This window comes from Spea bombifrons, chromosome 7 (assembly GCF_027358695.1).
Source record: "Spea bombifrons isolate aSpeBom1 chromosome 7, aSpeBom1.2.pri, whole genome shotgun sequence".
In the NCBI taxonomy this organism is placed as follows: domain Eukaryota; kingdom Metazoa; phylum Chordata; class Amphibia; order Anura; family Pelobatidae; genus Spea; species Spea bombifrons.
In genome coordinates, this window is record NC_071093.1 from 37488946 (window position 1) to 37561034 (window position 72089).

Below are 72089 nucleotides of genomic sequence, written 5' to 3' on the forward strand. Positions count from 1 at the left end.
TGGGCAGCTGCTTTGATAGCACGCCTTACTGTGTGCCCCTGGCTCAAGTTTTAGCTCGTTTGTTCCATTATACTGGAAAAATGTCCATCAACATATCAGTAAACCAACTTCATTGGTTAATGCCAGACCAGCCCCCTGCCGGCAACCAATAAAGTCGCTCTTATAGACCTTAATATAAACAAACATATGGGAAATACCAGATTTTGTGTGTATGGTGCCACATTTGAATATATTGTTTGTTGTGTTGGTAAAAAATGTGGCAATCGCTCTAACAGTGAAATCCACATAATCATCATTAAGAGTAAAAGTAATTTAATAGATATGAGCCAAACATTTCTTACTGTGCAAGCTGATTAACGTGTAAATGCAGCCTCTGCAACATGTTCCAGTGAGTTATGTCACAGAACCAACGGGTCTTTTATCAACTTGAAAAAAGGTTTAAAACTTCATACAATGCAGAGTTGAATCCTATTTTCAAAATATAAGAATAATTTCCTGCCTTTCCTTTGAATTAATTTGCATTCAGAGAATAAGGTGAGTATACATTTGGTTTAAAAGTATATTTCACCTCGGGGGAATCTGAGAATACTCACTCTAAACACCATACACTAACAAGCGCACACACGTTTACATACATTAACACACACACATATGCTAACACCATACTCTTACACACATGTGCCAACTCCATTCACTAACACATGCTACAACACGATATGTTGACACACACACAAACATAAAATATCTTGATGACTTCTATTTATTGCATGGAAGCGAGATTCCATATTATGATATTAAGTGATCTTTAACATGGTACTGGATCCAAGAACTCCAGATTCACTAAAATGAAAACATTGTGCCTTCAAGACAAAATAATAGAAAGCATGAACTTACATGAAACTGTCTGCATTTACCTGCTGGTAAAAGTACAGCAAGAGTTAAGCTCATTTAAAAAAAAAATGTCTGCTCACTGCTGTCTTGCTGTTCTCTAATGACATCTCAATTCTTGAGATACTATACCTTGACGTGTAAACTGGATGAATATGAAAATCAGCTCATAATGAAGTAAAGAATAACGCTAATACCATCAGATTCCAAATGAAGCTGCACTTAATTGCTTTCCCTGCTGTCGAGTCAATGCCATAATTACCATGACAACATCAATGATCGCTATTCCACCGAGTATCCCAACTACATTTTGACAGAGCTGTGCATTGTGGGTACGAAGTTGTGGTTATGCCAGTAAGGAGCAGCAGCGCGTGTGATAGGATTTTTTTTTTTTTTACATGCATTCTCATAGCTTCTGTAGACTGCTGGGGTGATTTTTGTCATACAAGAAATAGAAATTGGCTTTCCAAAAAAAACAAAACTGTAATTGTTGTTTATTCAGTCCAGGGATCAGCGTGGTACCACTGATGTGTGGCATTGAAAAAAAAAACTATAATCTGAACAATTTGGGAAAATGTTTGGCATTGGTTATCTCAAAAGGAGGATGTTTGATTTGATTTCCTGGGGGTTTTGTGGGAAATCACCCAAGAACCTGCTGCACGTTGCTAAAGATTAATTCTGTAAATCTCAAGATTTGCCACTGGGTATATTTTGGATAATGAATAAATGTATTTCCTGCTGAAAATATTCATTTTTGTTATTTTCATGCTTTTATTGTTTCCTTTTGTTATTATTTTATTTGATGTTCCTGAAGTTGCAAATGAATAGCAGACAAAAAGTGCTTATCTCATTGCCTGCATTTCATACTCCAAATAAAACCACTTACATTTCAGCTTTTAAAAGTCTGGTGAGTTATGGTGAGTTATGGTCAGCAAATCATACAATATATAATCCAGATCTCAAATGCTGACCACATACCCCTTAACATAGAATGGAATGGATGGATGACAAAAGTAGTAAACGAGGCAGTTACTCACAAGATTCGGGGTATGAAGGAGTGTCACTCGAAGGTAGAGAAGGAGATATGATGGAAAACCATGTATGATGATCTGCTTCTTCGCTATTGATATTGATAATGATATTCATCAAAAAATCATACATACATACATACATACATACATACATAGTAACAGCAAAAAGAACCACCTGGCCCACCTAGTCTGACCACCTTTTACATATGAATTCTTTAGGATAGCTCTATGCGCACCTCAAGCCTTCTTGAATTACTTTGTGTCTGCACTACTGCTTCTAATCTATTCCTGGTATGTATGACCCTTTCTGTAAAGAACAGTTTTCTTTCTAGCTTTGTCATACCCTCTAGTGCTGGTACTCCTTTTTATATTAAAAATGCTTTCCCATTGGACCCGGTGAGCTTTAAAATACCAAATACTCAAAGGTGTTGTTAAAAAGCTGAACGACAGGTGCCGTCATCTGAAGATTCCTTGAACATATGGTATCCTACACAAAGGATTTTATGAAGTTGTTTTCAATCCTGATTTACTTAAAGTAATTGAAGTCTGCGTATAGAACTATGAGATATGGCAGGAAGGTTTCTTATATAACCAGCACACGTGCCTAAATATAACCTATTACACTTTTCCAAGTAATGCAAATAAATCAACCCATGGAACCTTCTCCAGACATCCTCCTCCTAGAAAATAAGGACCCAGGATGCCATACTAGAGGTGAACTGACCACAGCTTTAATAAATAAATAAAAAAAAACCCTGCTAGTATACAGCAAGTATATAGCAAGATGAAACTCGAAAGGCGCATTTTATTGGGGGGCTGCTTTTGGTGTGAACTCCCCTCTTCGAGTTTCTTAGTAAATTACCCACATGGCAAGATTTCATTTAAATGTGCCGTCCACCCAATCAACCGAATGTGTCATTAGTAACATCAACCCTAGTACTGTTGAATGTGAATTTTGGCTTATTCTTATTTTTTGCCAAGGACACCTAATTTCATGTGACACCGACAGGTTGTTACCATAGAACCCAGACAAAGCTTCTTAAATGGCTTTGTTTTTATGCAATTAACCCTTCAGATAATAAAATGACAGATCTCCTAAAATGTAGAATCCTATATTTTACTGACCTACAACTTTAATACAGTATCTCCCACAATGTCAACATGTTTTAATTTGAGTTTACAACCATGGAGAAGAAAATAAATATGCGTTCGTTCTACACGTTGAATTTGCAAACTGAAATAAAATAAATCTTAAAGCCATTAGCACAGCTTGTTTTTGTTAGTTTATTACACTATGCCAGGAGATAAAACCACATAAGTATATCTCCCAAAGTACATTTCATTCAAGGATGTGTATACATAGCAAGACACAGAAATAAGGCATACAATAATATCCTTAAATAGCAGCTTTCAAATTAATCAAAGACAAATAGGGCCTAACAGGACCCAGAAAAAGTCTCATCAGTACAATGATGTAAAAAAATAAATTGCAAATGTGGAGAACTTTATTCCTTGTAATTAAACAATTAATAAAACCTGAAATTTGCCCAGTTCAGATCACCTTTTTAGTACAGTGCAGTACACAGTAACAGTCAACAGTTAACAGGAGAGTGAGGGTTTTTATACTACAGTTAGTGATAATTGCTTATTGTTTGGAAACATAAAAACTAACTGAAAGAATATCTGAAATAAAAATACATAATCATATGTATTCATAAATTATTCATCTATAAAAACAGACTTTTGTCAGGCCCCATTTGGGCTGAGGAGCTGCTTCTCTCTAGTTCCCCTATCTCGCTACAGTTCCCCCTTTGCTGTAGGCAGGGTTTAGCACTAGGACCCACCGAATATTGGAGTACTTTGGTGTAGTGGTGGGCTAAGCATACTATGGCCATAAGATGTGACTAAATCTCCAATTTTTATCATATAGTCCTAGGCTAGTCCTGTATTTATGTGTGTCAGTCTTTTATGTGCCTTTGCCCTCTTTTCCCTGAATCGTCTGAGGATCTCAGTTCCTCTCTCCTCTCCCCATGTCTCAGTTTGATACCCTATCCTTGCTTAAAGGAGAAGCGTCTGAGGATCTCGGCTCCTCGCTCCATCCCTTGTGTTCCTTGCCTTGTGTCCTGTACCATGTATGTCTTGTCTGGCTATGCTTCTTGCTTGGTCTCCCTGTTCATTGCTCTGTTCTCCTTGATCGCTCTGTCCCCCTTGCTTGCTATGTTTCTGCTGTTACTCTGCTTCGCTTCCCTATTCCCAGCCTGCAGCATCCTGCTCATTTCTCTGGAGAGCTATGTCTCATGCTTGCACTAAGGTGCCTGCAGGATATTACTTTTTGTTCTCGGCTGCTATGTCAGGGCCCTGGTATGTGGCCGCGCAACCCTAGGTGTTCAACACTTGGGTGAGTGTGGTTTCCCTGCACCAGGCCCTGTTCAACTCCACTACTGCGCAATAACTCCTGAATTCCATCAATGGGCGCTCTGGGTCATTACCGTCATCTGTATGGACCCAGTACCCAACAACTTTTTAATAAAAACAGTACTTTATATATTAATAAATAACCCAATCTTTTAAAATCACATTTGACAAATTGCAAAGGCGGTAGAAGTGGTGAAAGAGTACAGGGGCTGATATAAGCTTCCCTAACATCTGATTGGATAAGACCGATTATATAACAAGTGTTTCAGTGCTTTATTAATTCTATTTTTCAAACACAATTTAAGTATTAACCATAAGACCATGTTTTTGTTTTGTGTCCCAGTGTCCTTAATTAAGATAGCAAATTAGAAATAAAAAGGTATGATATATATGTATATACACACAGTGACGTATTTACCTTTGGAGCGGCCCTAGGCCTAATCCAGAGCAGCACAGCCTGACATCCCTTCCATGCCATTGTCCTTACTACTGGGTGTCGGGATATGATGTCATACACCAGTGCTCCACTTTTAAAGGAAACGCAGAAGGAAACTATGGGGTATTATGCCGACTCTGCATATCCCTCCAATACTGTTAATGGGCGGTTGGCTCTCCTTTTTAACAGGCCCATTGAGTAATGACGTTGCAAAGAACCTGAGGCTCCATATTACGCGGAAGAGGCCACAGGTCAAGGCCAAAATATGTCACAGTATACACAGAAGTATATATCAAATGTAATTAGCATGTGAAATGAATCTACATTTACAAGGTTCTTCTACTACATTACAAGCAGGAACTCGGACAAAACCAGCTCTTTAATGTGAAATATATTTAAAATAATATTGTACCTTCAGATTTAGAATAGGATTGATGATTTCAAAAGAAATATACATTCCAGACATGTCAAGTCAAAGACTGGTGTATCGAAATTCTATGTACAATGCTGTATACAGTGTCAATACAATACATAATAGGTAAAATAATGTATATTAATATACACAAATATATTAACTTCTACTATAGTAATAGTTAATGGCTCATTTCCCCAATGATCGTTAACCCTTTCTGCCCAAGGATAATGCCGCAAATGTTGTTCACTATCCCAGCAGGACAAGGTACTACATTCCCTTTTGAATCAATTAAAGTCAATTAAATAACAGCCTAAAAAGTTTGGCGCTAGCGCCCAGGCAGCTGTGGTTAGTAAGTTCTGCCCATGTTTATTTTTTTGCTTAGTCCAGACAAAAAAGGCAACATATGCTTCTAATAATACTAGTTATCTCTACATGTGCCAGGACCTGTTTAACAGTATATAGAACTATATGCTTTATTATTATTGTTAATGTTTTAACTAAGGAGTCTTGGGGATTTTGGTGGAAGATTTTGCACCACTACACCTCTTGGATCTCTTGGTTTCAAAGAAAGATATCTCTAGAAGAGAATCTGCCGTGATATTTACGTGAATGTTCCAAGCACATTACATGTAACCATATTTCCCAAAGTCCATCCTACTGTATGATATTCCTAGTATCCCATCTGTAAATTCTGACAACAAAAACGATTTAATGACAAATTTCCAATAAACCTTTGATTTAATAGGGTTATTCATAAAGACCGGATTGAATACCTATACAAAGTAAATGTCATTCATTTTATTGCTACATCAGGTCATTTTGTCACTTCACGCTTTGGTTTTATACAATTTAAGAGTCTAATTAAGAAGCATTTGAAGTTGGAAGGTTTATGTTTGTAACCCCAAGTACCTAAATACACATAACATGTTGGTTTCTTTTGTAGAAAGAAGGTCATTTTTAAGGATCCCTTACAATTTATAAAACACTATGTACTAAGTTTTTTCTTAATTTTTTTATTTTTGTTTGCTCTAATCAGGGATGGTATCTTTCATCTTGTGTGCATCTTTCATCTTATGGTTGGTGCCCATTACTAACAAGTGCTGAAAGGTAAGAAGAGGGGGAAAAACTACAAAAGAGCAAATTTCCCCAAACAAATCCATATAAGTTTAGAATTTTGCTGTTATTCCCACCATCGAAACCAACACATTGAGTGAAAAATGTACTTGTGGCCAAAGGCACCTCCGGAAATTTGATAACACCCCTTTCTATTAAATTATGTGAATCCGAATATGTACCAGATATGTGTACATCAACAAAAATGTCCTATAATTTCTTTTCAATCAAAAATGTTTGTTTAGTTCCATATCAGTCCTACCTGGCACCTAAGAGATTAAAGCCCTACATTTCACTAAAAAATAAATACAATTAACAAAATAAATTTTTTCCTCCCCCTCAAGAACCCCCCAAAAGTTTTTCAAACTACGTAAGCTTGAAGAACTACAAAACTCAAAACATTTTAACATTACCTAAAAAGTACAATTTCTATGCATAAAATGTATTTTGTTTTTCCAAAGATGAAAATTGCACATCATACTAATTTGTAACATTCCAAAGCTAAGTTACAGAGCTATAATAAAAAGTACAAATACAGTTCAACACTAAATTAATTCTCTATAAAAGCCCAAAAGTGCATTCCTATATTGCACTTAGTAAGAATAAAGTATTTACAGCAATATATTAACATTATCAATCCAAATCTACAAATGCATTTGATATCCCTTTTGTAAAAAAAAAGGGTTGAAATAGCCACAAACACACAAATTTAATAGAACATTTTTAACAGCCAAGATCTGACCCAGCAGATGGAGTATCCTGACAGAGGTCCACAAACATGACCATGGCCACACACTGCCGAACCCAATGTGCCTTTTTAAAAGCAGCTTCAGTAAGTATGCAGCCCTACTGGCCGCTGGTGTGGCAAATGGCCAGTCTTGGCCTCATAGGGTCTAGGGGCCATTCAGCTCACGTCTACACTGGCCGACATTGTCTCATGGTAAACGAGAAATTTTGGCGTAACCCACTAATGTTAATGGTGGCATTCACTCAATTTTTTTTTATAGATTTTTGCAAAATGTATTATTGCCTCTTTGGTATTTTCATACCATTGTATGTAATTTACCTTGAAAATGCATTTCAGTATTTGTGGATTGGTAAAGGTCCTAGACAAAAGACATACAGTTGTTCATTTGGAACATAAACGTGTTTTTCAAAGTGCATCTCGCAGATTTGGTTCGCAGCACATACCCTAAAAAAACTATGAAAAAAAGTGTTTAGAATTATACTATTATAGAGAGCTATTCAAGAAAAAACTAAGAAAAAATCTTTTATATGAAAAATTAACATTTATAAATATATACAAGCAGATGTTCCTACCCTTGCCAGAAGTAAAATATTTGACATTATTTGTGTGTCGGGCCTACATTTTTTTTTACATTTTAACAATACATTTTGATTTTTATTATACATCTCTCCTTTTTAATCTATTTAGTGATACAATAATACGGATATTGGCAAGCGACATATTTGGGTCCACTCAACTGCACGGCAGGACTGGGGATGACTAAGTGGACTTGGCATTTTAGGGCCAGCAGCCAAATTAAATGTGTGGCTGCCAGCTAGATTCCTACGGGCACACACCATGTGTTTATATTCATAAACTGCGGTTGTGCATATCCAGCAGGACCCAATCTGCCACTAGAGCGGTGGTATGGATAAGAATGCCGCCCTGTCCACCATTTGCCCGTCTGGGCCTGTTCCTGTCCTCTGTTGGATTATTGGACCCTATGAAAGGGAACGCATAGGCGCAGGGGTGGGAAAAGGCTTCCAGATAGCAGGACTAGGCAGCAAGTGGTAGGAGCTAAAGCTTTATATGTCTGTGAATCGAGACACTACCACGTTAGCTCTTCAGTCAATGAAAAGTATAGTGTAAGAAAAAAAACAAACTCAATGTGCTGTGAGACATCAGGGTATGTTTGGGTTAGCACCAAATAAGATTTAAATCATTTCTGTAAATATTAGTTGGAAGATTTTCACTCATTTTTCTTTTTTTGTCCTGTAGCGGAAACAATATTTTTCAAATATTTTAGCTTCTGTTAAGGTGGAAATTACATACATACTAGTTTTAAGAAAGTTCCACGAAGGAGTTATGACACGCTATTTTTTTTTTTTTTACGAAATAAAAGAATCAAACACAGTGCTGAAATCAGTTACTGCTAGCCTGCAGTCATCAAAATCCATAAACCCTTTGTGTGCCAGTGCAGAAAGCAATAAATGATATTGCTTACCCCACTCGCACTCAACAAGCTTTCCGGGTAGCACTATGAGTGATCTGGTCGGAAGCAGAACAGAAGGTATGGTTTCTAAGAATTTCGTCTTGTGCTTGCTTGTTTTCTTCTGCCCTTGTTGTTAAGGCATATGGTCAGAGTTTAACACCGATGAGCGTGGCCGTGTGTGCGGCACTTATTGTGTTAACAACCAAGTAAAAGCTTAAGGCAAATGCCCTAATCTGCAAGCCCTATGGTACAATTAATAGATTGTGTTTACTTCCCTTTGAGTTAAGCAATATTCATACATATAATTCAAACCACTCCATTGAAAACTGAGTTGGTATTGCAGACGTACTCAATAGACTCCAGCACACCTAGCTAATTTGTTTTAGCACTGGTGGAAAAGAATCACACAACTACATTAAAAAACACTGTTACACTTCAAATATTGTATCAGAGACTACACAAACCATTTAGAAAAGAACACGTGAAATAGACAAAATGCACAATAATTCTTTAAGCTGTAATATCCTACAGTACTATTTAAGTATCAAATGTCATCAGTCAGGTTCTTACTGAAGGTAAGTCAGGTTTGCTAAATTGTTGAAATCCAAAGTATTCACTTAAGTTAGGAATTAGACCTATAATACCTGTTATCTCTATAGACGTTATTGGCTTAACTAAGCACCATATGTAAATAAGATGTTTTAAGAGCGTTGTTTCGCACTACCGCGCAACTAAATATCATGTTTCAAAGTCATTTCGCAGTAAAACTCTGTAGATCTTGCAGGATTTTTGTGCCGATAAAAGCAAGGTTTTAAGGGACATCCTGTGACACCAAACGTTTCATCCTCTTCCACCGAACACGTGGGCTTTCAGTCTCCAACACCTATAAATCAGGTGACCTGTATAAAAAACCTGTGCACCTGCATGCAAAGATTATCAACACCTTTTCAATAAGATATATCTCCAAAACTTTTCTCAATTTCTATCCTTCAAGGTGAAACTTTTAGTGGCTTTCCATTTTTATCGTATTGATAAACAAACATTTTAATACAATGAGAATTGGCAGGGGAGATCCAGGGGCTACTAGTTATAGAAAAGTTGTAGTTTGTGTAAAACTGGACTGGTTGTTTCTGGCACTTAAAAAAAGCCTTCAGTGTTCCAGCTGCCATTGTACGGAATCTCTTACTTATAAAACAATACAGGAAGAAATTAATTGCTGTGTTTAGCAAAGCTAACATGTTAGCGACATCTGTAACAATATGCACTAACCAGCTGTTATCTATGGGAGATACATACAGATGGTAGAGTATCATAATTATTCTTGGTGCCCAAAGAATGGCAAAAATAGATGTGATTGTAAACAAAATGGCTGTCGTTTTTCCGGTGGAGTATCCTCTTAATCGAAAACTACTTTTCCTTTGGAGCTTGTATACAATGATTGAGTTTAGAATGAAGAAAATGGAGCATGGTACCAAGTAGACAGTGAAGCAATGGATCCAGATGAGTATATGATGGACCGATGTACTTGTGTAATCCTCAATCCAAATATTTGGCCACCAATAGTATGGGATACTAGTCACAAAACAGGTAATATAAACACTAACAATGACTTTCCTTGTGCGGGCTGGAAATGATACAGTATGATATGTAAGAGGGTGGCAAACTGCTATGTATCTATCGATTGTCAAAGGGACAGTAATCCAAATGGATGTATGAATGGAAGAAAACTCCAGGACTTCGATCACTTTGTTTAGGACTTGAGGCATCTGCTTGTTTAGGATAAAGTCCTCCAAGAGAAAATCAACAAACACGATGAAGAAAAGGACCATGATGTCTGCCGCAGCCAAAGCCAGTAGGTAGTTATAAGAAGATTTCTGCCTGCGGGCCACAAGCTGCGATAAGATGATTACTGTCAGGATGTTAGCTGTGAAGACACAAATATCAAATATTAGAATTGCGAGACTGACATATCAACAAAATTCACATATTCCATTCACACACAAGGGATCTTGTGAAGTAATTGAGTTAAGATAATGATTACCCAACATGTAACCTGAGAGATTTTACATACTTATATTTTGTGGAGAGATCCTGATCTGTATGTTGCTCAATTTTGACACTGTATGATATTCCTGTTTCTCTAAATTAGACATTGAATGGCAATTAAAACAAACTGAGAGGTTCATAACACAATCACCTTAATGTTTATTTTGTCGGAAGATACCTTGTTCCTTAAAAAAAAAAAAAAAAAAAAAAGTGAAAAATTGAATAAACCATGGTAAGTGTCCTAATAATAATGGTTACCAGGGCATGACCAGTGGCTGCCAATTAAATTATCTTTCTACATGTGAATGTGTTAGGTAGTTCTTTTTATAGGGCTGTATTTCGAAGAGTTTCAGGCTCTACTTATAAATGCCAACAATTAAATTATGTGCTGCTGCATGAAATGCTGGCACAATCTGAAACAGTTTTGTTGAGTTCAATTGAATTGCTCTCAATGATATAATTGGTTAACAAAATAAGCGCTCACTTGGTTCTAATATTGTTTAAGAAGTTATGGACATAAATGGGAAATCTCCGAGTATGGCCCACAGAATTCCAGGAGAAGCTCCGGTTCTCCGGTCAACACTCGAATCATACGGCTTCCGGTAGCGGGCTATTGACATGCCCCGCTCCCTGCCGATTTCCCATTTAAATGGAGGTAGTATGGTAAGGTGTGTGGGACTCAAATGACATGCCACAGCTCTGCCCCCTATTGTTCACTGACTGCAGGGGTAACAAGCAGGGTAAGCAAAATGGTTGCAGGGGGCAATATCTCATACGAGCATTGGCTTTAGTTAAATTGTATTTACATTCAATGTAAGCAGCCTACCGTAACAATATTATCTTAATACATGTGTGTTTTTAGCATCCACTGTAAAGAGGAACACAAACATTCATCATGGTAATAGTCAAGAACCAACATGGCAATAACAAGCTAAGCGCTTTAGCAATTCTGAAATCAAACATAAATGGCTTAGTAGTGAAATCTAAGGGAAATCATGAAGCCCTAGATAGCCGACCTGTCTCACAGCTAATACATGTGCACGGATACAATGAGTTGAACTAATTGTCCAATTCCTCTAATCAAGTTTTTCTTTTCCCCTTTTATATGAATTCCTCAAATAGTCTGTCTGCTTTGTTCCAAATCTAATATATATATATATATATATATATATAACAGGGTAAAGACAACATAAGTAATGATTGGTATCTCTATTCCCTTTGGTAAAACACAAAGCTGTGAGCGGAGATAGTAAATGATTGTCGTGAAGACTTGTTTTAAATAGCGCTACACCTGTTAATGCCAGATCTTCCGATAACACACTTACTTCGTTTCATTCAGTTAGTTCCTCTGATTTTTCGACAAAAGTAAGAATACTTCTGCTGTTGACTACAGCTATTGTCAAAATTACATTTTTTAAAGATGGTTTAAAAACGTTGGTTTTCACTTATGTTTACACATTAAAATATCATTTTTAATTTAACACCAAAATAATAATGTATTAGTCACACCTTTACACATAGAAAAGGTAATTTTTGTGATTTGTTAATATTGAGGGGCTGAAGGTTGCCACTACATCTGTGGTTGGCACATGGTGTCCAAACACTCAACATGCATTTCTTTAGAAGACTCTATATGTAAGGAAATGTTTATATCCTCACGATTTCTCTGTAAAGTTTTTATGAGTGACGAAGCAGAATAGCGAAGTAAAATAAGATGTAATAGCACGATGATACATCCCACTTAACAGAGCGCATTAAAACTGTGAGGGGGGAAATAAAAATATTCCATACAATTATAGCATTAGATCTGCCAATTATTTTAGTTATGTTTCGGTAATACAAAAAATATATATTATAATCGTAAAGGTAGATTGCTACCCCATCCAATTTTCAAGCAATTTGACAAACCTGATAAATGGTTCACATTTGCCTTTTTACAATAAATCCAGAACAAAACAAATTAAATCATGCAAATTTATGACTTAACTTTTCATGAATTAATCTGTCTAAGACATTATGTGAAAGTCACTAAAATTAAATATTAAGCCAACAACATTATCCAAACTCAGCTGTGGTAATTATTTTTTTTCTATAATATGACAGGTTCATAATTTAAAAAAAAAAAAAAAAACTATAAAAAAATAAAAGAAACAAAAACTATATTTTAGCTCATAAAGCAGTATTGATTGTGTAGCCTTTCCCTAAAGTTGTTGACTTTGATCTTGACAATGAATGCAAATTTACTAGATTAGAATGTCAGTTGAGCAGAGCAGAAAAATGAAATGTATTGCTCCTTTTATTTGCACCGGCTCCTGTTTTATTTATTTATTTATTTAATGCCTACTTTGAATAAATATTCCCGTTTTCTCTTCCAAGACTGTATTTGCATTAATGCTTACACTAGTTTATGGCTCATCTGTGGCTGTTATTGCTCCCAGAAAGATTAATACAGCTCCTGATTTTCCCGGACAAGCATAAAGGCATTGTTCATATATGGGAAAGATTATACTACAAGTAGACGTGATATTAACCCCTTAAGGACAATGGGCGGTTCCTAAACCCATTGTAAACAATGCATTTTGAGCCCGTACATGTACGGGCTTTGTCATTAAGGGGTTAATACAAAAGATATGTGAAGGGCAAAAACAGAATTTATCATACATTGCTCATTAAAGGGCGACTGTCGCCGTCACAGCTTTTAGCATCATTGTATGCACCTGTTAAAACTGCCTGTAGCTTGTGATTTTTGTAGGCGAATGAATGTAGTTACTTTGGAAACTCAGATTCCTTTCTCACCATGACAGAGGTGCCCATAAAACGGTTCATTCTTCATAATCTGACATTGTTGGTGAATTTGTTAAAATTTTATAATTTTTCCATAAAAAGCTTAGATGTTGTCTATCTTAAATATTTACACATCTTTTTGCCTTGTTTTCCAAAATTATTTTGTTCTAGTCTGTTATTATCGTAAATGTATCAAATTTCTTCATACACCAATATATTTCTGTGCTTCTCTCCCAGAATTGAAATAATGTTTTTAGAAATTGGATTATTTCGAAATATGTGTAGCCATTTGACCAGTGGACTCATGAAAGAACTGTAGGGAATGTAACAAATCGAATAAAACAAATTATCCTAGAAAAAGCATTAGACTTAAACTGAGAAAGATATTAAGAAAAAAAACTTTCGGATGTATGCTAAATGATGAAAACCTTTTTTATATGTAAATTGGGTAAATATTTGATGCGATAAAGAAAACAGCTTATGTTCTAAATAATTTATTTTGTTTACTACATCGAGGTTACTAGAGCATCTGGAACAAATGAAACATAAGATGCATAACAATTATTTTTAGAATTAAATAGTGAGTAGCAAGTTAGTAGGCAGGATAAACAAAACGGGGAAGAAATACATTTCTGTTCTATGGTGCATAGGATGTAATATATTCTAGGACAAGGAACATCTAGGCACAGGGACTACTGGTCACTCTCCAGTGGCTGTGGTTTCCTAAAGAGTGGGTGATGTCAGGATGCCCGCATTGGGGCAGATACGATGAGGAGTGTATGGGTTTGAGGACTTGGCCACCATCCCCCCTTACAAGCAGGACCATCTTGCCCACCTTAGCGTCCATACATTCTAACATGGCCACGTGGCGGCTGCAATGAATGCATTGATTTTACAGCCCCTGGGAGATAGCAGGCCAGTGGGGCTGTGCTTGAAAATAGGGACTCTTCCGTGAAAACCAGGCTGTTAGGAGGTATGTGTATGTAGGAGCAAGCAGGAAATCATAAATCCTCCTATGGTGCTCCTAAAAATTCGCACTCCGGACACATGGTTTTACCTCTGTCAGTGCATATTAAATTGGTACAGTAGTTAGAACAGGGCAGATGATGATTAGAGAGCCCTGTAGCCAACATTCATAGAAAGAAGAGATCATAATGTTTCAAAAAGCTTAACTGCTATGGAAAGAAGGGGGAGGTGAGAGCAAGCAGATGGGAGGGAGGGAGTGAGAATGAAGGTGGGGGAGAAAGGGAGGGGAAAGAAGGATGGTAAGAGAGAGAGAGAGAGAGAGCAGGAGGGGGAAGAGAGAAGGGCATGTCAATTAAATACATAATATAAAAGGGGCATTACGTTTTAAGGAACGATATACAATATGCCCCTGTGTATAAATCATTTATCAGACATCCCAGTTTTGTAGGTAATGCTACAGCAAAAATGTACAACTGTATAAAGAAATGGGAATGCAACAACAAAGATGTATTAGTCAAACTGGGAAATACTTTACAAAAGATATGTGTCATTTACTCAAGATCAATATACAAATAGGCTATATATCACAATTACAGGAAAACAGGTCCCATCATCAACAAAGGAGCTTCTTTTTTACAGTAAAGTCATTCACAGTATGTATTCAAAATGAATAGTGGATGTGTGCTGCATACCTTCAAGAAGGCCATGTAAATCGTCCAAGATCTGCCAGATAAAATAACATCAAAGACCTTACATGCATTACTTAGAATAATGTAGCCACTGTGTTGGTAAGCAGACCATACTCACGAACAGAAAAACATGAAATGGTGAGAGAGAGAAGAAAAATGTGTTTTTATAATGAAACATGATTTTATTCTGTGCCTGCTTTTTTGTGATTTCACAAGCATTGAAAGTTACTTTTCCTGCTTTTCTATAAGGAAATGTGCTTCAATATGATATTTAAAAAAATGGAAGTAGCCATATGGGAGCTGAAAGCCTCTACTGATGTTAGAGCTCCATGGACAGTCGTGGTAGATCAGAGGATCTCCCCAACTGGCCCATGATCTCCACTTTGGACAATTTGGACTTTAGAAAATCGGGACTGTTGGGGGAGGTATGCCTAGGGGACCAATGCAGCTTTTCTCCTGTGTTGGTAAGCACGTTCATATGGGTTAGGGGTAACTGAAAATATTACATTCCGAGTAGAACCAGCCTGGGCATAGGCTTCCAACAGTACGAGGTCCTGCAGGAATATTTTTTAAAAAATGCGGTGACACAGGACACATACACAGTCAGAAACAAGCCGTGTTTAATGAAAGGAACATTTCAAGAAAAATGGTACAATAAATTAAGTCAGAATAGTTGGGTACTAGGTTTAGGAGACACAAGACTCACAGATGACCATACCCGGGAACTCTCCAGGAAAAGCGCCGGTTCTCCAGGGTAACACCCGAATCATCAGGGTTGCAGGAGAAGCGTCTTCACACACACTTTCCCCTTTTAAATGGTGGTGATTCCCGGTATGTCAGTGGGACCGCTCACCGGCATCACTGGGCAGTCCCGACCATGTCCCGCAAGGGTAGGCTCCGGGTAGCTGCCGCTGGAGCCCAAAAGTTCCCAGGTAGTCAGATGACACTAACTCAACTTAGTTATCCAGGGTCTTGTATAGCAGAAATAGGGTAAACTAGGAAAGCATCTTGAAAAATTGGGGTAAAGGACACATTCATATTCATCATAATAATTATATAGGCTTTTCTAATTTCTATACAGCTGATGACTTACTGTTGTGCATCTTTATCTCCCAGCCAAGAAATATTTTCCTAAGGACTGTCCTTAGTGCCATTTGGTTAGCTGTCAACATTAGTGAGTTGCCAGAATAGTCTCTTTGTAATGGACTCTTAAAGGGTTAAGATTTGAACAGTCTGAGGGTCAGCCCTTTTAGAAAATTTTCAGGTACGGCAATCACTATAGCAACCAATGTAATGTTATTACTGATTTCTCCTTGGCAACCACTTTGCACCAGAATCGCACTTTGGATATAACCCCCTTCGTTCTAAAGCAGAGCGTTTGATTCCGTTATTAATTGTCTCATTTAGGACTGGATATAAATTGTCTTCTAGTTACCCAGATTAATTAATTGCAAAAAAATTCTTTAGAAAATGCCATGCGCTCCAACAATACCATACAATACCTGTATCTCATTACAGCACTTGATAAATAGCCCCCAGGGCCTGTTGAATTAGGAGGCCTTAAAGAAATGTCAAACACACTAATTAAGTTCCTTTTTGTCAAAAAGATGAGCATGTTACAGGTTTTCACGGGGTCGTGTATTATCCTGTTATCTATTTTCTGAAAGCCGAGTTGACACAAGTCTGTTTTTGTATTCTTCTAGTTATTATTGGCCTTGCATTATTTAATTGAGGGATCTATTTTATTAATACACTCTGTTGTGTATAAAATGTGTAGACATGCGCACGTTTTCCCCAACAGCACACGGAAACTCATGAAACAACCTTTAATCATCTTTAAACTAGTTTAGAATTTGAAATACATATTAGTTGCATAGGCAGCACGTTCCAAATCAGGACAACTGTGTTGAGGGGTTTGGCGTGAGTTGGGAGGGACAACAGAGAAGTGAACCGGAGCATGTTCCCCCAACGCTTTCCAAAATCAGGACTGTACTGCAATAACTGGGACTGTTGGGAGGTATGCACTTGTATATTAAATGCACTTTTTTATGTTTGGCTTTGAGTCCTGCACTAGTCGCAAAACATGTTCTTTATCAATATATTAAAAGGCAAGCAACAGGGAAAGTTCAAGACCCCTGCATTAATAAATCAATAATTTCTCATCTTATTTTTTAAATTCATTTTCAGTTATTGTGTCCATTTTGGATTAGTGTACCCTGACTGCTCACTACCTCTTCTCCAAAAAGTGGACTGGAGACCAGCCCCATGATACAGCAGACCTTCTCCCTCCATAGTCTTTTTCATCTCATGTACTGGAAGGGATTTTACATCCCAGTGCGCCAGAGAGACTGGGAGAAACATATGCAGCATGGAGTGTGGGAATACCAGGGAACTCGCCAACCGCTTCTCCGGGTCACTAAGGCGAAACTCGGGTCGCGGGAGCAGGGTTGGCACAGAGATAGCTGTCTTACTGTCTTCAAGCTGAATGAAGGAGCTTAGAATACTGCCTTCTTTCCTGAGATTTAAAACAGTTTCCCTGGAAGTGACATTTTACTATGTTAAGCTGGTGCATTATCTGCTTATTTAACCTTGCTGAGTTTTGGGGGGGATCTTGTCTCTAAGTACAAAAGCTGGTAATATTTCTCATAATGACTTTAATGTGCCATTCTAAGTACATCACGGACTTATGCAGACCTCATACTGTAAAAAGTACTTACGGAGGACAACAGAAGATGATTACGTTACTTGGTGAACAAAGGGGAACATTTACTAAACCTCGCATTTGGGAAAAAATCAAACAAAATCATAACATAAAACAGCAGTTTACTTTTTAAAGCAAATAAATCGTAATAATGTATACTTATTTTTGTAGGAGGCAAATTATTTCTCTAACACTAGTAACTAGATCAACCAATTTGTCTATCTGCAACTTAACTATTTGGGCACCAGAGGGGTAAGTATGGCTGTGGTTTTATCTGGCTACTCTGTGAAAACTAATTTTAAGAATTCCTTCATAAGAAATTGATTTACTTGTGTGTAAACAAAGAAATCCAATACACGTTAAATAGTTTTTACCATTATGAGAAAATAACGTTTCCTTCACTAGGGACGTTCCAGGGACGTTTTTCCTTAGCGCTCCTCTTTTGCTCCTTATGGGAAGGTGCAAGGAGATGCAGGGCTGGCCATCATTAGATTTGAGTGGGGGCAGAGAGTAGGCAGGGCCAAATAGGTAAAAGAATACATCTTCATACTTGGAAACTCTATGGGTTTGACCTGGAGTCTCCGGGTGAAGTCCTGCTTCCCAGATGTCCCAGTCAATTTATTCTTTCTCCTGGCATGGGAACGATTTGTGGTCACACCCACACTCTGCCCGTGTTCTGTCTACTTCCCACATGCTGTCCTTGCTCCCTGCCCAGTTCCCTCCCACTAAATGGATGCTATGTGTAACTAGCTCCGCCCACACACAACACCACTCTCTAAAAGGGGGAGCACTCTGGTTTGCCTACCAGGAAAGTTGCATTTTGTGTTTACATTAACATTAGTTGGGTGATCTGGAACATTTAAATGTGACAAAGAAGAGACCAGGGGCAAAAAAACCTTTTCATAGCGCTATATATATATATAATGTAATGAGTTTTCTCTTCCATTCTGTATTAGTGACACTTGATGGATTACAGTCAATGCACAGATGCGAGGAGGTGCTTTATAACTGAAACACATTGTTGTTGACTTGCGAAACCTCCAGAGGGTAATTAAACTGCAAGATGGGCCGAATCATGCCCCCCCCCGAAGCGTTTGTTTAGAATAAGATGACCTTCTTACAGCTAGTTAGAATTGCCTTTCCTTGGCTTGTAAAAACTCAGTTAGTCAACGTAAGCAGAAAATAGAATACAGATAGAATATAGTCATATAGAAAGATTAAAAATTAGAAAGCAAATCGATTGTAAACAAATAGAAACTAACCAATAAGAAATGTATTGCTCAAAACTTATCAAGTAATACTGAAGCATCATTCTTAGAGGTGACAACGAGTTACACATCCCAAATGTCCCATTTTCTGGTCACTGTCCCATTGTTCTGCTGTGTAGATCAGACCTAACTCACAGCTTCACCGTGGCCTGCTTGTGATGTAGTAAAGCTGTGCCGCCACATATGACATCATATCCCAGTGTCTGGCTTCACTACCTCTTGAGGTGAAAGGTACATGCCCCTACCTGCCTGCCTGTAGCCCCAACAAAAAAAAATCCATAAACAACTGATCCCATCCTAAAACTAAAAGTACACCAGTTTTATTGTATAGGTACAGTGTGCCATGTTAATTCTCCGAGTAAATATGAGACATACAAAGCTGATAGTAGCAGAGAATTTGGGAAATATGTCTTGACAACTGCTAAAGCTGTCTTGCTGTACCATGAAAATCCACTACATGATGGATATTAATATCCAAACTGAAATCCTCAATATTCACACTGTGACTTCAAAAATAAGTTAAAAGATAAAGAACTAAAAAGAAAACAACCCACGCTATTGTTACAAAAATAATTATGCAATAGGAAACTATTTTATTTTATCGGTACAAATATAGAAACACCTTTGCTCTATAGTAAGTCAATGCCACCCCAAAGGGATATCTTACCGTCATGTGGGTACAAGGTAGGTCTCCCAGAACCATCACACAACATTCTTCTGTTTTGTAAACATGTATTATTTATTATTTACACAACAAAACGTTTTTTGAAATGGCTATTTCTCTATTAATTTAGTAGGCTATTTATTTATTTTCCATATATATTTAACCCCTTAAGGACAATGGGCGGTCCCTAAACCCATAGAAAACAATGCATTTTGAGCCCATACATTTAGGGGCTTTGTCATTAAGGGGTTAAAACTGTATACTAATGGTAGGGTTATGTAAAGCATGTATAAGAGTAATTAACTAGATGGAAAAGGTGTGTTCTTGTAAATGGTTATGTAATGGACATGATTTCACTCTCCAGGTTTTATGATTCAAAATTTTTTTTTTTTGGTGTATGTAATAAATTCCCCCAGTTTGATTTCATTTTATTTGCTGGTCCATAATGGTGGAGGAGAGACAGGTATTTACCAACAGGAGTACAATGCCTTTTACAGGAATGATGGTTTCTACAATGTGCTATAAAATCTTATTCCAACGGTAAGTTAAAGTGCGATGATAAATATCTCTTTTCAAAACAGCTTTTTTTATGGCTAGAATCATGAGTGGGTTGTAATCCATTTAGCTTGTCAGTATCTAATTCAGACAGTAAGTATTCAGTACTGCAGATAATCAATTGAAAAGCTTATTGATCCATTCCATAACACACTTAATCAGTTTAGTTCCACTTGAGTGAACATAATGTATATCTGCGTTCACAATTTCAATTTGACATCCTCTATTATACACTATGAGGACTATTTACTAAAATGAGACTGGTTGCCCGAAATGCATGTTTGAATGCATGTACTCACATTTTTGTACTAAAGTCAAACTCGCACATTTTGTAATGTCTACTCGGACTTGAACATCTAGTCACTCTCAACTCACATACAGGAGTATAATGAAGCAGATTCCATCCAACTGATCTCCTGTATATAAGTATACAGGAGATCAGTTGGATGGAATCTGCTTCATTAACCTGCAAGTTGCAAATGTTTAAAAGCTTAATCTGTATTTTGCTTTCAAATGATATAACTAACAAAAACTAACACACTTTCATATTCTTTATTAGGTTGCATCAACAAGTTGCTTGCTGATCACTGTGTGATCAGTGCAGAGGAGATCAGAAGGAGAGAGTGAGAAACAATGTTTCTCTCTCCTCACAAAAGTAGAAAAAAAGTTATTTTTCTAATGAGATGTAAATAAAAATGAGAAATCAAATAATTAAAAAATAAACAACACAATGTACTCACCTAAAGGGATCTCTACCTATCTATATTGCACCAACAGTCCAAAAAAATAAATATTTAAATTCCATTCCATCACCCTAGCATTACATGCAAAAGGTATAACTGTTCAGTACCCCATAAATGCCAGCCCCTATAAGCCTCTATGTGAGCTATGAATGTGGTCTTCTAGAACATAAAAATATGTATGTGGGTTATGTCTTATCAGGGGATGTTATTTTTTGCGTGTTACTACAGCTTCAAATAAAAGCCTTATTTTTCTGAAAAAAAGTGATCAAACTTTAAACCGTCAAGTGCCCCTTATTTGTCACTTTGCTTATTATCTGTCCACTTAAGAGTTAGTGACAGCTTTTAGCCTTTAGGGTTTCTGTCCATCTATTTCTTCTTTTGATGCAGTAGGGAGAGATTTTGAACTGTGTAATTAATATCACATCATTCATTATATCAGTATTCCAGCAGGTTTGTCTTGAGCAGAATTTGAAACATAATGCGGTATGATGGATACAAATGTTATCTTAAACCAGTCTACAACCTTGAACATGCAGCTTGGGATCCACCACTAATATAATGCATTTTTCTTTTTTAATCTTTGAAGATTTAAGACCTGCAAAATACTCACCCTTAATGCTACATTGTCATGATTTTCCAGGATAAAATATTCCGTATAGGAACTCTTATCTGTCCTCAATAGTGTATATGCACATACATTTGTATATGTATCCCTTATTTCACCTTTTTTTCAGTGGTTTTTGCCTTATGTTTTATAAACAAAATCCCATTAATTACACGAGATTTTTCCTTGGAGTATTTGGACATTGGACGGTCCAATTTAAAAGATGACACAGGAATGTTCAGAATGTGGCAAACGGGGAAAAAAAAGTCTCAACTCAGCTAAAGCCATTTGCCCCAAGCTAAGTATAAGTAGATTTACTTACTAGCAAGACTGGGACAAAAATCCATGAGTAGAATATGTTGGAAATTTCCCTATACTCTAAAGTTTTCTGTAAGATCACTTTAAATTGTACAGCGCTGCAGAATATGATGACGCTATAAAAATCAATAAATAATAATAAAATTAAGAGCCGCTGACTGAGGAGCACTTCCATTAAACGCATGCAATATAAAGTAAGAACCTATACGCGACTGCAATCTTTTTATTCTTGCTTTTATAAAACAGGGTCAATATTTTGTCTATAAATTAAACACTATGTGTTTTCTCTTTTTTTTCTCTCTCCATTATTTTCAGGAAATATGGTTAATGCATCCTGTGCAAGGACGTATCTATACTGGCATAGTGAAAAGAAGAGGACAGTGAGAAGGTCACTCAGAGCTATAGAACTGGATAAAATCGACGGTCATGCTCAATTTCGTGGAGCAAAACAGCAATGAAGGTCCATTATATAATAAATTCAATCACGGTTACTGACTGAGCCATAACTGAAACATTAAAACTTCTTCCTTCTAAGCACCTGGACTGTTTTTCAAATGGTGCGAATGATAGAAAGGAGGAACATCACACCAAATATATTTAGGTAACAGTTTCCGACCACAAACAGGTCAAACTATAATAAATATGAGTGAGGAAGGCAAAGATCAGGTAGAACATTGCTGAATGACAGAGAGCATAATTAAGAGGTCTAAAGACAAGTGTACACCAACATATATAAATTCAGATGTAGTGCTCCTACAGAGCCTTCACGTTATCTGATAACAAATTTCATGGCACATAAATAATATACAAAACTACTTTCGAATCTGTTAGGAGAAAGGGATCGCTACAATATAAATGAATGTTATTCGTTGGCTGAGATATTTTCTTACACGTTTCTGTGCTTGAGATGCCTAAATTGATCACAAAGTCCATAACAATTATCCAGTCAAAGAGTTTGTCTTCTCCTAAACCATTCAGTTAACTGCATATATTGTGTCTTGGGCTTATTACTCTTTAAAACAAAATGTCTAATATTTGTTATTTTTTTCAGGAGGCCAGAAGAAGCCCTTGAAGGATACCTTGACGTATGCTGTCTATGGACCATAGTGGCAGCCTTGCAGAGGACAATGAGGGCTGCATATAAGGTACAAAGAACAGAGATACTACTGATGATGGTTTTCTGGGCTCCTACCTTGCTTGCACTCTCCTCTTTTTACATAAGCAGATGATTGAATAAATGAATTTACTTTGTAGAAACCATTCAGTTTCACAAGAACATGAGAACCTAGCAGGAGCAACTTTCCAAAAGTTCCCTTGTTGCCAACGATTAGCCTACATACTGCCAGACACCTTATGATTCCTATCTCAGACCTTAACGCTCAGAAGGTTACTTCTACCTTTGTTTTTTATGTGCCCTTCATAAGGACACATGTCTACAGTCTCTATATATTGCAGCCAATTGTGTGTGAAAATCTTTGAAGCCTTGTGAATTTAGCAACTCATTAATCAAGATAGAATGCAAGATTCGTAATAAAGAAATCACCTTCCATCTGTATTAAGTTTTAACCGGGTCAGCGGTTTGGTATAGGCAGTACTCACTATAAATAATAGTACACATATTTTATTAAATCTCTGTATTAAAGAATTTGATCACCTAAGTTTTGATCACCTTGCCCTTGACTTCTTCTGGAGCTGAGAATAGATGTGTCATTGAATACGTTAACATATTTAAATGTTAACCATTGAAGGATTTTCTAAATGCCTATTGCTTTACAAACACAATTTTGCAAAATGTTCTTAGTCAAAGATATCCGGTCATATGCAGAAGGCATAGTTTCAGCATGTGTCCAGTAGCACTCCCGTGACATCAATGAAAACTGAGCTCAGGGGTTGCATCGGCACCCAATGGCATGTTTATCACTGTTTAGATGTGCTTGGCTGTGATTAAGCTCCTTTTGACTAGAATGTGAATGCTGCTGAGCATGTCGAAGAAGTCTAGAGAGAACAGTAGAACAGCTGGGAGAAGAGTTAAATGGCACAAGTCTCATTTGTTGTGTAAATAATTTTTTATTATGGTTTTATAAAGATGTACACTTAAGGATATAACATACAAATCCACAGCCTAGACACAATGTGCATGAGCATGTAAAGCCCTCATTGCTGCTAACTGTATACCTTCACATTGATTTCCCAGGCTTGCTCTCCCAGTGTGTCATATCCCTCGAGTGAGAGGGTAGGGGTGAAGACGTCCTCGAAATAACCACAGAGACTCAGTCCCAGCACCCAGGTAAACTGTGTGAGCCCTGGAGTCCCAGCTATTCCCATATTCCACCTTCAGCAAGGTTTTAAACTCCCCAGACCCAGAGAAATCCAGCCAACCAAACCAGGTGGAGGTGTATAAGGGAATTTGACCAGAGGAAGACTTGATAAAATCTCCCGATCTCCTCCAGATTTCCAATAGTTAGGAATTAAACGTTTTGCGGCGTTCAGTAAGTGCCTAGTCAAGGAGGGTTTGTACACATCTTCTGGGGATGTATGGTAGGTATGAACTGACTGGTCCTCCACATATCTAGCACTCCAGATCGGATTTGAATCATCAACCTGCCCCGCCGTGTATCTCTGTTTCCTACCTGCTACTGGTAAGCATCCTGGTTTTGTCTCCCCTGCTTTAGTTTTGGTATTGTACTTCTTAGTTTAGTGCTAGTATAAGGACTTGCGTAATGTGAAGTGGTGGCAAGGTTAACAAAACCTTCGCATGTTTTGCATTAGAGTTGGGTTCTGGAGCTCGCCTGAATGTTTCTTTATACTCATATTATATATATGCTTGCCTGTATGCCAGTCCTTTACTCCTGTATGCATTCTAGATCTGACTATGCACTTGTATGATGAGACAGGCCTGAACATAGATTCTGCAAGAATGGCTCACATTTATGTTTGTTTTTCTAGTGATGTCTAATACTGTGCACCCCTCTGCATATTATACTCCCTCTCACAACACCAGACCCCCTGTGGGGAAGGACAATGGGTTAGTAAGGGAGAAAGTGGAACTAAACAATGGAATGGCTTACATTTGACCTTTAAATATATATATATATATATATATATATATATAAAATCATCTAATTTCAGGAAAATTCTATGAAGTGGTGGTCACTCCTCGCTGAGCTTTTTAACTACCAGATGACTAAAATGAGAGCATTTAGTCTTAGTGAACATTGCAGATATGAGTCATGTCTCAGTATTCTGGAGCTAAATTAAAAGAAATTGCCGCTCATTTTCAGACCCTGAATGCAGTTGGTAGGACTCGAATATTGTTTGGGCTTTGTTCTCTTAAACGCATCTTTTCGTTTGGGAACACTGTGTATTTTGTACCAATCGTCACAGTCGGCTATACATGGGACAGTTCATATTACAAAAAGCTGAAGAATATGACAAAGAAAAATAAAGTGTATCTAAAGAGGTGTCACCTCAGGCTGAATACACAGTTTGACAAAATGTACCCATTATATAAGAATACTGTTCTAAAGGGAACATTAAACCCCTATGAAATAGGATATGCGAGACAGGTGTGCTTCACAGTTAAAGATCTTTTGAGCTGCATCATAAAACAGTTTATTTTAATTGGATTAAAATATGCTAACAATTACATAGAGAGTTTTCCCATTTATGAATTACACAATATACAGATGGACGCTACGCTTCTACATACATCCAGATTTATGTAAAAAAAAAAAAAAAATTCCGACGTCTGCAAACAATGTACGGAATGTGCGGAACAAACTGGTAACTAGACTTGTTCGGTCCATTGATTTTTAAGGACAACAAATTTAATTTCCCTAATTTTGGTTCAGACAAAATTCGAAGGGCTTTTTCAAGGAGGATTGGGGAGAGGCAGTCCCTGCATTAGGTGATGTGGCCCTTTTTTGCATAAGTACTCCAAGAGACCAGAATATTGCAGACGGATTCACGGAGAAAGAGGAGGGTTTTGCACTGAAGAGTTGTGGAACGATCCACTTATGTATGTTGGTAAATTTCTGTATATCCATTTTAGAGTTTGCTCATTTAGAACATTTTTCACAGTTGAATTAATACTTGTGGCAAAAATGTTTGATATGGTCTAGAATTTGATATAGCTGGCACCTGTAAAACAATGGGTTGTTACCCTGTATGGAGCTGCAAGATGCCCATCACATGATCACGCCAGAGCTTTCATAAGTGACGGAAAAAAGTCTGAAGAACACTTATCTAGAGTTTAGGGCAGAGTGTTATCCAATATTAATTTAGCTTTTTAAGGACAATATTTGTCTTTTAGAAGGGTATGATACCATTGAAAAATGATATTCAATGTGTTATATCTAAAACGAACACTTTCCATGTAGCTGAAGAAATGGGGGTCGTTTATGTCCTCCTTTTGACTATAGGACATCATAGAGTCATCATCTTACATGAAGAAAATTACTCAAAACCAGACAATCCCAGGCACTTCATATTGGAAAATATACATACTTGGGAGATTCCCAGTGTGGGATACCCAACGTTCTCCCTCCTCTGTAGCTTGGTGAAAGGACAGGGCTAGCTGCGCATAAAGCCTTTCATGGGTGGGGAGTGCAAGGGAAATAGTTATGGAACAGGCATGTCTCCCCAGCCCGAAAAAATAATTTACCGACCCAGGAAAGCAGGACTTTACAAAGAGACTCCAGGTCATAACTCTGAGAGTTCCCAGGTACAATAAAAAATATAGTAATCAATACATAACTACAGTGTTATGAAGATATTTCCTAAATACTTTTTCAAGTTTCAAAATGCATGTTCTGCTATCACTGTCAGTTTCTCAAAATGTCAAAGGGTTCAACTTTTCATTTTTAAGCAGGAGAGCAATTTCTTACCGCTTTCCTGTTATCTACAGCTACATTTGATGCTTACAGCGTATATCACAGATTGCCAAGCAAACTTGTCATAACTCTGATAAGAGGGTTTTTTGGACTGATAAGAAATATTGGAATTTTCTTCATCACAGTTTTTCATATTCTTTAGCAATACTTGTTTTATGATATAGCAAAGTTCCACGAAAAAAAAATTCTGTTTTATGTTAGGGTGTCAGGGAAGAGAATGACTGATAGAACAAAGACAGGAACATAGAAAACAGAGATGGGATGAGAACGAGACTGGAACATGAGAGACGGGTAAAGATTGGAAAAGACTAATGGAACAAAGATAGAAAAAGGTAAAATAGAATGGAGGAGCAGTTTTAACTACGAAGCAAAATTCAATGCAACCCCCCCTTTTATTAAAGGATATAAAATATTGTCAGTAACTGATTTTGACCCATTTGAAAATACGATCATCAAAGAATCATCTAGAACACAGTGTTCTTTGCAGAGTCCTAATGTATATTTGGTATATTATAGATCATTTCAAACTATTCCTTGGACCAGATGTTTCTATACCACTGTAGGAGGATAAACTCAATAAAACAGTTCTTATTGTGAATTTATGCAGTTCTTATTAAAGTACTCAGCCTTCTTTCAGATCAGATTGTTCTAATTCTCTATGTATTGAAAGCCTGTGCCGGGGTGCCTGATATTAGGGCTTCTTGTTTATCCTTTTCCAACAATCTCTGCATGATTATACGTTGGTGACTCAGTTCTCCTCCATCACACTTTCAGCCTTAAAACAGAGTTTACTTTTATCCTAAGTGACAGAGGAGAGAGCATTGGACTCGTTGACTCTGAGTGGGTTAAACACATTACATTAAAGCACCGTATGCATTAATATATTACGAAACACACAACCGAATACAGAAATGGAAATTAGAATTGGGATCCCCAGGAACTCTGTGAATCAGATGGAAGCCAGGAATTACACCCAGCTCTGTAAGGAATGGGGAGTAGATTAATTAAGTAGGTAAGTAATAATTAGTTTATGCTAAGAAACCCCTTCCCTAAAAATGATTAGTCACGTCCAGTTCCCAAACCTCATATAATAGCGATCCTCCAGAAAAAAAAAGTATTAGAAACCTTGGCCTCATAAAAACCAGGAGGGAATTTTTTATGTGCAATGTGCGTTATGGGAAACTCGATTTTAATTGCATCATTTATGTACGCCTTTTTTTTTTTTTAATTAGAAGCACTGTGCTTGTGTTAGATAAATTAAATTGTAGGGTGTGCGTTCATACAGTAGGACAAATGTCTCTAATGTCCAAATATGACAGTGGCACATTATAATGACATCACAAACATCTGGAACTCACAGGTTCAAGGTACATGTGATACATACATGAAATTGCTTGTTACGTTGTTATTATCGATCGCCAGCATCAGTAACAAAAATATATTCCGGGCAAAGAAAGCTGCATTCCCTAAATTGGCTAACTTTATGGATTTTTTGGGTGTTCTTTTTTCCAGAGTGAGGAAAAAACACACACCATATATTTTGTACAGATGTTTTCTTATTTCAGACTTTATTATTTATTACTAACTTTAACCCCTAAGCTAACAGAGCAACGGCTTCTATTGTAAAGTTGTTTTTAACATTTAATTCTATTTTTACCAAGCATTCCCCATTACTTTTGAAGAGTGTTTAGACTAAAATGCAAGGTTAGCATAATCGCCACAGTATAATGTTACCATAGGAACCAAAACGTTGGCTGTGGATGGAGACGGATTTTAATACAGACAGAATATTTCACCTGTATATATCCGGGGGGCGTCACAAAGTATAAAATAATTATTTCTAAAAGTCAGATATGTAAGGGTACGTGAGACGGGCAAATTACCATCCTGGTATTCCTAATTAATCCCCACAGTGAAATAACAGTGATAATAATGTAATGCTTAACGGGGATCTGCCATGCTTCCCAAACCCTGCACAAATAAACCTACGTAATGTGTTTACAAATTAAAATAAGTGATATATATGCACTGCACTAAAACCATACATAGAACTATGTTGGACTGTGGTTCTTCTCGTATTTCACCTGCCTCACTGGTAGACATGTCTCTGTATAATGTCATTTGTGTTCTGCAAGAAACAGAAGTGCTGTTTTTGGTTAATCCTCTGAATAGCAGGAAATCTTAGGAAGAAAGTATACATTTTACAATATATTAGTTCCTTGTCCATTCTCTGGTCACTCCTAGGCCTAGACGTTCTACTTCGTTTGGCTCATCTTTTAGATTGTAACCTGCTTTCCAGGCTCCAACGCAAGCAATTTCATTAGTGATATGTTTTTTTATCTACATGGCCTATGTGTATTTCTAGTTTACGCATGGCGTCTCAAAGTTTACGTAACTTTCTCTATGTTGGGCAAATAAAAGGTATCAAATTAATCTAAAGTCTCAATTTTCTCTTGGGCTTATGCTGCGATATCAATTTTTGTTATCATACACTCGTAAAATACCTTTCTTATTTCTTAAATGAATCAGATTGTCTCTATGTATCTGTATTTAATCCATAATTTGCCTTTAAGGCTATTAATAATGTATGTCTGCTCTACAACACAAGCACCCTGTGCGGCTCGAACTCTTAGCAGCTTCTTCAAAGACTAAATGAATAATACAATAATGAAAGGTCTGAATGCCAGAGCATCAAATCCATCGTTTTTCATTTTTCTATAAGAAAATGCCTTTCTTTTTCCAAAACTAGAATTATTTTAATAGACTTTCTAGGGCTAATACTTAAAGGGTCGAGGACACATTTTACTAATGGGATAACATTAATTTTTCTCTTACACGTCACCATATATTCATTTCTGCCCATCAGGTGATCTCAAGATAATGGAGAGGAACCACCTAATGAACCATAGCAGTTCATCTATAAATACTATTTCCAGGCAGAGGTAGAAGTAAAACAAAAATAAAAAGTTTTAAAAAAAATGGATCCATGGTTCTGATTAGTCTTATAATATTTTGTAGCTACAGATTAGGTCCCTTATCTAGAAAATGCCAACAAAAAAATGGTCTGAAAATATTTGTGTGTTTTTTTTAAATTCTGAATAAATTCTTTAATCAAGCATTAGTTGATTAATACACTGAAAAAGATCCAGGATCAAATAAAATATTCATGTATTTCCATCTAAAATGTTTTGTATTGTCCTTTTTGTAGGAAAACCTTTTGAAAATGAGATAAAAAAAATGCGTATCTGAATTAATGAGCGTCTAGAACGGTATTTCATTTTCATATAAGATCAATCGATTTACACCACAGATGTAGAACAATAATTTTGAAAAAAAATCCACGTTATCTACACGTTTGTAGAGATGTTGTTAACGCAGTGGGTAGATATTTTATATGCTCCACAGATTTGCTCTAGATTTGTTAGGTTCACCAGAGTAGGTTTTGATTTGAGACCTCGACACTGAAGGTTAATTCGTTTACCCTAAACCATGGTAGAGCCAAGTTTCTCATACGACCTCATCACCACCTTAAATTGTCTGCTCTTGTGTGACAAAAGAGCCTTAGGTCATTGTTATACACGTGTAACTCTGGGCCACATTATCCCATTTTCAATTCTGAAAATAGAACAACCTGACTAAGAACACCACCGAGTTTTTGTCAGCTACTGCATGTATTAAAATAGAAATCCATGAGTAAACTAAAGGAAACACAGCACATCTGAATAAGGTTGGAATCTTCACAATAACCCTTTATAGAACAGAAAACATAAAAAAAACCTTTCTACTACATACCCCAGCATGAAGCACTTCACTATTGAAAGTGCCTCTCTGACTGTGACATCATTTGTGAGCAAGGGATGTGCAATAACCTAAAATGCAAACCATTCTGTGCGCAGTTTTAGGGTAGAACCTTTTTATTATATGTGTTTGCAAATTATTGTTTTGTTTTTTGGATGTAATTCAGAATAATAGGTTATGGAATGGCTGGGACTATTCATGCATTCTTTTTTTGCTTTTATTATGGCCATAAATGTTTGCTTTATTGATGTTAAACCACTCTGCTCTCGACATCCCTTCCATGCTTTAGACTGCTGCGGATGTATCTAGAGGTGCCCTTCTGCCTACTGGATTACTAAGGTCAGGACCACTGCACGGGTCACCGACAACATAGAAATGTAGGACGTTCATTTTACAAACTCAAAAAGACTTAATGACGTCTTTTAGCTTGAGATGTTTAGAATTGAATTTTCTTTGGCCTTGCTTGAAATGAGTGTTGATGCCCTTTTGGTGAATCTTAATAAAAATAGAAATATTTGTATCAAAATCTGAGGTCTCTAAAAACATTATGTAACTATTATTTCTGCTACTGTAATGCATTATGTTAAAGAAAATTACAGCTCCCGGGAGCTCAGTATTTCAGTTACTGTTGTTGGCGCCTCATAGAGTTTCTGCAATCCACAAAACATCTCCCTTCTCCTGTCTCTATGTTTAAAATGTGTATGTGCTTTCAACATTAGAATTTAGTGGGGAATTCCTGGCTCCACGTAGACTTATATAAGAGGGAAGGCTGAAAACCAAGTATTTTGTTTGTTTCAAGTGTCATCATAATGCGGAGATTTATCCAAGGTCTCACACCTGTCTTCATCTGCAGGTTAGAAAGGGTTTGCAGTTGGCAGAATATTGTCAGAAGTAGACACCCTTCTCTTATTTGTGTTCCTATCAATGGGGCAAGGAAGCAATTGACCTTGGGCTGTCCTGACTTTGGGCAACTACAGAAGCTTCAGACTGTCAGGCTGTGAATGGGTAGAAGGTGGATGTTGGAAGAGTGGTGTGTGGTTATACAGCGTTGTAATATCACTTAGTGGTTTATACCTTGGAGCTGCCCCATGCAAATTCCCTGGTACACTTTGGAGATTTATACCTAGTGGTCATGTTCAGTAACTGCTCAGAAGAAATATCCTAGTACAGGGGTAGGCAACCTTCAGCACTCCAGATGTTGTGAACTACATTGCCCTTGATGCTTTGCCAGCATTATGACTGTAAGAGCATTATGGGAGATGTAGTCCACAACATCAGGAGAGCCGAAGATTTCCTACCCCTATCCTAGTACATTCATTTGGGTTCCACTTTAGTCTTCAACAACCAAGACAATTTTCAGACTATTTTAACATTTCTATCTTTATCTTTCGCTCTCTAACAGACACACACTCTCTGACTCACTCACTTTCACACTCACTCTGTCTCTATATGTTGTTGCATTTTAGGGGCCTCTACAAGGTACACGTTCCTCCTTAGTGTAATTTAGGGGCCTATAAAAAAGAGATGTATAGCTCCTATATGCTATAAAATAAACATTTAATATGTTGTCACAAACAATTGGATGTTGGTGTGGCCAAATGGGGTGCATTGTGACCACAATAGATAATTTAAAACTAAAACTGTGTGGGGCTAATATTTAGCAACACCTTCACTGAAATTTTGAAATTTTAATGCTCCCACCTCAACTCTCAACGAAGAATCTCACCTACTGGATTAATGTTGTGTTATACATTCACTTGAGCTGACAGTTATCATTTACATCTCTGTTTTGGATTTTTGGGTTTGATTGGCCACTTGAAAATGTTAGATTACCTCTTATCTGTTAGTTTCTAATTCATTTTATGTTAAACTTGTCATTAAGAGATAAGGAGCAAGGATTAGCTTTTACTATCAACCTAGATTAACAGCCTTTGGTTTAGAAACTGTAGGTGATTATTGGTGATCCATCAATATTTCTGTCACACTGGGCTGATCAATAAAGTTCCTCTGTAACCCATTCATTGGGTTGGGGGGTTTCTCTGTGGATTTAGCATCATGTTACAGAAAATAGATTGCTATCCTTACCAATGGACTAACAATATATACACAAACATAACCCTTCTTATAGTATCGACCCCTTTTTGTAAGACACAAGAGCAAGTAGTATCCAGCGTGACGTGACATAGACACGAAGCTCCACTGGCCAGCAGTGCCAAGAGGTGAGACTAAGGCAATGCCTGGGCTGAGATTAATATGATGTCACAGTGGGTTTAATGTATAAAAGGTGATTCCGGTACAAAGTTTAAAAAGTGGCCTTAAAAACCAAGTAATCAATGAGACTGGTTATAAGATGACTCCATTAGTTGCCATAGTGATAACACCACTTTTTCAAATGTACCCCAGATTCACTATATAACTTGCAGTTGGCTAGATTCCATTGCACTGATAAATCTATCACGTGGAAATGAAGAGCTATCGTACCACAGGCTGCGATGGAAAAGTAGTATAAAAACTGAAGCATAGGCTCAGTTTCATTAACTGAAAAAAAAGTTTAACTATGAAGGTTGCTATTTAATTACATGTGATAGATTTATCTCTGACATTGAATCCAGCTCAATATCCCTGCATAGCATTAGCTTCAGAGAGTTGGAAGTGTTGCCAAATGCAGGCATTTTACACACACTTTGACACTTTGTCTTACTTATTACATTGGAAACCCCTTTTTCAGCACATTTACTGTGATATTTCAAATCTAATGCTACATTTTCTGTTCTGCGACCATGCTAGAAACGTCTCTAAAGTGTTATGGATGATAACAGTCCAAATAACTAAGCAGAAATCAACTGACAATGTGAGTTTGTTTTACCCTTGAAGACATAACATAAAGGTCCATATTAAAAAAATATTATTTTAGGATTTTATCTGGTGCAACACTTTGCATATACTACTTATAGCTGCCCCACTCACAGAACAGGGGTATATTGGAAGGTATGCATGAAAAGTTTTTGTGCAAAGTTTTTGAAATGGTCTTATCACCAAAACAACCAACTGGATGGTTCACCAGAGTACGTTTTGATTTGAGGCCTCGACACTGAAGGTTCATTTGTTTACCCTAAACCATGGTAGAGCCAAGTTTCTCAATTTGTATTCATAAGCCCCTCTGAGTTTCATAATACCCATGTCACAGAGCATCCGATGGAACTACAACCCTATCACTTGATGGAGGGTGTCTAGCAAAGGGAACCCAACATTTGGTAGGTATTTATGGCCAGTCTTGCCCGTGTCCATTAGATGTCTCACCTATGCCTTAAGCACAATGACAATGTCTCTTTTATGACGGGGTTGCATAATTATGGGGAAACAGCTTCTTGATCCAAGGAGAGATCTGACTGCCATTCTGGGGTCAAAAAGGAATTTTTGTGTGCAAAATTGGAAGGAGCCAGAACTGTGTTTTTTTGCCTTCTTTTGGACCAACAGCAAGAAAAGAACAGATATGGGAAAGGCTGACCTTGATGGACGCGTGTCTTTTTTCAGCTTATGTAACTATGTAGAATAATGTATCCACCAAGTTGCAGGAGATTGTGGAGAGTCCATTTATTTAGTAAGGGTTAAATAAGGTAATGGTTTTAAAATGTTTAAAGTTATCTTGAATGCTAACACCAGAGCTATGTTTTGGGCACAGGTAGAGCAAAAACAGACTTATTAATAGTGCCTCCTACTGCATGATTCACTAATATTTATCTAAATATCAAAGCTGAATACATTTTCTCGACCCATCCTCGCTAGATTGTGGGTTTTAACAGCAGGGCCCTCCATTAATTGCTTATTAGATAAACCAGTGCCGAATCACGGTTAGATTTTCCTTCAGATATATTTTGATGCTTAGCCACTAAACTGACAACTATGCTCTCAATTCTGTGTGCCAATGTGAAAAAAATTATTTTAATGACTTGTGGCTGGCAAACGCAGCATTCGCCCTATGGGGACCAGATTCCTTGGCTAGCCTGGGAGGTTCCTTCAACTTTCAATTTGTACCCACTGTGTTAAACATAACTGCTGAATTATGCTCTTTGCTGCCAAGTTCCCCTAACCTGAATACACATTCTGAGAAGGTTTAATTTGGCTTAATGAAACTACTTTAATTTATGTTAGGCAGATAGCAAGTACTATAAAGGCGTCAGAAATGAGCCTTACAGACTGAAAATTAAGCAGCTGGTCATTAGCAGATACACCCCAAACAGATTTAAATAAATGAAACATAAATAAAAAAAAACAAATGCATAGATAGCAGATACCGGGCACAACATTTTCAGCTTCCCCATGGCCTCCTCGCTGAGCGCCTAGTGGTGCTCTTTGGGTTAGATGGGTAGACGATGGGCAGCCGCTGCTTTTCCCGACCTCTGGTCCTGTTCCTCTCCAGCCCTACAAAGACCATTCTTGCGGGTCTCCTTTTTTCACTGCTTTACATTAAAATCGGACCCAAAAGGCAGGTGTCTTGTGGGCCTTTATGGACTTCTTGGACCACCGCTCCATGGACTACTGCTATTAGTTCTAAAGGTCTCTGCAGCTTATTCAGACGTCCACTGGATGTATGGATATCAGGACTAATGTGACCACACAACTTAACATTACACCGTCAAGTAAGTCATTGCAACTGTAGACCTCGAGGAAGGTAACATTTTCTAGATTCTTTTCAAACAGCTTCAACTGCATCACGACTTTAACAAAGGCAACGTTGGAAAAGACCACAGTCTGGTGACAAATGTGAAGACATTCATGCTGAGTTGCCAATATCTTAATACAATATTTGTGTATCTTGTACGTTCACTTTATGTAGTGGCCACTATCATGTTTCCTGGCCATTCCTAGTAACATGCAACTTAATGAAAATCAGAAAGAACCAACAAAATTATTAAATATTTTGTATTCAAGCGGAGGAACCTATACCGACAGGGGATTACCCAATGTGACCTGAGATGGCTTTGGGTTGTGTCTTTTTTCTATTTCCCATTACTTGGGGTTTTTTCAGCTAAATCTCTCATGTTCTAATCGTATTATTAACTCCATCTTTTAGGCACAGGCAAACTTCAACATCTGTGCGTGAAAATAATCAATGTGCAGTCGCATTGGAGCTTGTATTGGCAAGCATGATATCTTTGGATTGCAGATGAGATTGCTTCAATTACGGCTATAGAGGATCTCCACAAAACATATCAAGGTTGTGTGTATTCCATTTTCATCTACATAATCTTTTCAAAGAGCACGGAGGCAGAAAATTGAAGAGAGCAAAATGCCTGGAAGTGTTATTTTTTTAATCTTACTCGATGGCTAGTGGAAACATCACTTTAGACCAATAACAATTTTAAAATACTGTTTTATACCGCTGGGTCAAAATAACCTTTCGAGGAGCCCTGATTTTTCTTCTGTCACCCAAGACGCCCACTTCTATTTCCAATAAAATACAGAACGCCAATCAAACTATTCTCCAAAGGGATTAAAACATTTTTCAACTGGTTTAGCTGTCACGCAAACCATATAGATCCCCTGACATTTTTTTCACGGCTAGAACTCTATTTCTATTGCATCGAAACTTCATTGCATATTAAAGTGAATATATTTCCAAATCACACTGTACGGCGAGAAATGAAAAATGTGGATTCTGAACTTGGTATATATATTAAAAATCCTTATTTAGAGCTATTGGGTTTATATTTCAAAATAATTAAAGGATCTTATGTTACTTATAACCTTAAAAATATATTAAAAAAATGGTTACAATACCCAGTTTCCTTTTTTATTTACTAGAAAACCTTCTTTACTTAATCTTGAACTTGAGTTAAATAAAGGTGTTTAAAAATGATATATACATGCATTTAACTGTCAACGTTTTTTGCTGCTGATATAGGTTTATGCGCTTTGATGGCACTGACTGTCATCTATTTAAAGGGAAAGTGTGTAAATATTATTTTAGAAAATACACTTACCTGGTAAGCCTAAACAAAGCAAGAGGCTGTAATATATAACTGGAACATATCCCAAGCCACAGCCATACTTGTGAGAAAGAAGGGAACTGTTGTATATGTGATTGTGCTCCATTTACTTGGGTTTTCTGTGCTGCTGGAATCTGTCTCTTCAAAGCATAAGTGGAAGAAAAAAGGTTGTGGTCCCACTCTTCATAAAGATGTGTATCCAGCAAGCTGCTTTGTCCTTCAGAGCATCCCTGCATCTCAGGACTCCCTCCACCTGCTGCTCAGAGGAATAATTAAGAGAAAGTGCAGCCCTGCCACTGCTTGCTGCATGCCTTACTCACTGGAGGGAAGAGCTGAGCTGTCCTTAAAGAAGACCAGTTCATCAACCTTCAGTGTGGATGAATGAGCAGTTGCAGGCAGTGGATGAGAGCAGAGCACTGGTGAGGGGAGAGGGAATGGTGCATGTGCTGTACAGAGGAGTGCAGGGGAAGCTACCTCCTCTGCATCACTTTACAAAAAGAAGGTGACAGTGGATTACCCAGCCAGTCCCCTCCCCCTGTGCAAGAGACATCATTTCTGTCATTATTATTATTATTAGAGAGGGCTAGCTAGTCTATATTATAATGCTAATTCTTTACCATCATAATAAGAAATCTAACATCTACACACACACATGTATAGAGAGCTGCTCACAAACCAGTTAATATATTATAAAACATACAATCTTGTATTATTTTACCTTAACGTTTTTTTTTATTATTTCTTATATTAGCTGTTGGTTAAACTAAATATTAGGTCACATCCACCTTTCTTATAATTACAATTTTTTTAGGTCCCCTTATATCTTTATAGCCATACCTAATAAATCTCTGAATTACTAGTTCTCCAGGTATAGCGATAGTGTCTGGTTCCAATCCGGACCTACCCACTCACCACCATGATGCTGCCCCCACTCACTTCCCTATTATAGCTTCACTCTTATGTGCAGATGGTATCACACCTACCCCACCCCTCCCTGCCTCCTATAAGGAGTGGGACATGGAGAGCTTTGAGGGGCGAGTCCTGGGGTGTTCTAAGGTATATTTATAATAATTAACTTTATATCATGTAACTGACCTTATCCTCCCTCTTTCCGTTCTTCCACCCTCAACTGCATTATCATCTCATAACCATCTTTTAACAATTTAACCAGGTAACTTACAATCCTGTTTACTTGGCTCCCACTTATAATATTGCTTGATCCCCTTCATCTTATTGGATTAGTTGATTTTATTTAAAAAAAAAAATACACCAGGTGACCCCATTTGGGGCTTTCACGCATCAGCGCACAATTACTGTAGTTACCCACTTTTTCACTGATGGCTCATGTGTACAAAGGTCTCATTCAGGTAGATAACACCCTGCTGATCCCCATTTCTCCCATCTCTACAGGTCACTATTTTCACTCCCATATTAAGCATTATATTACTTCTAGCCTGCTTGTTACTGCCATATTTTTCTTACAATTCCTTCAATTATTACGCATCCCACTCTCCTATCACTGCCTGGTTCTACTCGCATTCAGGGTTATCTCTAACCTCACTACAACTTAATTACCATAATTTCCAATTCCTTAGCACTCCGGCACCACAGTTCACTGTTATTTATGATTATATATGGCTTATCATTGTTTTCTTCACCATATCATATATGAAGGAAGAAGAGGCTAGTGGGACAGGGCTAAATGGTGGCCACTTGCCAGCAATTCTTGGCTATACTCCACATATTTTCACTTACACACTAACCAGTTCAAGCTCGTTCGCAAAAGTGCAGAGCCTCCTCACACAACCTCTCCCCCAACTGGAGGAATGGGGGGGGGCTGTTCCAATTGGGCATGCCATGGCTCCACCATTTTCTAGAAGTACTCCAAGAGACTGGATCCGTCTGCATTATTCTGGCCTGGTGTAGTATTTCAGCAACAAGGCGGAGCAGAACCTCTCCGCCGATTGAAGAAATGGGGAGAGGTATGCAAGGAGGCTCCGTCCTTTTGTGGAAGTCCACCAGGAGTCCTGAATAATACAGCAGACAGCAGGGAGATGCAGATCAAGAAAGAAAACAGAAGATCTGAAGGAGCAAGACTTACGAATTTTGTTTTCAAATGGAAATAGCCCTCCAAATTTCATCCGAACCAAAAGTGCAGGAATTAAAATTTGGACCAAAAACAAAATGAAAAATTTGTTCAAACTGTTTTTGGTCTATTTGCACAGTCAAATATGTATACAGTGTGTGAGCATAATATGCTGAACTCCTCATTTATTAAGGTGGATAGATTTATGGGCAGACAGGCACACTTCTGATTATTATAGCGTTATATTATTGAATTTCTGTCAGCAAAAAAAAAAGAGATAAAAAGGCTTTACAAAAGGAAATATTCTGCTATCGATGGTATGGCATAACAAGGTCACATCATGTTAAGTGCAAAGTTTGGATTGATCAAATTATTGACACCAGTATCTGTTAATATTTCTGAATTAAGAAATAGAAATATATTTCACTACACAATAAAATTAATGGACTTGAAATAGATTGGTCGCAATAAGAAATGAAATGTATGGAGCAGTTGTTCAGTGGCATGTGTACAGCTTAAAAGATGAAGGGCACAGGCTGGTGGGGTGGAAAGTTAATTAGGTATTAAATTGGAGGTTATGGCGAAGGGATGACCAGTAATATTATACTGTCTAATTTAAATCTTATAAAATGAAAATAAATTATAATTATTATTTGTAAAATTTGTACAAAACACTTACATACCTCCCAACAGTCCCAGATTTCATGATTTGTGGGCACTCTCCCGGATAACTTCTACATTATCCCGCTTGCGGACAGCGTGGATCACAGGCCGATGAGGAGATCCTCTGAGCTTTAAAATCAGAGTTCCATCTTCTCTTGGAACATTACAGCTATATCAGTTACTAGGATATATGACCAGTGAAGCAAGCTAAAATTGTTAATTTTATGTGTTACTCTAAAATGACTCAAAGAAGATGCTTTTAAATATGTTCACTGTGTACACTGTCGGTGTAAAAGCGATTGCCGATGCAAACGAACAAGGATCTCCTGTTATATTCTATGGTACGTCTAACCACTTTTTTCAGGACATACTAGAGTGTCAATGGGTTAACCATTGTTCACAGTGGCATTATTTTTATCACAATAGCTGATAAATGATAACATTGTACATTATATATATTATATATATTTTGTGGTGCCTGCAAAGAGTTACATTTAGGCTTTTTTTACACTATCCATTGAGTTTGTGTCTCTCAGTAGCCGTACCCATTGTATTGTTCCTGATAAACCACTCCTAGTGCTAGTAGTAATGCCCTCAAAGGCATCATCATCAGCCTTAGATAGCAACTCTGGTTCATATCCATATTAAAGCTTCTTTGAGCTAGGTTTTACTTAAGAAACATTTAGGAGATCCATTAACTGTAAAGATACGTCTGCCGTATATGATCATGCCAAAAGAATGGAGATCTTCAAAATTAATAGTCTGGTGTAGTAAAAAAACCTGAAGTAGAGGTCCACAAATAGCCTCTAGATACTACGGTTGATGAGGGCAAACTTCTATGTACCCATATGACAAGTCCCTACTTGTGAAAGAAAGATTTTAGAGAAAAATAGCCTGGACTTATTGAAAACCTTCACAACAAGCCTTGAAATTAGGTGTCTATGTTCTTCATGCAATACAAATATAGGTACGTATTGAGCAGACCATTGTCAACTACTCAATACTCATACCTTGTCTAAAGGGTAGAAGTCCCTATTGGGTACCTTTTCACCCATGTACATGTCAATATTCCTATTACCAGCTGGGTAGGTAATAAACAGTATACAATTTGTTAGAGAGATACATGTTTTCAACTTATAGGAAAGCTAGCTGTTATTTAAGTTGTGTTTTCTATAATGTGATGAACCAGATAATTCTTCTTGTTTACTATTACAAAGCACTTTCAGTAAGATTATTGTCAAAATATGATTTCTAACGCTGCATGGCACCCAGGGACCCAATTAGATGCCCAGCATGGAGCATGTGTTCCGTGATCTCACGGTAGTAGTGCGAAAGCTTGAACACAGTGCACAAGCTGCTCTGAAGATAATGGATATGTGCAAGGGAAAAGGGAAGGGGCATGAAGCTGTATAAGCTATACAACCTGCACTGAGATAGGTAGAGAGGGATGGGGGAGTAGAGTGTGTGTAAGTGTATGGAGTGAATGCCTTAGCGTATGGTATGAGCATGAGTGTGTGTGAGTGTATGGTGTTGGCATGTAGGTGTGTGAGTGTATGGAGTTAGTGTTAGTATGTATCATGGTTGCGTGTGTCGGCTCAGGTAGGTGCCCCTGTACAGGGACAGGAACTTTGCCACAACCTGCTGGAACTTTAATGGGGTCACGTGCACAGAATTGATGGGGGAGTGGCTGCTACGGATCGCTGAGGACACCCATAGCGACGCTGGGTCGTGCATCATCGATGACGTACCTGGTATGTCCCGGTCTGTGGGTGACACCCAACCAGGAAGTACCAGGTAAGTCACCGGTATGGAAGGGGTTAATCCTTTGCTGTTTATAATCACAATAAAAAGCAAATTCATACAGCAATTTTGGTTTTGGGTTATCTGCTTACAACAATTTTCCACTAAAGTTTTTATTCAGAAAACTACTTACTATCCTTTAATCATTTTTATACACTTTTCATCTATATGATTTATCTGTACATTAAATATAAAATCCGTGTCGTTTTATTCAGTGTTCTAATTGTGCTCATTCTACTCTGAACATGCGGAACAGTGAGATATTAAATTTGACATTGTCATGAAGTTAAAATATGGCCTTTCTAAGGAGGAGACAAGCCTGGATTTTTAATTAGGCGTGTTAGATAGTCAAATTACAGCCAAAAAATAAGTCTTTTTGAAGGTCTGCCATTATACACCAGATGTGACCATTAAATTGTATGAAAGTTTTTTCTTTTAAAACAATGCATAGAAAAGTTAAAGCCCTGTTGAGAACAATGATCCAACGCTGTGAATAGATAGAAGTCATTCAGGACAGAACTAAGCGACAAGGGAACAAAGTGCTGGAACATTTTTGAAGCAGCTAATGGCAGACATGACACTTGGGCATAGAAGAGCAGGTGAATATGTCTCTGACAGCACAATGGCGCACTACATCAGAAACATTAAATGTAAGGTGTAGAAAAAAATGTCCCACCACTTTCTCTAGTCATTTCTGTAACCCCCATCACCATCATGGCATACCTCCCTAATGTTACTCTTAGGGACCCTTATCTCTCTCCCTAGTAACCTAGAATGTTGGATGTATACTATAGTGTTCTATGGCCTAGAAAGTAACAATGATGTGTATTAAGTTGTGTAAATAAAATGCCTTGCTCAACACATACATAGCATGGGGTAGGCATAAAGCCAAGCTAGATAAAGGATAAGGGCAGGAAATAAAGGAAAGTACTCAGAGGTTGGGCAGACTGGATGGGTCTTCTGGTTCTTATCTGCTGTCACTTTCTATGTTTCTATGTTAATAAGTAGTGCTATCCAGAAGTGATCCCTGCTGTTCTTTCTGTGTTTAGCCTCAGCGGCTTATATGAAGCTTTATATTGGCCTCCTACTTTCAAATTCTTCATCACACATCACTAAATGCTTTAGCAGGACATTGTGATTTTACAGGCTTGTTTTATAACTCAGTAACTTAAACATGGAATTAGTATACATATCACGGCCAGTCTAGAAATGATGAGACGGCCTTGGCACTTTAAGACTGGCGGCCGCTAGTGACGTGTTCCCAACTGCTGGATCTGCTCACGTGGTGTGCAGCCGGGTATGTCCAGCCAGTGGCAGATCAGGTGTGTACAGAGCAATGTTGGCCATTCCGGAACTGGTCAATATCATCCAAATGGGTAATGGATTTTGAGCACATTCACAAGTATTTTTTTTGTATATGCAATTTTAAAGTTCTCAGGTTATGAAAATGAAAATATTTATTTTCTAAACACATATACTCGTCTTTGTGAGACATTTTTATCATTGTTTACGTTAAACTTGTTATACCAATAAAATGTCTAAAATATTACCTTTAACATTAAGATTTTATATAAAAAAAAATCCTTCAATTGACAATTGCTTAAGGGTAGAAACAAACTAAATAAAAATAATTATATCTATCCAATAACTTCATGGGATTTCATCAGTTCTCCAGTTTGTTGATTAAAATTTTACTGTGTGCAGCATCAAAGAATGAAGCATTGTATTGAGTTTCAAAGTGTGCAGTAATTATAGCAATATATCATTGCAACTGCATAAAAAAACTAGTTTGGTGTAATAGGGAATTTGCAATATAGATCATTCAAAAATATATATTTTTTAGAGACCTATATGAGTGTGTATTAAACTAGCACAAAAACCGGTATATTAAAAAACCTAAGACATGAGAAAAATATCATAAATCCCAGCGCATCCGCTGCATATATTTGTGATCCACATAAAATAGGTTGTTTATGCCAATACCAATGCCAATTGCAAATTCAAGTCTTCCAAGACGAAATTAAAAATGTAAAAATAATGCTGGCTTGCAGGAACGCTAGAAAAATTGTGGGAATTGGGGAGAAACAGGAACTTAGAGGAGGATAAAGGACTCAAAATTAGGAATGAGTCCGACTAACGTTAACGACAGCCATAGGTACCACCTCCTTTTACGTGATTTTTTTTCTGCAAAAATCCTAACACTTTATGTTCTGATTTTCACCATATTCACCCTAATTTGATGGCCCCGCTCGTTTTAGTGAGAGCTTGGTGAATGTTGTGTTTTTATGTCTCCTCCACCGTGATATCATAATTGTTCTTTTGCTTTAAAACAGTATAATACAGCCCTCCTGTCTATGATAAATATTATATAAGATTTCAATAATGCAGTGACGTCAGGTCAACATTTTATTAAAGACAGGATATGAGTGTTATCCCTTTATTTGCTATAACGAGCCCACTCATTTTTTATGAAATTATGAATTATTTTTCAGGGTGATCAAGGTCTGAAAATATTCCGCTGCGTAGCTGATTTATCTTTCGTTATTACACCTTTCCGGCAGTCGTTAAAATTGTTGTTGGCATGGTTACCTTCCAAAGAATGAGGATGTTGAGACAAAATCATCTCCTTTTATGGACTTCATTCTAACCTCTTTGGTGGATTTCTAAATTCTCTCCTTACAATATATTAACCTTGTTGTATTTGTATTGTTTTGACTTGGTGCTATCTGAGTTTGTGAAGGAAGTTAATACATAGTATTTTCCTCGTCTTTAATAAAATCTTGATTCAGTCCTTCACCAAAAACCGAATCATGCAGAACTTTTTTACACACACACTCTGTATCTCTTTTCATATTCATATTGACAAAGGCCATATGCCCATAGTGGGTCACTACGGGGAAAATCTGGGTCACAGGAGCAGCATTGTGGCACACGTCCCACTTCCTGGGCCACTTCCCCTTCAACTACGTTGTGTGTCCCGCGACATCAGTAGGACCAACATCACCGGGACCTCTTGCCCGCATCCCGCAAGGGGGCTCTTGAAATCTGGATCCAGTAGGTTCCCAGGTATGCATATCCCCAAGCAGTGGCAAGGCGTCTGCTGCACCCTGGCAGGTATCAGGCCTTCTTCCACACATTGGGGTCATATTCTTGTACAGGATATGTGTAGCTGTCGAAGTTGCCTGTCACTAAGACCCCACGCCTTGACATTACGTCACTACATTAGCACAGCACAGTAAATCATAGATGAGCTTGGCCTAGTTGGCTCTCATTTTCCTGCTTCATAGGCCATTAAGCCTTTGTGCAATCGTGTAACTGTTGCATATTTTATTTTGATATAAAGCTTTACATTTTACTTAATATCTGAATACCAGAGCTCTTTTAGTACTTTGTTTAATGCAATTTTCCCATCCATTTAAGAGCATTCCCCTCCAGCTGAAAATGCATTAAATAATATTGATCTTGTCGGAGCACAAAAGTATAGCTGATGCCACCAATGGTCACATAAAGAGAATCATTTTGGTATACTTCCAGTTTCTTAACATCTGGCATTCTTTAGATGTATAGAAAGTGTTTTAGCAAATTTCTTCTGTTAAAATGGAAATAATACACTTAAAAAAGTAAAAACACTTAAACATTTTTAATAGTGCAACAATTTGGGCTCATAAAAAGTGTCAGCTGAATCAGTGATGAATTAGTACTTAGGAATCCAGAATGGTTTCTAGCCACAATTCCTTAAAACTCTGTCTTTTTTGCAATTTGAAATACTGTTCTATGTAGTGATTGGCCACATTATCTCAAAATGTTATCTGAATTTCCTCTTCTCTGAATCCATACATTTTTTTTTCTCTATCATCTCATCTCAACCCCTTTTTTGTTATGTTGCTGATTGTGGGTGATTGGTTTAGACAGCCTTGGTAAAGTGTGGAAAAGGGCGATACGTTTGGGACAAGAATATGCCAGTTTTGCCGCTTTTCTTCTTTTTTTATTTTCTTGACCAAATCATATGCACAATCTAGCGATAATAAAACAAATGAAATTAGTTATCTTTTAGTTATATAGCGCCAAGCATTTTTACACAGCACATGAAATGTGACATTGACAGATCTTCTTATAATTCAATAATATTAATGTAAAAAACACTAGTTTATAATATTGTCCAAAAACAGCTAAAATGGACAAGCAGCTGGTTGTAAAACATATTTTGCAAAGGAAATATCCTGGGGGGGGGTTATAGCTTTTCTACACAATCTTACAGTTTTTGTTAGAAATGTCACTTTTTTGTATACATAAATAAAATGAGTGTTTTTAAGCTTTAATGTAAGTGCAAAGAAGGTTAATTTAACATGGTTAAAGCGTTTCAAACCAATGCTTTAGTTTGTAAAATCTTTCCTCCACACAGCTTTCTCCAGAATTCATTATAGCAATAACCTCCTGAAGCATGAACAAGCTTCGTGATCCTTCATGTAATATTTTTGACTTTACGATTAATCCTGTCATGTTTATAGTCTTTTTTTTATCACTTTACCTTCAGCAGTACAGTTCCTAAAAGCTTTTTTTTGACAAGGCCCGATATCCTGCCTCTTCCACGTGCCTTTGGAAAAATACAAATACCAAAATGTGTCTTAATTTGAGGGTTTTAGGTACTGATCATTATCGTGTGCTGGACAGGTCTCTGTGGAGTAATGTTCATTTTTTTAAAAAAAGAACACTTTCCCAAAGGCTGTCCGGCAGGCTGAAAATTAACGAAGATAACCTGGTATGTACATGTTCATGATAAGTATGAACTGTGACATTTTAGGGTCCCTTCGGTATTCCTAGCATTTCAACTAATATTAAAGCCGCACTTTGAGGCTCTGGCTACTACATGGACGTGGGTAGCCTCAAACACTTTAAATTGTATGCGTGTAGTCGGAGAATTCGGTGGGATTGGATGTGCTTCGGTGCCGTTCTCATTACCTGGAGATTTAGGGCCCTGATCCAGAGAGTTAGAGCTTTCACCGTAGCCTGAAACCCGGAGAGTTCCCAGGTATAGTTATTAAATCATACAGCCCATGGTCAATGAGTCGACTTAATCGGCCTTGTTTATATTTTCTCTGTAGACCATATCTGAGCCTAGAAACGTGTTTATTTCTGAAACCATTATGGTATTAATTATATCAAAACACATTTGAATACAGCCAATAGGATGCCACCATTTATTGGAAATGTCACTTTTGGCTTGACGTGGCTTGGCATGACATGTTTGTGTTTCACCCATCTTTCGGATACATGACATGTAGCTGTCCTTATGGTCCCATTTACCCATGACTAAGGGTTTTCAAAATAAAACTTTTATTTAGGACCAAAATAATAGTATTGAGTTTCACAACTTTAATGTTCTTACCGTGAAGAACCTGTTTTGGTGCTTAAAGTTAAAATTCCAGTGGCTTTAAAAACAAAATTTCTATAGCAACAACAGAAAATGCCAACTTCAGAAAAATCATATAAACCTCCAGTTGAAGGCATGATTTTTGTACTTGGAAAAGAAAAGATAAAATCCACGTGCAATATTTATAATCCGATGACAGATGCGTTATGGCAGATACGGCTCAATTCTTAAAGGTGTGGTTTTTTTCCCCAGTTTTACTTGCATTTACCAAGCCTTCACATCAAATAGTTATTAATAATAGAAGCAATATTATAAATATTTTATTCGTGCATAACGAGAAAAAATGCCATTTTGTCAATATTTGGAAACATGACTTGTAATGCAATGTAAATCTAGAGGTTTATTTATGCTAAAAGCAATTATGAAGATGAATAATGACGCTTTCATGCAGCAAAGCCTGAAAATTCCATACAAAAACATGTACCTAATTTCAAAAAGCATTATATATTGTGCTTGTCAGGTAAAGTGTGTGCTTTTTCCGGGACATCTGAACCCCTCTAGAAAGCACCAAATGTCATATCAAGTAAGTAATAAAGGAAGGACGTGTCTATTACTCTATTTGTCCAAAAATGCTTCTAATTACATTTAATTTAATTTTTTTTAAAAAAATGTTAGTATTATTCTGGCAATCAGTTTTCATAATTCAATGTAACTCCCCCCAGGTTGTAGCAGCAACTGTAGCCAGGGCTCAGAATAATACCCTCCAATCTTCTCACATGATATGACCCTCATTTTGACATCTACTTAGCCCTTCTGCTAAGTGAAGGCCAAATCCCATCTGGATTGTTTGCTGGCTTTCCTCCCACGTTGCACCCCAAACATGCTCAGGTCACCATCGTATATTCTTGTAGGGTTTTGTGAATTCTTAATTTTGCCAAATGCATCCACAAATATTCATGATCAGTAAAATTACAAAAAATAACCTAATGACAACATTTTCCATATCCATGATGTTAAGAAGCCAGTTTCCGTGATAATGACCCTTAAAATGTAATCACATTAAATATTTGTTTAAAAAATGATCTTAGACCTCTGTTTTTACATTCACCGGTATTCACATTCACAGCTATTAAACCCAGCAAAAAACACGATAGCAACGAAATAAATATTTCTAATGGTGGAATAATTCCTTTGGGTACTATGTTGATAAGACTGTTGTTCAAAAATTGCACTAAAGTCTTGAGCTGTGTCTATCATTTACCTACTTAGTAGCCATTTACTAAAATACAAACCCACATTTAGGTTGTATCTGTGACACATTATATAATTATCCATTACAGGAAAACACACATTATTATTCCGGGGTTTATTTAGCCGCAAGGGATAGTACTTATTTGGCGTTACGGACACTACGATGACTATTGCCAGTGTAATTTAGAAATATGGAACACCATTTTCTTCATATTTATGCCCACATAGAATGTTCCGTTTTATACATTACGAATTACGTTTTTCATTACCATACACTAGATCTGCATAATATATTTTAACGTTCAGTTGACTTAAGTATCAAGAACATGTTTGAAATTCCCAACTTCTACCAAGGATTAATGTTTAACAACCTAGCTTCGGGCACCGGAAGGACCGTGGGGATTAGGGATAAGATATCCTGTCTCTCTGCCTGTAACTCTTTGTACATCTTGTTGGTAACATTGGTAAATTAATTTGCCACTGGCCAAGTAGAATACATTCTAGATCATTGTATTTTTCATTACACTAAGTTTAGTTAACCTGAGACATTTTGGAAATTCTTTACCGTACATTAAGAGAGTACACAATGTAAGGAACCTTTAAGATTACACTGTAGCGGCAGAAGTAGTAGTAGTTAAAAGTCAATTACAGTAATTGTGCCCTCCTCACCGAAACATTGTAGAAACATAATGAGAATCCGTCCCTATAGGATCCTCCTTTATTAAAATAAAAAACAAATGTTAAGTGAATTGAACAGTGCTCCATAGGCTTATGGTGAAGTAACACGGAACGCAGCGATATCGGAGACTAAGCCTTACGTTGGACTTTAATTTACTGATATGTAAGGGTGGATATTGTTTCTTTTTATTCGTTTATTGCTCATATTCACCTTCCACTTCTGCCTTGTGCTATTTTGGAGCCGCTTAGAGTTTATATATTCATAGAATATGGGTCTGCTGATCCGCTCTGAATAACATACTACGTGTGTCAGTAGGCTCAGGGGGAGCCCTCTTTGATCTACACTGTACCCTAAGTGGAGGACTTGAATAGTTGCATTGACACATTGATATCGGTATTATTTGTTGCGTTTATGTCACACTCTACACTCTTTGTGAAGTCACTGTATACAGATATATATATTATATATATTAAGTATTCCCATTTAATTTATATATAGATAACCCGATAAATTACAGCTTGTCAGTAGGTGCTAACTAGACTACTGTCCCCCAGCTTTTGAGTTAATGGCCACTCCACTCTAAGGAAAGGGAGTAATTCCAATTTACTGGAGTTTTTGTTTTTTTTAGAGCTGTATGTCACTAAAAGTATCTGGAATTATAATGTGATGATCACTTTGAAACATTAAAGGGATACTCAAGCTATCATATGTATTTTAATGTATATGATAGCTTTGTGGTCCCTTTTAACTCTCCATGGTGATGCAGAATCGCCCAATATGCATGTGCCTCTCCCCCCCGTCCATTTTGCATAGGGAAATGTTTTCGGTTGAACAGATCTCCCTGCATGTGATATACTTATGGCCAGTAAGCTCCAGTGACTTCAATGGGGGTGATGTTTTTTTTTGAAGAATGCATATATATATATATATATATATATATATATATATATATATATATACACACTTAGTCTTCTAAATTATCCTGTTATATTAATTTCCTTATCAGTTTAACAAACATATTCTTAAATGTATTTAGGTCTCGCAAATTAAACCACTTTCTTAAACACAATTTATTCTAAGCCATATGCCTGTCATTAGTACATATGCCTGTCATTAGTAATTTGCGAAACCCCACTCATTAATTAATACCTCATTCACACTTATAGATAGCAAGTGCAAATGAATGTGAAGGGAGAAGCCCTCTCCCATACCCGTTAGCATATCGACACGCTCTTTGTATAATTATTATTATTATTATATGCCGTGTTTGGTGATATAGTGAAAGATCGGACTGTCTAGCCGTATTCTAGAACCCATAAGACAATACATTTGCTTATAAATATGGCAGTGTTTCAATCTACCAAGAAAAGGTTAGAACCAATAAGAACAATAATATATATATTTTTTTATTTTTTTTACTGGCTATAAGGTTTCCAAAGATTTGGGCGATTAAGCACCCCAGTGCTCCGCTGGTCAGTGGACCGGTTACAAAGTACATCTGTGATCTCCCCAATTGGCTCATTTACACTATGGAGAACTGCTGAGTCAGCACAGGCTCCATAGTAGGCAGTGACAGGCAATGGGTTTAGAACAGGAAACACTGGTATATGATGTCATATCCTGTTGCACCAATGAGGACAGTGCTCATGGATTAACACCACTGACTAGGGCCATACTTTTAATGGTAGATTCTAGGACTATAGAATAATTTAAATGCACCTGAAATGCAGAAAAAAACCTTCATTATTAAATACATGTGATTAATGAGTATATGTGATTATTTCACAAAATGAAAATACAGATGTTGCGTTCTAATTATGGTTATTTATAGCCAAAGTATCACATCTGCAGCATAACCCGCCATGCCCTGCAATTATGCGAACATTTTTTCACATGTACTCACTAATATTGGATGAATAAAAGCACTGAACCCAAAAATGCAATTAACAAACAGCATCTTGAAGCTCAGTTCTGGTGTAATAATTCCGCAGCTACCAGAACTAATAGGATTGTAGATTTAATGTGAAAAATGATGTATTTCAAATATTTAAATAATCTGTGGAAGTGACACTAATCTGATGCAAAATAATCACATTCTATTTAGGTTGTGTACCAAACTGATATACTTTAAAAGGTGATTTCTCTTGAGATAAGCAGCCACACATATATGTAAGGATGAGTGTCTAGCGCAGATTATTACCTGGTCCATCCTTTCAAGGGCAAGGTTTGCTGGTGACATCACATCTTAAAACAGAGACAGCTCAGAGTGACTTCACCCTGTAACTTTGTAATGAAATTAATGAATTTTAATGTAATGAAATTACCCCCCCCACACACACACACACACAACATACACAACATGCACAACAGGACAATATAACGAACCAGGGATATAACACACTATACAAAAAGGGTGAGGTTACCTCCAAGTAAACCTGTGGGAAAAGATTTATCGCTTACCTTTTGTGGGACTAACCAGCAATCATGAGCAAAACTATAAATCCTCATAAATAAAATCGTAAAATATAAAAAAAAATAAAAAAAAAATCTCATCCATGGGGCCCATTCAAGTTAAGGAAGAATGACATTTGTGTCAGTGCAGTTGGACACTTCTCTTGGTTTCATGTTTATTTATGCAGAAGGGAAAAAAGTCAGGAAGTAGTCACTGGTGACCTGGCGGGTTAAAGCATTAAGATAAATGCCTATGATATCATAGCTCTTCTTTACCTACATAATTCCGGGCCACACAAATCTCTGTGCATCCTCCCACTAGACCAGGGGTAGGCAACCTTCGGCACTCCAGATGTTGTGAACTACATTTCCCTTGATGCTTTGCCAGCATTATGACTGTAAGAGCATTATGGGAGATGTAGTCCACAACACTTGGAGTGCCGAAGGTTGCCTACCCCTGCACTAGACCATCACAGAGCAAGTCAATGGGGTTTCAGCACTCAGTTACCCCAGAGACCACAGTAACAGCACTACAACAGAGAAGCATTCCAAGGGTAATAACAACAGCAGTTCTCAATGCATGCCTTTTAGAGTGAAACATTTCATATATTTCCAAAAATTTCCAAGTTTTGCTTACAAATATAAAAAAATACAATTGAAGATAATATTATATGATGTACGACTCTTACGACTGGAAACAAGTGTCATTAACAATAAAATGAAATTACATATTCATTAAAACCGGTGTTTTGCATTTAGTATACAGCGTAGTTATTCATCTTGTCATGGTAATCCTTAATTATTTTAATTAATCTGAGCTTGTCTTATTATTCCTGTTGATGTTTTGTTTTCTCTGTTTTCTATTTCCTTGGCTAATTATCTTGCTTTCGAATTTTGATGTAGTGTAAGGGGCTGATTTTCCAGTGACATACTTCCGAAATAAAGGCAGTTCTGAGAATTCTGTCTTATCTAACACTTGTTACATTCTTCTGTTTCCTGCAATCACAATATTAGGGGCTTTATGCATGATGTAGCATTGAATTCATAGAAGAGACAGGTCTTAGAAGACATTAACCATTTTGTTTTCAATGTCCTTCCCTGAAGATCTCCCATCTTATTCTTAACTCACAGAGACAGCTTGAATCACTCAACAACAACACCATTACTTTATTACTAACCTTCGGCTGTACATATGTCATTGGTTGGCCTTTGGCTTTGGAGTGCCAGGCCTGCCCAGTCATCAGTGTTGCCAGACACCTTATCAAAATGCCCACGTGGTAGAATGGCTTAGTCTTAATCACCCTTTGACTAATGAAAGTTGGAGGAATTGATTTCATTGGATTAGGAGGACTTTGTTAGTATTGTCATAAAGGATTAGCAGAGTGTTTGATCAAGGGAAGTCACCAAACATATTACATAATAATAAGACAATGATGACCACTCATGAATAATCATCCAGACCCTCAGAACAGGAAGGTAAAATGACTGCTCCTATAGTATATATATTGAAGGTGGATTTAAACTTTATTATATAGGTGTGTTCAATCTACTGGACTATAAAGTCTAACGACAGAGGTCATTTTAATCATTTCTTTCCATAATCTATACAATTAACAAATCATGTAATAATTATATATTATATTTACATTATCGCTGAGATAACTTTTAAGCAAGAGGAATTAATCATTCAGACTGTGGAATTGTTGTTAAGCCCAGGTAAACAAATTTGTTCTTTGTGTAGAATTCACGATTTGTATTGATTCAATCCAAATTAATGATTTTGTTAGCTTCTTGATCATCCTTGGTAGCACACAGTTTAGGTAAGACAGCACACTTAAAAGCAATTAAGGATTGATTTGTTTTTAATTATTATTGCCTGCATGGTCGCGATAGTAGTATATTAATTACAGGAGCAATGGGGGATATTTCAGACGGATGATAGATAAAAATCACTTTTTAGATTATAGATGTAAGTAACAAAAAAAGCACAGGTTTAGTGTTTTTGTAAAGCTAATGTACTTCTTAATATGCAGTGACAGCACGGACTATACTAAGATGGAGTTTGGTAGAAACAAGAAACAATTAAAACAATACTATAGGTCATAAATTAGTGTTAAAGATTATTTATAAACATTAAATGCACCAATACTTCCTTATGTTAAATTATCAAATTAAAAATGTGTCATTTTTATCAGTTGTATATTTTTAAGGGGAGACTCCAGCCATCATATGCAAGTAAATGATAGCCGAGAGGTCCCTTGTGATGTCCCCTTTGCAAATGCATGGGGGAATTCTGCAGTACCCTCTATTTGCCCGTTTGCCTGCCCTTTACCCCTCTAGCTATTTTCAGTTAAACACATGTCCTTAAACTTGAAATATTTACCCAAAATAAAAAAAACCCTGTGCGCATAAGATAATTATGGAGGACAAAGAAAGGCAAACTTATAAAACAAACAATATATAAAATTCAATTGATCCACTTCGAGCAGGCTGTATTTAATGGAGCTGTGTCATTTTTCAATAGAACAAAGTGGACCTGTCACTTTTCCAAATCCTACATGTTACTGTCCACCAATCCTTATAAGCACGCATTATGGTGTATTGATTAAAACTCCCAATATAGTTGGTGTTGAAGAAGGGAGCTTGCGCAATATGTACGTGTATGTGTAGATGTGCAATATATCTTGACTTTGCTGATGCAAAGTAGTCCTTAAATTTAGGGTAAATCAAATTTTATTGTTTTTCAAACAGTCGAGGGAGGGATACAGAAAGGAAAAAAGGGGAGGGGGGGGACACAGGTAGCATCACAGTAGGTTACAGGAGTGGTACCCAGCATGCCGTCACAGAACAAAAGACGGGCCATGATGAAATGCAAGAGCAATATCACACAGAATGACATATGTAAAACTAACAAAACAAGGGACCAGGCACACGTCCCTCAAAAAGAGGGCACAGCATGAATGAATCCAAAAGCACACAGGCGAACGTTAACACAGGTTCCAGAACAGCAGAGCAGGTGGACACCATGTAGTAGTGTAACGTGTGTGAGGCAGATGGGCGAAATTAGGAAAATGAAGGCAGCATCCGCAGGGTCGCGGAAACAAAACAAGCGGACCATGAGACAAGGTCCAGGACCAGCGGGTCAAGCGCGTGAGAAAGAAGGAGCCCATTAGCACATAGGAAAGGACTCAGAAGAGGAGAGCAATTGTCGTGGCACCACGAGACCGGGAAACCTGATCACGAAGCAACAGTGACACAGAGGGGAGGGGTAGGAAGGATAAGGAGTGGGAAGGAGGGAAAAAAAAAAAAAAAAAAAAAAAAAAGGAGGGGGTAGGAAAAGGGGAGAGAAAGAAAGAGGAAAGAAAAGGAGGGGGAATCCAGGAGAAGTGGCGAGACAGCAAACATAGCGGATTCAGGTAAGCAGAGAGCGAACCAGGGGGCCAGACATAAAGTCCAGCCAATAGAACCACATTTTCTGATACCTCTCAGCAGCCCCCGTGGCCAAAAGGGACAACTCCTCCAACACCCGTATCTGTTCCACCCGAAGGATCCACTCCTTGGTAGTAGGGGGAGCAGGATCACCCCAGTGCAGGGGGACCAACGCCTTAGCAGCCGTGAGGAGGTGACGGACAACCGACTTCCGGAACCAGGACGCCGAGTACGGAATGTGATGGAGAAGAAAAAATTCAGGCGTAAATGGGATCTCTCTATCAGTAAAATGAGCCAGCTGGCGATGAATAGATTCCCAGAAAGGAACGATGCGGGGACAGTGCCACCACAAGTGCAGAAGAGAGCCCGGGGCGGCATCACACCTCCAGCACTTGTTCGGAATGTCAGGATGATATCTGGATGTGACAGAGGGGGGCCGGTACCAACGGGCAAGCAATTTATAAGCCATCTCTTGATCCCTGTTACTCCTGGAGCAGTGGCGGGTAAGGTCACAGATCTTCCCCCATTGCTCAGAAGAGAGAACAATCTGAAGCTCAGACTCCCACCGCCCCATAAACGGGGGGTGGTCAGGGTAGGAGGCCTCAAGGAGCAGGCCATAGAGACGCGAGATACCGTGAGCAGGAAGTGAGGGCGCTGCGCAAAGGTCCTCAAACCGCGTGAGGGCACGCAACACATTGTGCTGAGGAGTCAAGGAGCGAAAGAAGCTGTGCAGCTGTGCATAGTGGAAAACATCAGTGAAAGAGGGAGGCGAGCGGGTAGCAAGCTGACCCAACGGCTTAAGACCCCCTGCAGTCACAAAAAAGCGCATGTCAGACCTCCGCGCAGGAGGGGACGAGGGGAAGAGGGTGGCACCCACCCCAGGTGGAAAATCAGGATTATCCCGAACAGGAGTCAAAGGGGAGGGGATAGAAGACAGCCGGGACTTCCATAGAATGGAAAGCCACTCTTTCCAGGTAGCATGAATAAAAGGGTGGGGCAGCGCCGCACAACGAGCCGTCGGAATGGAAAGCCAGGGCAGAACCCTCGCAGGAAAACCCAGCAGGGCAGACTCAACCTCAACCCATTGCTTATGGCCCGGGAGGTGATACCACTCCAACACTCGGAGCAGGTGGCAGGCCCTATAATAAGAGCGCGGACAAGGCAAGGCCAGCCCACCCAGGGGCTTAGGCAAAATCAGAGTAGTGAAGCGGATCCGGGGGGTCCGCGAGTTCCACACAAAGCGCATGAAAGCCGTTCGGAGGGAAGCGAAGAAGGAAGACGGGATAGCAATAGGGAGGGTCTGAAAGAGATATAAAACACGGGGCATGACATTCATTTTAATCGTATTTATCCTGCCAACCCAGGAGATTGTTAGCCGCTTCCACGACCGGAGATCAGCTCGAATAACAGTCAGCAGAGGCGCGAAGTTATACGAAAAGAGCTGGGTGAAGTCGGGAGATAGCCACACACCCAGGTATTTAAGCTTGGGGCAGCACCAAGAGAAGGGAAACGAGGATTTCAAAGGAGAAGCAACAGCAGGAGGCAAATTTACGTTGAGGATCTCTGATTTGGAGGCATTGATTTTGAAGTTGGTAAGCTTACCATAGACCGAAAATTCCCGGAGAAGATTGGGGAGGGTGATGGTGGGCCGGGTGACAACAAACAAAAGGTCGTCAGCGTAGCCAAGAACCTTATGATGAGTCCTCCCAACCTGAAGCCCGCTGATATCCGGGTTCATCCTGACGGCCTGAAGGAACGGCTCCAGAGCAAGCACGAAGAGAAGCGGGGAAAGGGGGCAGCCCTGTCGAGTCCCATTCCGGATATAGAAGGGATCAGAGAGGGAACTATTGACACGGACACGAGCCGAAGGAGTGGTATACAAAGACCCTATCCAAGCGAGCAGGCCAGGGCCAAAACCCATATGGGACAGGGTGGACAGCAAGAAGGACCAGTCCACCCTATCGAAGGCCTTTTCCGCGTCGGTGGATAACAGCAAAGTCGGAGCGGAGGTATGCTTTGCATAGTGCATAAGGCTCAAGGCCCTGATAGTGCTGTCACGAGCCTCCCGGCCAGGCACGAAGCCAGTTTGGTCAGGATGGACCAAAAAAGACATTAAAGGCTTCAACCGATTGGCCAGAATCTTCGCGAAGAGCTTCAGGTCCACATTCAGCAAAGAAATGGGACGATAGCTGCCACACAGCTCAGGATCCTTACCCTCCTTGGGCACCAGGGGTAGTCCTTAAATTTGATCTTTAAGATCTTAAATTACATTAATTTAAAAATGATAAGCATTGGTTGATGGCAGAGGAGGCCCCTGCCGGCAAACAATAGAGTTGCTCGCATGGACCTTTAAAATCTTGGCGCCAAAGCTGCTGCGTTAACCCCGCATTAACCCCTTCTAAAATAAACGGCAAAAAACAAACGGGGGAATATTCGTAGAATACGAAGATTATTTTACCCACGATGACGAACACAAAGTCTACTTCCCAAGTCTACTTCCTAACATTATATTTTATCTGTATCTGTGATTTGCAAACAACATACCATGATTAAAAAAAATCCGCCAGCCTTCAAAGCAATTTCATATTCAACCCAAGCTACTTGCTCCTTAGCAGTCTCTAGACTAAAAGAACTGCCACTGAAACACTGAAAATATCCAAATAATACATGAAAGACCAAAATAATTGTTAATCATGCCCGTGTACAGTGTTTTCTATATTTTATTTTGAGCTCTGAAAATGCAACATGACAATGCACCTTATTATCATAGATGGCGTGATATTCAAACAAAGCTATTATATTTAGCGAATGAGACTGCTGATAAAATATGAATGTTACCATGGTATCCAGACATTTTTGGAGACGGAATTATGTAATGAACAAAAGATGAGGTTATATCACAGATGAAAGCGCTCTTATTTCCTAGAAGACATTAAACAATTTTTGTGTATAATACTAAAATAGCATTGTGTGTAGTGCAAGCTGTTTGTGGTTCATTTTGGTTATTATATTATATGTTACAAATAATTTTAACAAAGCAGATAATACGTAATCTATTCATTGGTAATTCGGTCTGTAGGAGTTGCACTGAATGGCCCCTGTTCAGAGGTGTCACACACGTAATGTACGAGCGCATGTACATTCACTGGCTTATTCATTATATTATATGCCATGTACTGTTCCAAGCCACAATCACAGAGGCAATTATCTGTATAGAAGCCCCTTTCCTCAGCTTAGTATACCGAGAGTTCTTGTGGTTTTGCATTCTTCATAAACTATTGGGGTTATACAGTATTTGCTTGATTATAAGACGACCCCCCAAAAAAAGAAAAAGGAAAAAAAGCCTGAATATAAGACTACCGTATAGGGAAAAAAACGTTTCACTAGTAAATATTAATTCACTTGTAAACTATTTTTTCATTATTTAATAAAAACGATGCTTGAGAAAAATGCATTTCCTGTTTTTATTTACTTTTATTTGCCAACCTGCCCCCCCCAGTTATGCACATCTGCCCCAGGCTTGCCACTCTGCCCCCCTCCCCGACTTACCAACGCATCCCCAGACTTGGGGGCTGCAGTGTGATTCCACTAGCTGGATATGCCCGTCCGCATGCTACGTCAGCATAAAAACGTTACATGTGGCCTGTTATATGACGCCATTGTTTGCACGTACGTCATTAAGTGGCCGACAGCCTTAAAGTGCCAGGACCGCCTCGGTATACCCAGTCTAGTTCTGCCTATATACAAGCAGCAACACGGATAAATATACTTTAAAAAAAACTTTTTAGGGAATTTCTGTTTGTAAGGTGAATGTACCGGGTGTGTTCTTTCAGGATGATATATTGTCCTACAACTACTTCTTAAACTGACAGAAGGCTCATGTATAAATCCGTCTGCTTTAAAATCAGTGGACTACTGATAGCTTTATAGGTTATAAAACTTTTATGAGAAGTACTGATTGATTCACAGTTGACTGTAAAAAGTTCAAAATAAGGTAATTCAGGATTCTGCTTTATAAATTGCTAAGCAATGAATGTTGTATATAACTTCTTCTATCCAGAGCGATATTAACAATTCAAAGAAGGGCTACTAAAAAGAAAATACAGTCTAGAAGACTACCTTCTGTTTTTATGAGATCCGAGATCCTTTTTATGTTATTTTTTTAATGTTTTAACTTGGATCGGGTGGGTAGGGGGAACTGTTTATGGCTGAGTATTCCTCGTTGACCTTTAACCTTTACACATGCATCAATCCTTCTAATATTGAGCATACATTAAACCTATTGCATGATGCCTGCTTTTCACTGAGGCATGATGCGCCTTACTCAGAAGTAACTAAATCCAGCACACTGGAAGCAGGGTAGGAACATATCGTATTTTATATTGGTCTTTATCTCTGCAATTAATACCCCCAGGAGCTGACCCCCTGAATTTACAACATTTTGGTATTTTCTGTGTATTCTTAAGCGACCTCCCCCGGGTTAGCCCCCCCATATTAAATTTTTTTACAAAAGATCATGGCATTTGTTAGATCTTTGTTAGATCAGGTTTGATCAACTGTTTTTTTCGTTAGATCAACTCTAAAATAGGCAATATTAACAATCTTTTTCAGGGGGGGCTAACCCGTAGCCAGCCCCCCCTCAACAAAAATTTCAACAAAATGTTACTGATTATGATAGCTCTACGTTAGATCAGGTTTGATCAGACAACATTTTTGTTAGATCTAGTCTAATTACTGAGATATTGCATATTTAATGAGGGGGGGCTAGCCCCCCCTCAACTGAAATTTGGATTTTTTTTAATGGATCTTGGTAGATATTCGTTAGATCAGGTTAGATCAACAGTTTTTTTCGTTAGATCTACCACGCAGGAGGCGGTATTCACAATCCTATTTTGTGTGCGGGGGATGGGTACACATACGGTCTGGCCCCCCCTCAACTGAAATTTGGATTTTTTTTAATGGATCTTGGTAGATATTCGTTAGATCAGGTTAGATCAACAGTTTTTTTCGTTAGATCTACCACGCAGGAGGCGGTATTCACAATCCTATTTTGTGTGCGGGGGATGGGTACACATACGGTCTGGCCCCCCCTCAACTGAAATTTGGATTTTTTTTAATGGATCTTGGTAGATATTCGTTAGATCAGGTTAGATCAACAGTTTTTTTCGTTAGATCTATCACACAGGAGGCGGTATTCACAATCCTATTTTGTGTGCGGGGGATGGGTATACATAGGGGCTGGCCCCCCCTCAACTGAAATTTGGATTTTTTTTAATGGATCTTGGTAGATATTCGTTAGATCAGGTTAGATCAACTGTTTTTTTCGTTAGATCTACCACGCAGGAGGCGGTATTCACAATCCTATTTTGTGTGTGGGGGATGGGTACACATACGGTCTGGCCCCCCCTCAACTGAAATTTGGATTTTTTTTTATGGATCTTGGTAGATATTCGTTAGATCAGGTTAGATCAACAGTTTTTTTCGTTAGATCTACCACGCAGGAGGCGGTATTCACAATCCTATTTTGTGTGCGGGTAATGGGTATACATAGGGGCTGGCCCCCCCTCAACTGAAATTTGGATTTTTTTTAATGGATCTTGGTAGATATTCGTTAGATCAGGTTAGATCAACAGTTTTTTTAGTTAGATCTATCACACAGGAGGCGGTATTCACAATCCTATTTTGTGTGCGGGGGATGGGTATACATAGGGGCTGGCCCCCCCTCAACGGAAATTTGGATTTTTTTTAATGGATCTTGGTAGATATTCGTTAGATCAGGTTAGATCAACTGTTTTTTTCGTTAGATCTACCACGCAGGAGGCGGTATTCACAATCCTATTTTGTGTGCGGGGGATGGGTACACATACGGTCTGGCCCCCCCTCAACTGAAATTTGGATTTTTTTTTATGGATCTTGGTAGATATTCGTTAGATCAGGTTAGATCAACTGTTTTTTTCGTTAGATCTACCACGCAGGAGGCGGTATTCACAATCCTATTTTGTGTGCGGGTAATGGGTACACATACGGTCTGGCCCCCCCTCAACTGAAATTTGGATTTTTTTTAAATGGATTTTGGTAGATATTCGTTAGATCCGGTTAGATCAACTGTTTTTTTCGTTAGATCTATCTACTCACAATCTTCTTTTGATTTTACATATCCATGCCTGTTCATTTGCACATCAAGCCACAGGTGCAAACCTCTCAACTGTCTCGATTAATGCAGTACAGTCACGATTTGGAGGCTCTGTCCCGCTGAGCTCTACCTCTGTTCCATGGAATTCGGGATTCAGAATCCTGCGGGTCCTGATCTAGTTCTCTGGTGCCTGGGTCACCAGAAAACGACTACTGGACATGCTCAGCATTGTACGCATGCACAGTAACACTGCCAGCTTCAGTGACAGCACTAGCTCGCATGTGCGGTAACGCTGACACTCTGATCTTCACAGTTTAGGAAGAGTGATGGCAGCAATGCACATGCGCGCCAGCGTCCCAATTCGCCGAGATGTTGGGAGGTATGAGGTGATGTCATAAATAACAGACTCCACAGACACATTTAAAACAAATTTTTCTCCGAATTTAGGCATTTTCTTGCAGTTTGCCTAACACAATGTATAGATAACTTTCAATATTTTTTATTCTCTGCATTCACAGTATGTGTACCCATCCCCCGCACACAAAATAGGATTGTGAATACCGCCTCCTGCGTGGTAGATCTAACGAAAATAACAGTTGATCTAACCTGATCTAACGAATATCTACCAAGATCCATTAAAAAAAATCCAAATTTCAGTTGAGGGGGGGCTAGCCCCTATGTATACCCATCACCCGCACACAAAATAGGATTGTGAATACCGCCTCCTGCGTGGTAGATCTAACGAAAAAAGCTGTTGATCTAACCTGATCTAACGAATATCTACCAAGATCCATTAAAAAAAATCCAAATTTCAGTTGAGGGGGGGCCAGACCGTATGTGTACCCATCCCCCGCACACAAAATAGGATTGTGAATACCGCCTCCTGCGTGGTAGATCTAACGAAAAAAACTGTTGATCTAACCTGATCTAACGAATAACTACCAAGATCCATTAAAAAAAATCCAAATTTCAGTTGAGGGGGGGCCAGCCCCTATGTGTACCCATCCCCCGCACACAAAATAGGATTGTGAATACCGCCTCCTGTGTGATAGATCTAACGAAAAAAACTGTTGATCTAACCTGATCTAACGAATATCTACCAAGATCCATTAAAAAAAAATCCAAATTTCAGTTGAGGGGGGGCCAGACCGTATGTGTACCCATCCCCCGCACACAAAATAGGATTGTGAATACCGCCTCCTGCGTGGTAGATCTAACGTAAAAAACAGTTGATCTAACCTGATCTAACGAATATCTACCAAGATCCATTAAAAAAAATCCAAATTTAAGTTGAGGGGGGGCCAGACCGTATGTGTACCCATCCCCCGCACACAAAATAGGATTGTGAATACCGCCTCCTGCGTGGTAGATCTAACGAAAAAAACTGTTGATCTAACCTGATCTAACGAATATCTACCAAGATCCATTAAAAAAAATCCAAATTTCAGTTGAGGGGGGGCTAGCCCCCCCTCATTAAATATGCAATATCTCAGTAATTAGACTAGATCTAACAAAAATTTTGTCTGATCAAACCTGATCTAACGTAGAGCTATCATAATCAGTAACATTTTGTTGAAATTTTTGTTGAGGGGGGGCTGGCTACGGGTTAGCCCCCCCTGAAAAAGATTGTTAATATTGCCTATTTTAGAGTTGATCTAACGAAAAAAACAGTTGATCAAACCTGATCTAACAAAGATCTAACAAATGCCATGATCTTTTGTAAAAAAATTTAATATGGGGGGGCTAACCCGGGGGAGGTTCTTAAGCGGAACCCGAGGATGAGCAACAATCAATCAGATAATGCAATAACTGTCAAATAAGGGACAGCTCAACCAATAATTTCAAACCTGTAGGGAACAACCAACCAATGGGAAACTAGAATTAAGGAACATAGTTACTAAGGAAACACACTCTAGATTTCAAAGCAACCAATGAGCCTCAATGATAGGGTGACTTTGAGGGTTATTTCAGTGTCTGTTGAAACAACTTGTCTTGCCTACTTTTGTATCACATTCTTCCCAAGTGTAGTGGTTTTCCAGGGACATTCACAATTTTTGGCCACTGCTTTTGTGGAAAGTGGGGGATTATAGGCCAGTTGGGGAGACGCTTTTTATTCAGATTTTATTATTATTTTTATTATGGTATTAAATACACAAGTCCACATCCAAGGTACAACATGCACAAGCTTGTAAAGCCCTCAATGCCACTAACTGTATATTTTCACATCAATTTCTCGTGCTAGCTTATGGAGATCCTTTGATCTCCCCTGATCAGCCCAGTAGTATGCATTATTTGGTGTGGCTGTAGGGCACATTATATTAAAAAAGAAGACATGCTTCCAATATCTAATAGTTGTAGAAGTTAATGCAGAGCCGACCCTTACATGGGTCCCGGTAGGTCCCTTGGAGCCAGGCAGCGCCTTGACAGTGGCGGCAAGTTGCTGTCCCAAGACATGTTCTTTCTGCATAGATTTGTGGAGGAGAAGCATTTCTGTACCTCTCTTTCTCCATGAATCTATCTGGCCTCTCTTGCTCTTCTGCAAAAAGGCAGTCACAAGGACAGCCTCTCCCTCTTTCCTCCAGTGGGTGAAATAGTGTGGCATGAAGCTCGGCTCTTTTTAAGCAGAAGTGCATGGGGAGCAGTGATGTATTGCTGGGGGTTGGGCAGAGAGTCAGGAACGAAGCAAGGTCATGTAAAAAGAGGTTGTGTGAGGGAGTATGGATGTGTGTCAGGCCCCATCCAGGCTACGGAGCTGCATGTCTGACCATGGACCCGGGATCTTACAATGTGTATGTTGTAAGTTTTTGTTTGTGAGCATGGATGTGTATGTGTAACTGTGTGTCAGCATGGGTGTGTATCTCTAGGTGTGCCAACATGGATGTGTGTGTTTGAGTATGGATGTGTAAGTGTGTGAACATGAATGTGTACGGGTAATTGTATCAGTGTGAATGTGTGTATGAACATGTATGAACATGTATGTGTAAATGTTGGTATGTGAGCATGGGTGTGAGAGAATGCATGCGTATATGTATATGTGTGTATGAACATGTATGTGTAAATTTTGGTATGTGAGCATGGATGTGTGTGTGTGAGCATGGATTTGTATATGTATGTGTGAGCATGGATGTTTATATGTGTGTGAGAGAGCATGAATGTGCATGGGTAAGTGTGTGTGAAAGGGAGTTTATGTTAACATGAGTGTGTAAGGTACGAGTGTGTAAATCTGTGTAAGTCTAAGACTATACATGCCAGTGTGTATGTGAGTGACTGGGGGGCAAGGGTGGTGAACCGGGAGGCCAGGTTCACTAAGAAGACACGAGAAGAAGCGAACAAAGGAAGAAGAACAAGAATAGGCACGAGAAACGAGGGACACAGAAGCAATCGTAGCAAGGTAGGAAGACATCGAGTGAGTAAGAGTGTAAAAGAGCATGAGAGAGTGAATGTATTAATCGTGATATAACATGATGGGTGTGAGGTTGTGGAGTGGAAGCATTTCATGCTTGGGCCCAGGCAGCAAAATGTCTTGGGCCGGCCCTGGGTTAATGTATAAATATAAACAACAGCTGAGTATTCTCGCTGCTATTAAATACAAGTCTCATCACCCATTTGGCTTGTTAGCTGGCTACGTGTAATGAGTGGTGTGGTACAAAGCAGCCTTGTACTTTTTCTTTTGATGGATATTCTATTTATTGTATACAAGAAGAATGATCTCTGGACTGCTCTTAATGGCATTTTTAATCTTTAAGTAAGGCCCTGCAAAGGACTTCTTTATACAGTCAAATACTCACTTTGTTTTAATGAAAATGCGTTTATCACATGAGACTGACCCCTCATTTGCACATTTCAGATTGATGGTTTGCTGGAGGAGTTGTAGATATTGCTTTTATGTGTATTTTATCAATTGGATTTTTCTATTTTGCTGGAAACCCCTTTTTATTCTTGAACAGGGGGAATAATTTATTTTCTTTTATGCATTAAGAAAATCTTGAATTTAATTAGCACAAATCTGAACCCAGTGCATTATTAAACACCAGAGGGGAACTATTTAATTCCAGCAATTAACTTTCCTACATTAGGAATACTGTGTGAAGTTCAACGGATCTGATCTTTCCCAATAAAACAAACACAAGTATTTGCTGATAATCCACACAGCTTCCTTTTTGTCAATTTGGTGTAAAAAAACAACTATGTATCTCACATGTCACAGTCACTTTATACAGAGAACTGCAGGAAACGTCACATGCCTGAATAATATTCACTAGATCAAGATCATTAAAAAGATTAAAAGAGGAAAGCTATTTTCCTTTTACAACACACATATTCTGTGTCCGATAAGCAGAAATGAATCATTTTTTGGGCTAGCTTTTCTTTGGAAAAAAACTTGTAATTTTGTACAGTAATTATATTGCTAAACTCACATAATAAAAGTAAGGCATTCGCCTAATACTTTGTACTTGTCAAAGAAGCACAAATAAGCTTGAGATACTTTGAACTGGACCAGCATCTACAGGTTGGTAGTGGTAGTAGTCATATAAGCTTTTAAGAATTTATGGACCTCAGAGGAATTTTCTCCAGGTGTAATGGTCATTATATTGCTGGCATTATATGCATTATATGCACTACTTCTCTCCGCTCCGTCTCATGATCGCGGGAGCAGGTGTGCCTATTCCCCTCCTATTCAGATTTACGCTACCTGGGGCTAGTCCCGTTTTTATAGATAGCAAAGCCCTGCCCCCTGAGAAGCCACTCCCCCAAAGAGGGAGGGCCCTGGGTAAGTTGTGCCAATAAGTTCGAGTCCCTATACAGCCATTATTTTTGTAGAAACTATTACATCGATTAATAAACCATACTGAACCATGACAACTTGCAATGATGTAAAGTGAAAGGTCCATCTTCCATTGCCTTGAAAAGGAGTAAAAGTTTATTAATAGGACAATATATGTCCTAGACAATGTCCGAGAAACAAACATAGTTTAGTTTTTTTGCAGCATCTTAAAAATCGATGATATTTGAAATTCTTTGCCGCATTGACAATAAAGTACAGTTTGAAACATAATCAATAGAATCTGTAATAAACACAAGACCAACAATATTTGACGTAAAAATCATTTTTTGTGCAAGCGGTTTGATTGATGGGTTGGTGAAGTAATTACAGACTGTATTTATAAAAGCATATTTCACGGAATGGAATTTTTTGGTTTACAATACCACCTATGTTTTACCTTTGTAACTAAAAAAAAAAAAGTTACCACGACAGATCTCGGTATGACGGCTCAGAAATGAGGTTGGGACACAAAATATTTTTTTTTTAGAAATGGACGTAAATGGTATGATTATTTATTTATACTTTGTCAGTATGCAATATGGCTTTTGCATTATGATGGTCGCCATAGATGTCTACAGAGGCTTGTGGAAACCTTGCAGTTGTTAAGAAGGATAAAATGTTTAAAAATAAATTACTGAGAAAATAACTCAGGCGGCGCCTGTTGAAATATTAAACATGTGAGGCATGGTTACAATAGGAATTGTGCAGACAGGTGGATATCAAAAGTTATCGTCTTGTATTAGAATGTGGTCATTATGGTACTGTTTAGCATGAGTTCCTTCGTAGTTGAATGTAGGGTGCCCATCTGTCCAACAACTCACCTCGTACGTTTCAGAAAGTTCTTAAATAACATTCCAGTAGGCAGTATAGTATTATAGTTTTTATTAGACTCATGGATGTTGGGGAGTGCTGCAAGAGGCAGCGAAGGACAGGAGGGTAGCCACCTGCCCCAAATAACATGGACCATAGCTGCTGAGGACTGCAGTACAGAAGATTGAAGAACCTTTAAACAATTACAAGGTGTCATTTTATAGGGAACAAAATGCCATTTGATGAAGTAGCTGTCGTCCCTTTCCTGACATTTCTTATTACACAGTTCTTTAGTAAAATATTAATGTGTGCTCCTCAACATCCATCATATCATGGTGCAAACAGGACATCAGTGAGCAAGCTAGGAATTCTGATTCAACTGTAGTTTGGGTGATGGCCCAAATTAAATTGTGGCTTTCTCTTCAAGTGTTCTTCCTTCTCCTACCCCGAAGACAAGTGCTTCAGTCCAGCCAGTGGCATATTTACCCTGGCCGCAGTCCTAGGGCTAACCCGAGCCAGCGCCACCAGCCACCCCTCTGCACTACCCCACTGCTGAGTGCTGGAGTATTATCCTACCAGGGGCGTAACTAGACGCCTCAGGGCCCGGGTGCGAGAATCTGTTAAGGGCCCCCCCACCCCCCACCCCCCCAAAAAAAACATGATTTTTACCCAACAATTTTTTTTCAAAATATTCAACAAATTAAATTTACATATTGAATCATATCTGTAAAAAATCAAAGAAAAAGGGGCGCATGTACAAAGGGCATAATCAAAGAAAAAGGGGCGCATGTACATAGGGCCCCTTTTGTACATGCGCTCCTTTTTCTTTGAATACATAAATAATGTATGGAAGCATAGCATAGCAGATATAGATCAACAGAATAACACACAAACCCAGCATTGCAGATATAGATCAAATAGAATTCACATAAAAACTCTGCATTAAAGGTATATTTAAAACCCCCTAAATTATAGGCATAGATCACAGGTTGCGCACCCCAAAACCAGCCCTGGCCTCCACACTGCCCACATAGAACCTGACCAGCACCCAGATAACACACGTAGGGTTTGCCATTTTTGTCCCCAAACAGCCCATCCTGTGCCTGGCTGGATGGGGACAAAGGTGACACTCGGGAGCTGAACTTGTGTGTCTAATCTATATATAAGTGTTTATATATGTATATCTATATAAAAATAAATCTAGAAATCTCCATTTTTTAAAGAAAAAAAACTTTATGCGTTTTGTCCCCCTCCACAGACACACACATATATTTATTTTTATGTTTATAATTGAAATAATAATGAAATAATAATTTAATGCCATATACAATATTTTTTTAAAAAAATACATTATTGTACCGACCTCCCTATTCCTTCCACTTTGGGGCCATGATGAAGTGCTGATGGAGTGATAGATGAAGACTGCCGTTTATTTTCAAACTGGATGTACGTGACTGACACGACATCCGGTGCTCCAGCAGTCTGTGTGATGGGGCAGAGCTTTCAGCCCTCATGCAGCTCTTGTGGCACGATCCAGTGCTCCTGCAGTCTGTATGAGGGGGCGGAGCTTTCACCCCTCATACTCTATGTAATCCTTTGATCCTACACTCTGAGCGTGAGGGGGCGGAGCTTTCGCCCCTCACGCTGCATCAATGATTAGGCGGCCGTCGCCAGCTCCGTGGCGCGGCTTGCCTTATTTAAAAAAAAAATAATAAAAAAAAACATAAAAAGGTATCGGGCGGCCCCTTGGCTTGAGCCCCCCTGCCGCCGGGGCCCGATTTCGTGCGGCCCCTTGGCTTGGGCCCCCCTGCCGCCGGGGCCCGATTTCGTGCAGCCCCTTGGCTTGGGCCCCCCTGCCGCCGGGGCCCGATTTCGTGCGGCCCCTTTGCTTGGGCCCCTCTGCCGCCGGGGCCCGATTTCGTGCGGCCCCTTTGCTTGGGCCCCTCTGCCGCCGGGGCCCGATTTCGTGCGGCCCCTTGGCTTGGGCCCCTCTGCCGCCGGGGCCCGATTTCGTGCGGCCCCTTGGGTTGGGCCCCCCTGCCGCCGGGGCCCGGTCGCAGTCGCGACCCCTGCGACCCCGGTAGGTACGCCACTGTATCCTACCCCTCTGGGCATAAATGACTTCTCCTACAGTAGTGACATTACAGGGAGCGTGACTGCTCAAGAGGGGGCGATCAGGCTCCCTGTTATGCAGAAGAAAGGGCTACCGGACCCTAAATATGCCCCCTTACAATATGCCACTAATTCCCCATACATAAGTTACATCAATGACTAGTAGGTTCAGTCTTTCATGAAAATGAAGCCTTACCAGTATCCAAGGAAAACGGAGCTGCGATATCCTAATTATTCCTGCCGTTTTTAAAGCAATGAATCAGTATGTTCCCTGTCCTACATATACAATAAAGCAAGTTTGACTGCTGCCTCGCCATTGATTCACACTTCTCCTTTCTTTTGATAATCTTCAGAATAGTGTTTTTGTTAAATCTCTGTAGAGTGTATGGAGAGCCATTATTTCGGCTGCATAATGGTTTGTCACATAATACGGGATTATACAATTTTTTAAACATGCCCTCTGTGAAACAGCTTTGCTAACTTGTTAGCAGATTTTGTATGTAAACTGCAACCACCTAGCAACACATTGTTCCTTTTGAAAAACAATTCTAAATCTTTCTTCCTCCCTTCGATGATCCATGGCACTCAATTGTGAGATTGTAGGGTAACTAGATATATTATTTATTGTTTTATATAGCACCATCATATTCCACAGCGCTGTACAATGGACATACCCACTGCTGGAGCAAGATCTTTCCTTCAACGGTCCTTCTCTTTGTGATGATGGAACATCGGTGATGATGGAACACTAGCATTGGTGTTGGTAGAAAACACCTATCCTTACCCCTTTGTTGATAATCATTACCACCTTAATATTAAGATAACATTTTGCAAAGGAGAAATAGTATTTCTAATAAAGTACTTATAGTATAGTATCTTTGGTATATTCTTTGATATCCCCCAATAACACACACATTGAGACATCTTCTGCTTAAGGACATGTTCAGCAACATAATGCTATGAGGAACAACAATCTTTTTTTTCCCGGAGCAGACCTCAATCTTGCTTTAAACCTTTGCTTAAATAGAAGCTGTCCCTATGTAGCATAAGTTGGGATGGTGATAAGGAGCATAAGATGGTCATCAAGTACTTTAATTTGCATTATTTTCCGTAAGGCTGTCAGGAACATTAAACTGTCCGTTTAATATCATGAATCACAAAAAGTTATTTCCATATTGAACATAAAAAAGACTGTGTCCATAACAATTTGTGAGAGGATCAACCTTTTCAAGATGTAAAGTCACTTTAATCATTTTATTGTTTCCAGTTTTATTTAATGTAACTATCACTAATCACTGCGAGGTGGGTGAATGCAAAGGGTTATTTTTTTTTTAGTAAAAATTGGTTATTTTTCAAGAATTCTGAGGACCTGAAAATGTAGTGTGGCTACCAAAATAGGGCTGTGGCAAACCTGAGGCTAGATTCATAGGATGCACAACAGGACATGGCTGAAAAAATATATACTTAGAACTGAAAATATATGATTCCTTCCTGCCCAGAAGGAGTTAACAATAATGACACCTGGGATTTTTCCTGTTAGACCATGAGTATTTGGGGATAAATACGCATCTGTCTGATCATATTGTGTACCATGTACATTTTGTTCTTGTCATCGGCTGTAAATTGCTTAAACAAGATTGCTCTGCATTAATAAACTGCATTAAAAAGGAGCCTGAAGGCTGTACTTCCCGACTCTGATTCGAGCCTTTTAGCATCTTATTGTAACCATTGCAGGTCACTTCTCACATATCAAGGTTTTAGTCCAAACATCTCAATGACTCAAAATCACTTCCTGAGCAGAATATTCATTTAACCCCCCCCCCATATGTGCCAGAGGGGCTTGCAACATTGTACAAGGTGATATCACCAAATGATAAATGTTCATCAGTAATTCAATATTATTATGGAATCATATACGGTAATTTTAAAATATGCTAAAATATACAAGGCAGAGGGTGTAATCAGGATTGACATGATGAGGCCTCATAGCTGAAGTTTTTCATTTGTAAAAGTACCATATCAACCAGAGAAGAATAAAGGCTCTACATGCATTAAGTGAGGATTTAGTCATAGGTTGCGAAACCATGGTACTTCTCAGAGATGTGTCGTTAGAATGATGGACAATTTTGAGAGCCAAGTGCCACCGTCCTGATCTGGTCATATCTAAGGTATTAGCACCTTAGATATAATATGTCATAGATGTCATAGCTGCCATTCAGCCTGACATGCTTCCACATGACAACATTGCTTAATGTTGAGGAGTATGCAGCTGAGATGGAGCAAGAGGCTTGCTTTTCCTAGCGGCCACATTGATCCTTCGTGTGACCTCTGGAGGACTATTAAACAGCATGGAAATACCAAGTCAGACATCAGAACCAGAGGCAGAGCAGAGATGAGGACAGGCAGGACAAAAGTCAAATTGTCCCTACGTGTCAAATCTCAGGAGTGACAAAACAAGGTCAGAATGGTAAGAGGTTGGGGCAGATGGGGCAGTTCAGGATCAAGCCAAGAATATCTGACAGAAGTCAAGACACAAGTCATAAATACATATATGGTTTTCAGGGAAACATCAACCTCAAAGCTTGTTGCTGGATCCATCTGTGGTTCCTAAATAGTACCCTAGGGGACACGTGTAAAGAAATCCTGAATGACCTTGAATATGTGATTTAGAGAATTACCTTAAATGCATATTTTCTATAAGAAAATATATTACACTTTTTTTATTTGAGAAGACCCCCTGCCCCAATGAAGCCACTGTAGAGCTCCATATATTATTTCTGCTTCTTCAATGTTCCTTATTCCCCAGCAAATTCAATATCTTAAGTGTTATAATTATAAATTTGTAGCCCAGGTTTCCCATCCTTCAATAACATTAATTAAAGTCTCTTTACTTTGTCTAATTAAACATCCTCATGAGGCAGGCCAAAAAAACGATACTAATGATAACATTTTCCAAGTAACAGCCACTGTTAAAGATCAGAACGTTGGCTTAATGGTAAATTCAATCGAGACTGGAATGAAATCATTGTATTAGAAGTCATACTTTGTGTATTCTAAAAATGCGCTCACACACGCAATTCATCATTGTGCTTGAATTATTAAAGCAATTGTAGTAATGTATTTATTTGTCTAAATATTGCTTAACTCATCTTTTCTTTCATAAGTGCTTCCATTCTCTTCTTGGGGAAAACACTATTTTATTTGTTATGGAAAAGGGCAGCCATTAGACATTGCCATAAGTGTGCTGACAATCTGAAAAAACATGCCCAATGCTGATTTTTTAAATACTTTAACCTTCTATATATTTTTTGGTGCTGATGAAGGCATGATCAGACTTTACAAGCTATTGCAATAATAAAAGTCCTACTTCGCTGCCATCAGCCCATCTATACTTTTGTTCATTTTACAGATTATAGCGATCTCTTATGATTACCGCGAAAGCACAGGCTCAAAATGGAAACGTAATGGGTTGTGGTTTTATAGCTATTTGACTGCAAATTTAATTATTCTTTAGCAAATCCATAAAACAAGAGATTCATTATCCTATACTAATGTGGCTTGGTTCTTTTAAAAAGCCAAAGAACCATGAATGCATTATAAACAAAACATATTTGAAATTAATACTAGTTATCTTTCATAGCATTAATCACTGTTATGTTTTGTTATTCCATTGTGTGAACATAAACTCGGAAGGTAACTTACCACAAACTTAGGAGTAGCTAAAAAGGAAGCCCCCCCCAAGAAAGACATCAATTGACTGGTGCCATCGCCTGCCTTCCAATCTTTTTTATTTACGATAAATAGAGGAGTAGGACAGAGGTCCATCAGATCTGCCACATGGCTACTTCATGAAGCTGAATACTGTGTTGGGTAGCTCTTTGGGTAAGGTAAGTAGGCAGACTCGCCTCTACCATTTACTTTTCTCGCCTTGGCCTTATGCCACT

At 38.4% G+C, this 72089-nt stretch overlaps 1 protein-coding gene across 1 annotated transcript; it reads right to left on the minus strand.

Moving 5' to 3' along the window:
* Positions 1 to 9456: 9456 nt before the first annotated feature.
* Positions 9457 to 36914, minus strand: GPR139 (G protein-coupled receptor 139). The gene is made up of 2 exons (XM_053471341.1): positions 36530 to 36914; positions 9457 to 10441 (listed from the first exon to the last, which is right to left on the minus strand). Exons 1-2 carry the CDS (start codon positions 36639 to 36641, stop codon positions 9507 to 9509), a joined length of 1047 nt encoding a protein of 348 aa, XP_053327316.1. The 5' UTR covers positions 36642 to 36914; the 3' UTR covers positions 9457 to 9506.
* Between the last annotated feature and the right edge of the window lie 35175 nt (positions 36915 to 72089).

What these genes read in the sequence shown, in the direction of transcription:
- GPR139 (XM_053471341.1), bottom strand. Translation starts at nt 36,641, where the DNA reads ATGGAGCACAATCACATATACAACAGTTCCCTTCTTTCTCACAAGTAT. An exon ending in GCTTTGTTTAGGCTTACCAG is followed by an intron (nt 10,442 to 36,529) that starts GTAAGTGTATTT and finishes GTGTCTTCACAG; the next exon opens with CTAACATCCTGACAGTAATC.